Below are 52,336 nucleotides of genomic sequence, written 5' to 3'. Positions count from 1 at the left end.
AGGAGAATGTATGTGTGAGGTGGAGGGGGGGTGGGGGAAAGCGAGGGGGAAGCCAAGGATGAGATGGAGGGATGGAGTGGAGAGGTATATGAGAGAGGGGGGTGTGAGCTGGGAGCAGGGCAGTGAAATGGCGGGGGACAGGGCGATGTGGAGTCGATTTGTTTGAGGCCACCCCATATAGGATTCAGGCGTCTTGCAATAGATAGATAGATTGATGACCTCAAACAGATACATGAATATTTTGGTGTAAAAAATCCTTGTATATACTGTACTTGATCCTTATCATTATGTATATATAGGTTTTGCCATGTGGTGTTGTTGCAATAGCATTATTGGTGTATTTAAAGAGCTTTTAAATATATCATTTCAAGGAGACTGAAAATAGTTGGTTTGATATAGGCTGCATGATCAGGTGAATGATGATCAGTGACCAAGAATAGGAATACAGGGGGTCCTCAACTTACGAAAACAATTGGTTCCTGAAGGTCTTTCATAAGTCGTTTTTTTTCCCTTAAACTTTTATCAGTCCTAGTAGCCCTTATTTTCATGCATGTATGATTAATATAAACAAGCATAAATACAAAGACTATGATATATTTATGTATTCTGTACAGTACTGTGTGAGAAAAGTTCCTTGTCCTTTAAAATTGCTCCAACAGTTGAGGGATTTAGTTTCAACACACATGCCACATCACTCAGCTTCTCCCCTCTCTCCACTCTCATAATTATGTCCAATTTGGTTTCCATTGTAATTGCATGCCGTTTTCTCCTGCTACCATCACCACTTTCAATACTTTTCTGTTTCTGAGACATTTTGGAGTCTAAATGACAAAAATTGCAGCTGATGTTACTTGTGTTGATAACAACAATGCTCTGGCCTTCCAAGCAGGAGGAAGGCGGGAGCGCACAGTTGCCATCTGTTGGGGACCACGGACTTGTGTTTGGCTTGCGGTTTGAAATTTTTTTTTTTTTTCCTCTCCCCTGAAAATTATTTCTTTCATATCTGCAGATTTTTCTTTAAGTCGATACTTCATAAGTAGAGGTCTGACTGTACATAGGAAGTACAGTACCAGGAGGCCTGTTGGCACACAATGAGGTTATCTTTTGAAGAAAAAAAAAAATAATTCAGCCAAAATCTAACCAATATCTATGAGAAAAGGACTGGATATGTTAAGGAATGTATGGAAATAATAGCTCACTCCATCCTTTGGTTGGAAAATGAGGTTATGATGATGATGATCATGATGAATAACCCAAGTGCCAAGCTATAGGATTATGCTGTGCTGGGCTTTGTGACTTGCAGGGTTTGTTATTACTAGTTATATTACCTAAATTGTTAATGTAGTTCAGAACTGTAAAAGAAGAGTTTTATCAGATTTATCAGATGATTGTTTCATTAACAGTATGTTACATGCCAAACTGCAGGAAAGGATACATTGATTTGTGTTAGTTTATGTTGGGGATAATTTTGTGAATGGTAGTTATATGAAGTGTTTTTCTTAGGTAGTAGAGCTGCATAGCTGTAGTGCTGTTGCAGTACAACCCATATAAAAAGTAACAAACATAAATCAGGCTTTTACTGTTTAGTAAAGCCCTTTTGGTTACTAGTTTTGTATCCATCTTTTAGGAAAGCAGCACCTTATTATAAATCATGTGAATTACTATTGTTGTAAATATTGGGATAGCATCTGTGAACAGTATAATAAACAAATGATTAATAGGGGAGCGCAGTGGTAGTTCGGCCAGGAGGATGGTTCGGCCACTGGCCTTCCTGAATAATGTAGGGGACCTAGATCATTGAGATTTCACATGAAGTTGCGTGATCTTGCCGACAAATGGCACATGTGTTTTTGTTTTGGTTGGCCGGGAAACAGCAACATCAGGTTAGATTTTATGATTTTTCATGACCCCTATGTACTTTTTTGGTGATCCAACGTAAGCAGTAGCTCCATTAATACTTCAGGGTTGTTATCCATATATAGTGCAAATATCATTTATTGTCTATAGGTGACGTGAGAGTAGATAACCCTCGAACAGCTTATGAACTCTGGGTTTCGGGGCGCCATGTGTACATCTTTATACATGGGGGATGATTCGGCCACTTGAAGTGAGGGATGGTTCGGCAGGGTTGCCAGGTGGCCGAACCATCCCTCATAATTATCTAATGATTTATTTTCTTTAGTTAATGATTTTTTTCTATCTATCTATCTATCTATATACCTAGGCTGCTTCCCCCAAGGAAAGGGAGGTAGCCAAGACAGGACGACACACTCCCCATTTACTCATCCATTCAAACACATTCATTCTCATCTTAGCCCCAAAGGGGAGAACGGACTGATCCTCACCCGCACCACACCGCACAAAGGTCAACTGCGCAATGCAATCAGTGACATCTGCAGCAGGGCCCGACAGCAGAGCTGGTTTACCCCTGCCACATCATAACGGACTCATCCCCTTACCTTTTTTCTATAAAATTACATATTCTCTCTCTCTCTCTCTCTCTCTCTCTCTCTCTCTCTCTCTCCTTTCCCTCAGAAATTGATGAAGCTTCTGTTTCAAGAAACTCTATAATTGGAGTATTACCTGAACCAGTTTCACAAAGCACTAAGCGAAGGCAAAGGTATTACAACTTTGGATTTTTGTTTCACTGGATTTAAAATGCGTTAAGAGTAAACAGCATGTAAGAGAAGTAGCTTTCATTTGACTCGGACATTTTCTTTCACAAAATTATAGTTTTATTTTATCTGAGATAGGCAAGAGTAGAGCCATTTAATTTCATTATAAGGAGATTGTTTGTTCCTTGTTTCATTAAAAGGAGATTGTTTAGGTAAAAATAAATCCAATAAATCATGTCAGCACAGATGAAAATTTGATTCTTAATTTTCCTACTGTATTTAATTCTTTAATTGAGCCCCAGAGGCAAGTGGTCAAATCATCCCACATGGTGGCCGAACCATCCAACACCAGTGGCCGAATCATCCACACCAAGAGGGATGGTTCGGCCATTTTGGAGACCTTAAGAGTTTGGATTACTGCCAAGAAATGACGTAAGTTTAAGAACTGACAATAGCACACAAAAGAGCCAAAAGATGTGGCTTCCTCTTGGAATAAGCAGATTTTAAGAATTTCTTAAACTTTATTTATTATGATTTTTTTTCGAAAAAGTGGCCGAATCATCACCGCCCTCCCCTACTAGATCCAGGTAACCCCTGGACGCCGGGCAATTTATACCGCCGTCAGCCTCTCTGTACAGGCATTTTTCCCCAAATTGCTTTTTTTCAAACTTTAATATCTTGGAAACTATAGCAGTTAGGGAGACATTTTAAAAATCATATTACTCCCCACCCCTTCTTCTTGTGAAGTGTCCCTAGGTCTGTAGGTGGTTGCATAGATGAATAAGGATGTGAAGAATATATGTAATTTTTGACTGTGAGGCAAGTTGTATTCGTACTTGTGTTCACAGCCCTGACTTTGGTTTTGCTCTCAAGGTGTTAACTTCTCCATTACTAGATAAACTAGACACAGTTGCATCCAGGACATGCCCTATGGCACTGTCACTTAGCCCTTTTCTAGTATCCTTGGAAAGAGGCTTGGCAGGGGTGAATGAGGCAAGAGGTCCATGTGAGGGGGGAACAGAATCGGATGAGAGCGTTAAGAAAACATTGTCCTGCACCTGACAGAGTCACAGAGACGACTGACATATGGTTGCCTCAGGTGCAGGAAGGCTTTCACCAACCTTTGGTGACGAGATAAATGGCAGCCATTTCAAATTGTGGCGTGAAAACACTTGCAGTTATAGCCATCCCTGGCCCACCAATTTCGCGTCAGTTGTAACTAACCCCCGGCACCTAGGGGTTAAGAGGAGTGTGAAGCATTGCAGGATATTATTATGATTAAATAGTCAGTGTTGTGTTCCCAGCATTGTGTGTGTGTGTGTGTGTGTGTGTGTGTGTGAAAATAAAAGCAGTAGAATAAACTTCTTTATTACAGGAACAGTGCAGAGAACAAATACCACGGTGAAAGGCTTAAATAAGGTCTGTATCAACTATCAAGTGGGCTGTGCCCCTCTCTCTCTCTCTATCTATCTATCTCTCTCTCTCTCTATCTAGCTATATATATATATATATATATATATATATATATATATACACACACACTACAGTGAATGGAGAGAGACTGGAATTGGTGAGAGAGTTCAAATACCTGGGTGCAGTGATAGAAAAGAAAGGAAAATGTGCAAAAGAAGTGGAGAGTGACACAAGGAAGAAAAGTAGCTGGTGCAATGAAGGCCTTGATAAGAAACAGAGGTTTGAGTGTTGCAGCTGCACGAGGCTTACATGAAGGAGTGTTAGTGCCAGCTTTAACATATGGATGTGAGACTATGGTTTAGCATAAGAATGAGAAGTCAGGAGTTAGAGCAGGGGAGATGGGACCGCTGAGGAATGTATGTGGAGTACAGAGAGTGGATAGGGTTCAAAATAATGTGATGCGTGAAAGATGTGGAGTGAGAAAGTTGGTGGACACCAGAATCAGAAAGAGTGTAGTGAGATGTTATGGTCATGTGGAGAGAATGGATAACAAAAGAGTGGTGAAAAAGGTACATCTGAGTGAATTTGAAGGAAGAAGGAAGCGAGGTAGGTCAAGAAGAAGATGGAGAGATGAGTGTGTGAGCAAGAGAGGTTTTGAAGTCAGTGGGCTAGGGAACTGACAAGAGATCGAGCTGGCTGGATGAATGTTGTGAGGAGAAGTGCATGATCGGGGATTTGGCACCCCTTTTTAAAACATGGCAGTGTCCGGATTGGCTCAATAGGATACGTTTATATGAAGCTACAGAATGTGGTGAATGTTTTTGGCGTATCCGATAGAGCCAGAATTCCGGGGGCTTGAATGATGAATGAGTGGAAGCATGGCCCATTGGATTGAGCAAATTTGGGCTGTCTGGATAATTGCTACTCCTCACCCTGCCCCATGGTGGGAAAGGAGGTCCGGATGATGATGATGATCATGAATGCTTTTAGGAGGTTTAAATTGGGGGTATAAAAAAAAATTTGCACCACAAGGGGGGAAAAAGGGGACTTTGGGCTAGGGTGCGGAAGGAAATAGGGTTTTCAAGAGTCCCTCTAACGCAACATTTGCCTAACACAAGGTTGGTGTGGAAGCAAATGCCCGCGTTAGGGAAAGAACACCTGTGTGTACATATATAAAACATACATACATACATACATATATATATAATCTATCTATTGCCAGACACCATAATCCCTTATACGGGGTGGCCACAAACAAATCGCCTCTACATCACCCAGTCCCCTGCCATTTCACTGCCCTGCTCCCAATTCACATGCCTCTCTTTCATATACCTCTCCACTCCATCCCTCCATCTCATCCTTGGCCTTCCCCTCCCTCTCTCCCCTTCCACCTCACTCACATACATTTTTTCTTGTCTGTCACTCACTCTCCATCCTCTCCACATGGCCAAACCACCTCAGTGTGTTTCTCCTGACGTTTCCTATCATATCCACGTCCACACCACAACACTCCTTCACAACTTCATTTGTCAGTCTGTCTCTCCATGTGACTCCACATGTTCCTCTCAAGTAACTAATTTCCACTGCTCTCACTTTTGATTTGTCACTCCAACAACGACCAAGCTTCACTTCCATATGTTAGAGTTGGTATCACAATACTTTCATGTAATAACTTTTTCACTTCCATGCTCACTTCCCTGTTTTTTATCACTGCCCTCAAGGAAGCAGGAACTTTTCTTCCTTGTTGTACTCTTTCAAGCACTTCATCCTCCAAACTTCCAACGTTACTCATCACACTACCCAAGTACTTAAACATACTCACATTTTCCATATCCTCATCATCTAACCTCACTGTACATTCACTGACTTCACCTCTCTCAAAGACCATCACTTTACTCTTCCCTACATTCACCTTTAGATTCCGTTTCTTACACCCTCCCAAATTCACCCCCTTCGTCTTCACTTAACTGCACAGTATCATCTGCAAACGACAGTACAGGGAGTTTCCAAACACTGCCTTCTCTCACCAGGGCCACACCAACATCCACTGCCCTACCTTGTATCTCTTTTATAATCCCATCCATATACAGATTGAACAACCATGGAGACATGACACATCCCTGTTTCAACCCAACCTTCAAATAGAAAAACTCATTTCACTATCCACATGGATTGCAGCCTTAGCACCATCATACATACTTTTCACAGTATTCAACAACTTCCCATCTACTCCATATATTCTTAATACTTTCCACAATCCTTGTCTATCCACCCTGTCATATGCTTTCTCCAAATCCATGAAGGCCACATACACTGTATAACTTCCTTCCCTTCTCTAGAAACTTTTCCACTAAAGATCTAAGAATGAATATCTGATCTACACAACCTCTTCCCTTCCTAAAGCCTCCCTGTTCTTCTCCAACTAATTTCTCTGTTATTTCCCTAACTCTGTCAATAAGCATCTTACCGTATACTTTTCCTGTTACACTAAGAAGACAAATGCCCCTATGATTACCACACACTTCTTTTTCCCCTTTCCCTTTGTACAAGGGAACAATTATACCGGACTTCTAATACTCCGGGACTCCCTTTCCCCCAGGCCAATCTGCACATCCTCCACATCCATTCTACTACTCTCTCTCCCCCATGCTTCAGCATTTCACCACACACTCCATCAATTCCTGGGGCTTTCCCTATTTTGACTTTCTTCATTGCTTCCACAAGTTCCATCCTACTGATTTCTTCCTGTCTTCTCACCTCCCTCCTTCTCCCAGCCATTCCCCAGCCACTTGTACTTACATTGCTTTCATTCTCTGCTCACTTTTTCTCCCTTCTCAACTAGTAATCTACTATTTTTATCTTTCACTCCACTACTAACTTCATTGCCACCCTGTCTAACTGTCTTTACCTCTTTCCAGAACATTTTCTTACATTCCCTCCACTTGACACTCAGATTCCTTCCAACTTCCTCATCCACTCTCTTCTTTCTCTTACTAATCTTTTCACCTCTCTCTTCCCTTCTACATATAACTCTTCCGTCTCTCAAGTTCTTCCATTCCCTTATTTCTCATCCATTCATTATACAGTATGGTTTTTTCTTTTGTGCCACATATTCATACATATATATACATATATATATATATATATATATATATATATATATATATATATATATATATAGATAGATAGATAGATATATATTGGTGTGTGTGTGTGTGTGTGTGTGTGTGTGTATGTAATATATATATATATATATATATATATGTACAGTATATATATGGTGCTCGTCAGAAGTATCGAGCGCCTATGTCAGGGCGCGCAATACTTTTGGCGAAAAAAGAATCACCCTTTTTTCGTACTAAAAATTGAGCCAGATGTTTGGGCCGCTGTCATGACGTCACGGCAGCTTGAGGCCTTACTGCGCGCTGGTTGTCTGCCGCCTCAGTTGCCTACGGGCTGCGTGAAAGAGAGGAACTCCGCCACTCCTCCCTCTCTTGCGCCATTTTTTACCCAGTGTCCCGCAGTGTTTTGGCTTTCGCCACTTTGTTATGGCCCCTACCTGTGAACTTTCGAGTGAAATCATATCACAGATCATTGCTCTAAAAGAGGCAGGCCACCCCACGAAGGAAATTAGTGATTTGGTTGGTGTGGCTCGATCGACAGTGCGGAGGTGGTGTTCCCGTTTTCGAGTGGAAAGTAGTGGTGACATTCCTACAAAGAAACCACAGTCTGGTAGGCCCAGGAAAACTTCCCCGAGGTCTGTTAATGTGTTAAAACGTGCAGTGGAGTTTAATCCTCGTGTGAGTGCAAGGAAAATTAAGGGGAGGAACCCAGAAGTGTTTGGTGAGGTTTCAGTGCGCACGGTGTCTCGAAGAGTCCATGAACTTGGTTACACAAGTCACAGGCCTGTGAGAAAGCCTCTTCTTACATGTTACCAGTGACTTCGCTGGCTTGCCTTTGCTAACAAGTACCTTAACTGGGGTGAGGACCAATAGTTGTGAGTGTTGTGGTCTGATGAGGTAATGTTTAGTGTTATCTATAATCGAGGAACACGCGTGTACCGGTGCAAAAGTAGTGACCTGCTTGAACCCTGTTACGTGGAGAGCACAGTTAAACACCCTGATTCATGTATTGTATGGGGTTGTTTCTCTGGGAAGGGTTTGGGGAAGCTTGTTGTGCTTCCCAAGAACTGCAGAGTGAATCAGGACCTGGAGCTTCTTTGTGATCATTTACCTGAGTCCTTCGAGCTCACAGGTGCACAAGTGTTTCAGCAGGATGGTGCACCTGCTCATAAAGCCAAATCAGTCACCAACTGGCTTCGTGACTGCGAGGTCTCCTTTATGAAAGACTGGCCAGGCAATAGCCCTGACCTCAACCCGATAGAAAACCTATGGTACCTCGTAAAGAAGAATTTCCAAGGGAAGGACGTGAGCTCTCTGCCTAAGCTGGAAGCAGCCATTCGTGAGTCCTGGGCAAAAAAACCACCCCAGCACCTGGAGAACCTCGCCCTTTCACTTCCATGACTTCTTGGGTCTGTGAAGAAGTGCAAAGGATACCCTACCAAGCATTAAAGGTAATTATAATGCATTATTTACATGTTTTTTCAATGTTGAAAGGTTTGTTTCATAGGAGGGATGCAGGGCGGGGCGCTCGATACTTCTGACGAGCACTGTATGTATATATGTATATATATATATATATATATATATATATATATACAGTATATATACTGGTGTGTATATATATATATATATATATATATACAGCAATCCCTCCACTATCTGATGTAATAGAGCCAAAGGCATGTCTGGAAAGTGGTTCCGTCTGGACAGTGGGCCTCTGCCTTCTGGACTGGTACTTATGGACCCTAACCTAGCCTAACCCAGAAAAACACCTATATAACTCCCTACCAGACATGAATAGCACCTGTTTAAGACCCTATTCACACCAATAAGGGACATAAAAGAGTGAAATAAATGCAAAGGAACCAGAGAATGAGGTTTTAGAGGTAAGTATAGAAAATACAATAGAATATTAAACATTCTGGGTACTTAGAAGTCCGTGGCTCCTGGACTGGTACTTATGAACCCTAACCTAGCCTAATGCAGGAAAATACCTACATAACTCCCTACTGGACATGCATAGCACCTAAGACCCTATTCACACCAATAAGGGACATAAAAGAGTGAAATAAATGCAAAGGAACCATAGAATGAGGTTTTAGAGGTAAGTATGGAAAATACAGTACAATATGAAACATTCTGGGTACGTACAAGTCCCTGGCCATCTCGATGAATAACCCACCTCCTTGCAGGCTCTGACAGTAAAAAGTGTACCTGAAGCACCTGCAGTAATCAAGTCTTCCACTGAACTTAGTCATTTGCACTCTGAATTCTATTTTCTTAACACTGTGTGGGGAGTGTGGTAGCTCGGTGGTAGGGTGTTGGGCTTGTAATCGTTAGGTTGCGAGTTTGCGCCCCACCCAGTGGTTGCTGTGCTGGGAGGGATAGCGCTCTCCTGTAACCCTAGCAGGGCTATATGATCTGATGAGGTCTAGCTCGGGGATTAATCCCTTTATTTTATATATATATATATATATATATATCTACTGTATACATATATATATATATATATACTGTATATATATATTTGGAATAATAACAATTTCTCTGTGCATACAAAAATCAAACTTTATAAGGTAATGGTTAGGAGTATCTTAATTTATGGACACGAGTCTTGGTACAGCACAGTGACTATGGAAAATAAATTCTTGGTGTTTGAAAATAAAGCACTTAGAAGAATATTAGGAGTTAAGTGGTGGGAAAGGATACCAAATAGTAGAATTAGAGAAATAACGGGAGTGCAGCCGATCGATGAATATGTTAGATTCTCACGATGGAAGTGGCTAGGACATGTGTATAGGAGACAGGGAATAGTACGAGGTACACCAGGGTGGGTGGCACCTGGTAGGAGAGGTAGAGGAAGGCCAAAAGAGACGTGGGTGAGGACAATGAGACGGGAAGCTGGAGATGAGTGTTGGGGAGATCTTGAGGAGTTAGCACAAGATAGGATGTGGTGGTGTGAGTTCATCGAGGCCCTATGCATCCCCGTGGGTGCCACAGGAAATGATTGATTGATTGATATATATATATATATACAGTATATATATATATATATATATATATATATATATATATATATAGTATATATATATATATATATATATATATATATATATATATATATATATATATATATATATATATATATATATATATATATATATATATATATATATATATATATATATATATATATATATATATATATATATATATATATATATATATATATATATATATATATATATATATATATATATATATATATATATATATATATATATATATATATATATATATATATATATATATATATATATATAGTATATATATATATATATATATATATATATATATATATATATATATATATATATATATATATATATATGTATAAACACAGTGCACTCTGTTCTTACTTGTGCTCCCTTGTACCTTAATGAAATCAGTGTTGCACTTTGCACCTAAGTCTTTGCACTCAGAATTCTAATGTCTTAACACTGCGCACTCTGTTCTTACTTGCGCTACATTGTACCTTCATGAAATCAGTGTTGCACTCTACACTTAGGTCTTTACCTGGTCGTGCAGGATTCCCAGTTTCTCTGCCTGGTAATGGATGACCTTTTTGAAGAAGTGCTGGTGAAACCAGTCTTTGAAGATCTTGGCTGTGAACCAAGCCTTCACAGAATGGTACCAAACAACAGGAAGGACATCCATCACCCTACAAAGACACCGAGGCTGCTTTGCACGGCCAACAATAACGAGCTTGAGCCGGTGCATGCCGTTAGCAGTGGCACAGCACAAAGCAGATAACCATTGCTTGCCAGGCTTGCAGCCAGGTACACACTTCTCCGTCTCCTCGGCTAGAGTGTTCGTTGAATAAGAGCGATAGAATAGACCAGTTTCATCAGCGTTGTAGACTTGACCGAGAGTGAGGCCCTCCCTGTCAATTAAGCCCTTCACCTTCTGCCGAAACTCCTCTACTCCCTCCTTGTTGGCCTCCAGAGCTTCATCATGGGCCTTACAGTTTGTAAGGCCGTGCCATAACTTGAAAGCGAAGAGCCAACCCTTGGATGCTTTGAAGTCTGGGGTGTCGTGTAACCTTGCGAACTTCTCAGCAGCAGCCTTCAGCTCCGTGCCACACACCATCACACCAGCAGCATGTTGTTGACAAAACCAAATCAGCATGGAGCAGTCGATTTCTGCATACAGGGGAGGAAACATCATCTTCCTCTCCACACTGCGTGTGTTCTTCAACAAGGAGTCAGCTGTGTACTGCATGAGTTTGTTCCGGGATCTTTTGATATCAAACGATGTAGAGCGGGCCAGGTTGAATTCACGGAGGATGTGTGAGGTTGACCATCCCCCGTCCACCTTGTCCAATATCTCCCTCTTCTTCTCCAGAGTCAGAACCACTCACTTCCTCTTCTCGGGTGGTGGGGCCATCATCACACACACGAAGAAGAGGCAGGAAAGGAACAGCAGAGCCTGCAGGAAGTAGGGCACCACCACAAACGCGAGCACGTGGGCAGTCATGGCGACAAGCGTGCACTCACGACGAATGACGGGCGGGAAGTTGGGAGGATCTGGGGCGCTCTAGCAGATGTTGGCGGAACTACGCACCAAAACACAGCTGGTCCACACCGTGCGCCGAGTTCAAATTACGGGGGGGGAAAAAATTCAGAATTTTTTGAAATTTTTTGCGTTTTTTGGGCAACTTTGGGGTTACGAAGTCTCGGGACCAAAATGTCCGGTAAGTGGGGTGTCCAGATAGTGGGCATCCGGATAGTACAGGGATTACTATATATATATATATAAAATCATCATCATCATCAGCAGCAGCCATAACTAGTCCACTGCTGAACAAAGGCCTCCCCAAACCTTTTCCACAAATTCCTTGACTGAGCCAATCTTTGCTATATTTTCCCTGCAAATTTCTCTATCTCATCTCTCCATCTCCTGTCTGGCCTTTTTCTGCTACGCTTACATTCTCTTGGTGTCCAGTCTGTCAGCCTCTTACTCCATCGAGTATCCCTTATTCTTGCTATATGGCCTCCACACCTCCATTACTGTTCTTTTATAACTTCTATAATATTTTTGACTTTAGTCTGCTCTCTCACCCATGTTGATCTTTTCCTGTCTCTTAAAGATATTCCCAACATTGACCTTACCATTGCTCTCTGAGAACGGATTAATTTATTTTCCATTGATTTTGTCAGTTTCCAGGTCTCACAACCATACGTCATAGCTGGAATTATGCATATATATATATATATATATATATATATATATACCGTATATATATATATATATATATATATATATATATATATATATATATATACTGTATGTATATATACCGTATATATATATATATATATATATATATATATATATATATATATACCGTATATATATATATACAGCGCTCAACAAAAGTATTGCGCGCCTATGTCAGGGCGTGCAATACTTTTGGTGAAAAAAGAATCACCCCTTTTGGGAGAAAAAATTGAGCCAGAAGTTTTGGCCGCTTACATGACGTCACGGCAGCCTGAGGCCTTACTGCGAGCTGGTTGACTGGCGCCTCAGTTGCCTGCTGGCTGCGTGAGAGAGAGGAACCCAGCCGCTCCTCCCTCTCATGTTGCGCCAATTTTTACCTAGTGACCCGCAGTGTTTTGGCTTTCGCTACATTACTATGGCCCCTACCCGTGAATTGTTGAGTGAAATATCACAGATCATTGCTCTAAAGGAGGCAGGCCACCCCACAAAGGAAATTAGTGATTTGGTTGGTGTGGCTCGGTCTACAGTGCGGAGGTGGTGTGCCCATTACTGAGTGGAAAATATTGATGACTTTCCTACAAAGAAACCACGATCTGGTAGGCCCAGGAAAACTTCCCCGAGGTCTGTTAATGTGCTAAAATGTGCAGTGGAGTCTAATCCTCGTGTGAGTGCAAGGAAAATTAAGGAGAGCAATCCGGAAGTGTTTGGCGAGGTTTCAGTGCACACGGTTTCTCGAAGAGTCTATGAACTTGGTTACACAAGCCACAGGCCTGTGAGAAAGCCTCTTCTTACATGTAACCAGTGACTTCGTAGGCTTGCCTTTGCTAACAAGTACCTTACCTGGGGTGAGGACCAATGGTTGTGAGTGTTGTGGTCTGATGAGGCAGTGTTTACCGTTACTTGTAATCGAGGAGCGCGCGTGTACCGGCGCAGAGGTAGTGAACTGCTTGACCCCCGTTACGTGGAGAGCACAGTTAAACACCCTGATTCACTAATGGTATGGGGTTGTTTCTCTGGGAAGGGTTTGGGGAAGCTTGTTGTGCTTCCCAAGAACTGCAGAGTGAATCAGGACATTTACCTGAGCTGCTTTGTGATCATTTACCTGAGTCCTTCGAGCTCACAGGTGCACGAGTGTTTCAGCAGGACGGTGCACTGGCTCATAAAGCCAAATCTGTCACCAACTGGCTTCGTGACTGTGAGGTCTCCTTCATGAACGACTGGCCAGGCAATAGCCCAGACCTCAACCCGATAGAAAACCTCTGGTACCTCGTAAAGAAGAATCTCCAAGGGAAGGACGTGAGCTTTCTGCCTAAGCTGGAAGCAGTCCTGGGCAAGTATATCACCCCAGCACCTAAGGAACCTCGCCCTTTCACGTCCACGACGTCTCAGGTCTGTGAAGAAGCGCAAAGGATATCCTACCAAGCATCAAACCTAATTATAATGCATTATTTACATGTTTTTCCATAGTTGAAAGGTTTGTTTCATAGGAGGGACGCAGGGCACGCAATACTTTTGTCGAACACTGTATATATATATATATATATATATATATATATATATACAGTATACTGTATATATATATATGTATATATATATATAGTAAAATCACCTATGGCATGTGCTTCTATGGCACGGTTTTCTATGACACGGGAAGGTGCCAGACCCCCCAGAATGAGACATGCACATTAACTAGATCTATGGCGCAGGTGTGGCAAGGTTTGAACCGCGCGGGCAAATTCCCCAGGCAGCCAGAGAGCGAACCTCAGCCCTCACACGCTGTTCAAGCCCCGCTCAATGTGTAGCCAGACTGCTTGTTATCTGATCACCCTCCCGGTTTTTTGTGCCAATTGTATATATTGAACAACCATGGAGACATCACACACCCTTGTCGCACGCCCACACTGATCATGGATCATTCACCTGGATGCCCATGCCTCACTATCTTCATAAAAAAACTTGATGGCACCTAGCAGCTTTTTTTTTTTTTTTTTTGACAGTTTCACAGCCGGCCCCAAGGTCCAGTAGTCCTCCTGCATACCATACACCTCTGCATGTCACCACTTCAGCAATAACATTCACCATCCATAGCAAATACAGTACATGTTAGGGCTGTCTCATACAGGACTGGCGAACTGGTATTAGCGGGGTATTTTTACAACATGTCTGATTTCATGAACTTCGAATTCTTAAACTGTTCCCTGCCCCAGTGGGGATTTGAACCTGGGTCCAGTAGGACTGCAGATCATCTCTCTACTGATTCAGCCACTGCTTCCCCCATTTACACCATACATGCGCAAAACCTTCCACAGTTCTCTGTGTACTTTGTCATACGCTTTTTCCAGATCCATAAATGCCATAAGCACCTAATAGTCCTTCTCACAAGCCTTCTTCACTATCTGTCTCACTGCAAATATTTGATCCACACATCCTTTGCCACTCCTAAAGTCATCCTGTTCATCACTCACTAGGACTTCTGATGTCTATCTTATTTTGTCTGTAATAATTCTTCCATATACCTTCCCTACAACACTCAGTAAACTTATGCCACGATAATTCTTGCACTCATTTAGCTTACCTTTAATTTTGTACAGGGGTAAAATCACAGCCTTTTTCCACTTTGCTGGGAGAGTTTCACTCAGCTATGCCTTCTAACATATCTCCAACAAGCACTTCATTCCACTCTCTCCACTACACTTAAATCATCTCTGCATACACCTCATCACCTCCAGCTGCTTTCCCATTTTTCAGCCACTTCACAGCATTCTTCACCCGTGCCAGTCACGTTTCCTGGCATTGTGTTTCTTCTCTGCACACCCCCAAAACCAATCGTGTTAAGTCGCTTTGCTCTTTCTATTCTTTCATCAGACTTGCAAAATATTGTTTCCATCTGGTCTTTACTTCATCCCCATGGGTTAATAATCTACCACTTACATCCTTCACTCTTTCACAGTGCTCTCTGCTGTCACTTCTACATTTCTGCACCTCTCTCCAGAATAACTTCCTATTTACTTAGTAATTTGCATTAATTTTTTTTCCTAGATCATCATTTACCTCATCCTTTTTCCTCTTCATTAGTCTCTTTACGTGCCTCTAGCTCTCAATATATTTAGTTATTTCATTATTCAAAACTGTATTTAATTTGTGAATGGAATTATACTGTATAATTTCATGTTCAAGACATTTTGAATGGCCACAATAACACTTTACAAGACATTCACAATCACCAGAACTGCTCAGTCTAGCCATAAGTACAGTCAACAGAATCTGCAAAGTATAAGGATTTCACAAAGGGGAACAAAGCAGACATTCTGAACTTATTTTTATTTTTTTTATAATGAAAGAATCCATAAATGTGTTATCATGTAACCAGCAGTCATGCTAAACTGCTTGAATGAGCACCAAATGCTTGACTATTATGGAATGTATGATCTATCTATCTATCTATTGCCAGACGCCTCAATCCCGTTTGGGGTGACCACAACCAAATCGCCTCCACGTCACTCTGTCCCCCGCCATTTCACTGCCCTGCTCCCAACTCACACCCCCTTCTCTCATATACCTCTGTCGGGGGGCGCGGTAGCACAGTGGTAGCGCGCTGGACTCGTAATCGGGGGATTGCGAGTTCGAGCCTCGCCCGGGCTGCCGTGCCGGGAGTGGTAGCTCGCTCCTGTAACCCTAGCGGGGCTATATAGTCCAATACAGGGCTTAGCTCGGGGGAACTCCATTTCTCCCATTTTTTTTCATATACATCTGACATATTATAGTAACTTTCATATAATTCCTATGCCATTATTTGTGCAACAAGGTTTATATATTCTACAACCTTTATTGTAAAGGATATCAACCCATCAGTACTATCACACATACCCTTGATATTAACATGGCAAACTTCTGGTGTCACTGTACTGCACATCTATACTTTATCATGCTAATTCCAGTGCCATATGTATAAGTTAGAACATTAAAACCACGTTTGCTAGAGGAAAAAATGTAGTGAGGTACACAGTAACTCAAGACTGGAATACAAGGGCTGTTCAGAAACTGTCTGACAGGCTGTAAAAAATAAATAGCTAACCTATTGGAGGACTGTTTATCACTGGAGATGAGACTTGGGTGTATGGGTACGGCCCAGAAACCAAAGCATTATTGTTCCAGTGGAAGTGTGCAGGGTTACCTCAGACAAAAAATGCATGACAGGTCCTCAGCAAGGTGAAATGAACTCACCTGTTGACAAATTTTTTTGACCACCATGGTGTTGTGCATCACAATTCCATGAATACATACCACGTCAGACTGTCAACAAACATTACTACTGTACCTCGACATTATCCGCCATCTTTATCATGCAGTTCAGCGGAAAAGACCAGACCTTTGGAAAATAGCAAGTTGGAGGCTGCACCAAGACAATGCTCTTGCCCATTCTTCTCACATAATCAAGAATTTTTGGCCAAGAGGGGGGTGTGAGTTGGAAGCAGGGCAGTGAAATGACGGGGGACAGGGCGACGTGGAGGCGATTTGTTTGTGGCCACCCCAAACGGGATTGAGGCGTCTGGCAATAGATAGATAGACAACATCCCACAGGTCCTGCAGGCTCCCTGCTCACCAGACATGGCTCTGTGTGACTTTTGGTTATTCCCCAAGCTCAAAGGTTCGCCGAAGGGTTCCCGATTTAGAAGGAGAGATCATGACGAATGCAATGAAGCACCAGCAGGAGATACCGAACACTGGCTCTGAAAAATGCTTCAGGCAGTGGAAAGAACACTGGGCTGTGTGTGTCAAGTCAGAAGTGGCCTACTTTGAGAAGGATTAGTGTCCTAGCTCAGCAGGTTACCTATATATATTTTTTGAGCCTAAGCTCATATAGTTTTTGAACAGACCTCTTACGATTTGTTTGCAAACTAATTTTAATGAATTACTGTACTGTACCTGTGTTTGAACAATTGAGACCCTTTCAGTGCTTCTACATTTTCCACTAGATCTTATAGTGATAAAAACTACAATCAGCAGACCGAAACTCCTGTATTTCATCTGTAATTGGTAAACTAAAAAAAATAATGAAACCATTGTAAAGCTGGAACCATATTATAAAATATTTTATAACAGTGCTGCTGAGAAATGACAGTGATGTCTTCTAGTTTGTGGTTCTTAACAGTTATCCTATCTATCTAACATCCAATCTTACGTTGCCCAACGAGGAGCGTAGGAGCCTGGAGCTACTGTAGGTAAGGTGGTCCTGACATTTAAGAAGACAGTGACCAGCCTCACTCATCCCTGAGTGGCATTACATGAGCAATAACCCCAACCACCCCTTGGATATAAACCTTCACTGACTCAATCCGATTGGAGCACCGCAATTACCCACTAAACGTACATTATTGTTTTAAAATATTGAGACACTATTACTCACTGTTACAACATGAGTATGATACTTACAGGCATGGCAAATAAATTTTCAGAGGATTTTGAAAAGCAGTCTGGAATAATATAATGCAATGATGTTAGAGTGCAGAATGTTACTGTTAAGTGTTTCTGCTGTGATACATAGTCCATGTATACGTTACTTTAATTTTAGACATTTCTTTTTCTAAGTATAATATAGTTCTCCAGTGAAGTACCTAAATCCAGAATTCTGTGATCTGGAAGGTCTCAAAACAGTTCTACTCAGACATATTTTAAATACAAACCTTATTAAGTTACATAAGCAAGCATCACTTTATATGAACACAAAATTTACAGGATTTTTAAATTTTATCTGCTATGTGTCATCCGTCAGCCTCCTAAACTCAAGGGATTTTTAAATTTTAACTGCTCTGTGTCATCCATCAGCCTCCAAAACTCAGTGGAGTAAAATTTAGCCGGAAACATTTTGTCAAAAATGTGGTAAGTGGGGGCAGTCACCATCCATTCACTTGATGTAGTGCTGCCTTCAAGTGACTCTTCACTGAGTGACAAGTCAAACTGTTTCCCATAGACCAGAAAACTATTTACCGAGTTGGGTGGTGACCAAACTGTATAGCCAAACAGATGCATGGTGGTCTAGTGGGATGTCTTCCAACCAGATGTGGCCTGTAAGAGTTAAATCCGAGGGAATGTTGGGGTTCATTGTTCACTGTTGCATCATTATCTCTTTTCCATCGCTACTTTAATGGTCACTGCTCCCCTGAACTGTCTGCTTGCATTCCTCCACCTCTAAGACGGGCGCATAGCACCCATCTGGCAGCAAACTCTCATCCCTTTTCTGTCCAACTCTCTAATGCAAGAGTTAACCGTTACTCCCAGTCTTTCATTTATGCAACAGGTCAGCTCTGGAACTGTCTCCCTCTGTCTGTATTTCCTGCTGCCTATGATCTCCAGTCTTTCAAACGCAGTGTGACCAGGCATCTCGAAATGATCGGATCTTGAATTTGGCTCTCTATTGTACTGTATTTTGTTTTTTTCTTGGAGGGAACTGTTACTGCAGGCTCATGGCCTTTGGTTCCTTCTTCCTTGCATTAAAAAAAAAAAAAAAAAAACAAAAAAAAAACAAAAAAAACAATGACAGTCACAGTAAAGCAACTTGTCAGTCTGGCCGCCCCCCCCTCCACAGCAGCTCGCATTATATTACAAGCATATCAGGCAGGGCAGCTTATGTAATATAACGTTTTCATGTTTCCCGCATTGTTTCGTATAATGACACAGAACTATAGGCTGTATGGCAACACTTGGGATGCTCCCAGCCACACTCCTGCCTGTTGTGGCTGACCAGCCCACCTTGAGGGGCCTCAGTCATTGTCATGCTGTTGTTATGGATAGTCCATGGCTTTTGACCTCTCGTGCCTACTCCCCTTTACCACCCACTGCAGCTGGTAGATGTTCTAACCATGCCAAGTGTCCCAAGCTGCCCATAGTCCCAAGTCTAGTAAAAGAAAACCACCACAGTGCCTACCAGCCTATAACCACCATCGCCACCGCTGACACACCAAGTACCAGGTGGGCGGCCTGAACTCAACTGTGCTTCTTCCGACACACTCTGCAGCCCCACATGCCGCTAGATGAGAGTGAGTACATGACTTTCTTTCCATTTTATAACATACCTTAATAAATTTTTTAAGGTTAAAATGTTTTTTTGAGATACTTTATTCTTCCTAAAATATGCCCGCCTGTGAGTTAAGCTATGTAACTTTTTTTGCTGCCATGGAGGGGTTAAATGCTGGGACTACATAGCCAAGCCCTAGGCCCCTGTGCTCCTGATGAGGCAATAAAGGAGTGGATGAGACAGAAGAATGGACTACTGAATAGTTAATGACTCAATTAAAAAGAAAATAATGAAAGCAGGCAGGAAGAATAATGAAGAACTAGCACCAAGTCATACTATGGCTATATGGCACTAGGGCAGAAGGAAGCAGGAGACAATTATATTAAATGTATGATGTGAAGAGTAGTAAGAAGAGTGATAATACTGGAAACAGAAACAGTGGGAGAGTAATCCAAGAAATCAGTAAGCTGTGGGGGTTGACTTGTGAGGAAAGGAAGGGGAAACCTGAGAGATGATGATGGAATGTAAACAAGCACTCAATAGAGACATGACAGATGGTCATAGGGCAGTTACAGTGTGAACAGAGGGGCTGAGGGTCATGGCTCATTAAATGACCATAAATATGACAGGTATGGCCCATGCAAAGACGAGCAAATATAGTCTCACATCAATGACTGGGGTGGGCTGATGTGTGCCTGGGAAGAACTGAGGGTTTAACACTATGAAGTCTGTTGTTAAACTGCAGGTCCTATAAGGATTGCCAACATTCACATAAGAGACAGGTTAGAAGTGGAAAACAATCAAGAGTGGGAATGGGACAGTGTGGACTTGCAGGAGAGGGTAGTAGACCATGCCAACAAGCTGGCTAAATTAGGGAGGAAATGCAAAGATTATTCCTAGTTATGGATGACAAACTTCACCCATAACATCAGTTTAGTAAAAGATACAAGTAGTTTGATTAAATTAACAATACTGACCATTTAGTTCTGTAGTTACAGTACAGATATTAGTGCCAGTATCCAATGTTTATAAATTCTATTATCCTCCTCCTCTTAACAATGTATACCATGTTCAAAGAGACACATCTAGATTACTCTATGTTTATTTATATATACCTATATCAGTTAAAAAAAACTCAGAGTATATAAACAACAATACACACACTGGACATAATCCCACTTCAAGTTTTACTGATATTTGTGATATTTTCCAAAACTTATTTGTTACTATTTCACGAGAGACACTTCTGTTCTTCTCATCTTGAGCATGTAGTTACCTTTCACATAGACATTTTTAAAGGCAACTGTACACCTAAGAACCTTGATGTTTACTTAAGGAACTTGATTGACATCTTCTGTTCCACATCAGTACGCTCAAGGGCAGAGCAGAACTCCTCAAAACTGATCATCTGGTCACCATCCTTGTCTGCCTCGAGGATGGTGCGTTCGGCAATGCTGTTGAGCTGCTCGTCACTGTGGTAATAACAGGCAGGGTAAAAGAAAATACATAATACAGCAAGTCCTTATTGTTCTTTTTTAATTATGTACTTGCCTACTAACACTAATTAAAAATTTAAAAAATACAAAAACTAACCTTCAGTACATCGTACCTTCTTTTAACGAATTTCGGTTTTAACGATTACCCTGAGCTGGCCGAATGTTACGTTCAATTAACAAACTTTGTTCGATAAAAGAATGGATGCACACTCACACAACAGTGTGTGTGTTCTGTTCATTCTTAAATACATATACTGTATTACTGTAGAACAAACTTGTATGAACAATTAGAGACTAGCCTAAAATGAATGAAGTAGCAGGCAAAATATAATCCAAGATAAAATATGATTATAATACGATATTGACGAGACGGCACACTGATGGAGCACTTTTACGGTATTAGTAATAGTGATGTTGGTTGTTTGCTCATTATTTTATACATCTATTATTGTAGAACAAACACTTGGGAAGAGAGAGAGACTAAAATTAATAAAACAGCACAAAAATAATGTTTAAAATAAAAGAGTATAAACGTACACAAACTGCCTGTTTTTTCACGTCACTGTACACTGTTATAGTATTGGTAATGCTGGTATTCTATTCAACTTTATATGCATATATCCTTACAGAAAAATCAGTTGTGTACAATTTGATACTACAATAAATATTGTAGTATGAAAAATAAGGTCAGAAATAAGAAAAGAGTATAAACAACTGCGAGTAATTACGTGCTGCCTGGCAATCCCCGGCCAACCTTGGGGTGTAGCAGGGCGCGCACACAGGGGCAGCCCAAGCGTTAAACAAGCAGTGAGACTTCTAATATCATGTGATGAATGCTACCTGACCACTTGTCATTTTATGCATTCTACTAACTGTTCTGCAATATTTTACTTGGTAAATCATATATGGAAAACCGGTATAATAACCAATTACAGTATTGACAAATTTATGAACTCTTCATCACTAAATATCATGGAAGAGATTTTAGAAAATATACGACTGTGGAAGCCAGGAATAGTAGACTGAGGTTCTAATTAAATTGCCAGTGATCACTGGCAACTCCTGAGTTTGTGAATGCTCCTATTAGTCCGTTATAATGAGGGTCTACTGTATACTTAGGTCTGGACATACAATCTGGATTAGCCTGAATAAAATACCCACGAGCAATATGGCAACAAAATGGTTAACTGCACTTAAAAACTATCATTCACATACAAGCGGAAATGTGACATAACGTACCTTATATTCTCACCAACCATCATGTGTAGCACTGCCAAGAGTTCCTCACGGGAGATGCGCTCATCATCATCAAGGTCATACATTTTGAAAGCAACTGAAAACAGGTAAGGAGGTAGGGAGAGTCAGTTACTATAACTGTCCATTAATTATCCATGTATTGTACACTATTTTGATATTCAATTCAGTACAGTCATACCCCAGCATGCAATGGGGTTACATCAAATGAAAACACATCACATACTAAATTAATTAAGCACAGGTTCAATGGGGATAGGGAGAGGGTTAAGGGTCACATAACCTAAAATCTCTCAAAACATTTTTGCCACTGACCTGAAGCACGTCCTAGGCCAATTTGAGTCATCAACAAAGGTCCTTCCTGAGGGCAGGGGATAGCAATGTGATGTTTTCCAATGTGCAAGAATATCGCACACCACACATAGTCGTGCACTTACACAGTTATCTATACCAGCAGTGGTTCTGATGCTCGGGTAAACACGGGGCTGGCCATCTTAACTCAAACATATGTGTTGGCTTGTGTGAGTGGCACATCTCTGCATGAGATCAATGTCTTCGGCCACAGAGAAAACTGTATAGGTGATTTGCACTTATCGTTATCCCAAAACTGTATTAGTTTTCATCCATCATTGGCAACTCAACCACTGTACTGTATACCAGGGTCTGACTGCTCATATTTTGTATAAAGAGAAAGGAAATGTCATTTTTTTTCTCTCTCAACTTTGTAGGATACTGTATTCCATGAATTTCTTGCCACATGCTAAGCGCTACAGAAGAAAAAAAAAAAAAAAAAAAAAAAAAAAAAAAAAAAAAATATCCACTACTGCACTGGCATTACTCATTTAATGTAGGTCTGTCTTTTACCTTTGAATGTTCTGGACTATGGTAGCATAGCCTATATACAGTCCCTTCAGTCTTGATGGAGGGTGTTACCATTACATAATGCAGATAAGAAACAGTGACTGCTGTATTTGGCAACCGAACATAATACTGTACTAATACATAAACTGGTGGTAGGTGGTGGTGACCATTATCTACTCACTTGATGTACTGCTGCCTATTCTTCCCTCACCTTCATCATTCTTTATTTTTTTGTGTGTCTGCCCTCCTCTCTTCCTATTTCTCCCATCTTTCCTGTCACTTTTTACTACTCTTCTTTCTGGTGGCTTTACACTGAGTAACATGCCTAATGGTTTCCTGTAAGCCTGGAAACCATTTACAACATTGGGTGGTAACCATATCCAGTGCAGCCTTGTTATATAACATCTCATTATGTGATAAATCACTACAATGCTAATTAAAAAGTTAGACCCTGTCTCGGTACCATGTTAAAAAATTAATTGCGATTTTGCTACGCTATTTTCAACATCTGCCTCCGAGAATCTCGTACAGACACGGTAAAGCACGCAAGCTAAAATGGCCACCCAGTGTTTACATCAACTGTGATCATTACCTTTCATTCCATTTTGTGGATGAAAGGCCACTGAAACACCACTGTTATCACCAAATAACAGTGCAAGTGCTTAACAATTAGTGCAGTGTGCAATATTAAGTGACAGATTTTGTATGTGAAATACTGTACTGAAACTTGTGACTTGGAAATAGTGTCAATCTTACGTAACCATCAGCCCATTTCTGGCCCTCTACACAACTAAGTCAAGATACCTGTCCAGTATTTATACTGGCTCTGATTGTTGCCTTTCATTATATTTTTTGCATGAAAGACCACTGAAAGATCATTGCCATTGCCAAGTAACACTGAAGTGCTTAACAAACAGTGCAGTGTGTGATATTGAGTGATGTCGTATCTTTTTGTGTGGAGTGGTCGTCCACGCCCTCCAACTGTCCCCCATCCTAAGGGTAGAGGGACCCTTGGTGGTGACTACTTGTACTAGCATTGGACAAAGTTCGGGTAGGCGGCACAGTTTTTTTGGGTCATTTTAGGCTTCGTCGTTGAGGTCACCCTCCCTAACCCCACTGGACCCATGTCATGTCGACCTTGCTATATAATACTCCTTCACTTGACGCAACCCTATTGCGTAATGAGGCTGCATTGTAAGCAACCCCATATGTGTTCCCCACATGTCAACAAGTGAGTTGGCAGATGGTTAGTGCCCCTCCATGTAAATCAATATCATCACTACCAAAACCAGAATCACCCCAGCTGGCCACAGACACACACACACACTAATTATAAGAAAGCCAACTGGGAGGCCTTCACAAATGAAACTGAACAACACTTTGAAACATCAAACAGCACATCCATCACAAACATGAACACCGCTGTACACACTTACAATACAATTATACAAAATGCAGACAAAAGACACATCCCTACAGGCAACAGAAAGAGACACAACCACAACTTCACACCAGAAATTCAAGGCCTCAGCAATCAACCAGACACACTACAACACTCCCCAACTCTAACAAAAGAAACCGTACAACAAATACAAGAACTCACCACTCAAATAAACAATAAATATCAGAACAGCAAACATTTGACCACAAAAGAAACACCAGCAAACTCTAAAAAACACTAAACAGCATCACACTCTCCAACAGCAACACTACACAATCACACAATGCCATTACAACAACAGATGCCATACCTTCATGCAAACAACAGGCAAACACTCTCATCAATCACTTTTCGCATATGAGCCATCTAAATCCCATCACGACGACCGACGTATCATCCGACGTAAGTGACAGTTCCCCACAGACCCAGACTTCGCACCTTTTACTTACAACCAGACAAAGCACATCATTAGCAACCTTAAGCACTCTTCTGCCTGTGGACCAGACAACATACAGTAAAAGTCCAATTTTTCGGCATCCAATTCCCCGGCAAATCTGACATTTCGGCAGTTTTGAGAAATAGTCCCATTTACGAAAATCTCTGATCGTTCGGCAGATTTTCCAATTTTTTTTGTCAGTCTTGAAATTCTCCATGAGTCCTTAGAGCCTGTTGCAGGACCTTCTACTGCTGGGGACTTCTTCCAGCAGTTGCAGACTCCAATCAACCCCTTCTATTGTACATATGTAAATAAGGAACCTACTATAAGTTTATGCAAGTGCATGTGAACTTGTAGGCCTACTGTACCATTATATTTCTATACAGTATGTTCACTAATTTCTTTATTTTTCATATTCATGTATAGTACTGTATTCATTACAGTATTGTACAGTATCAAATAGTATACAGTACTCTCTCCAAACACATTTGTAATGATATGAGCAGTGATGATAGTGTTCACCGAAACATGTAAGGTACTGAGTGGGTAGGGTTTTTGATAATTCGGCAATTTTGATTTTTCGGCACTTGCCTGGTCCCATAGATGCCGAAAAATCGGACTTCTACTGTAAGCAACATTCACCTTAAACACCTTGGACCACAAGGCATACAAGCACTCACCAACATATCAAACTACAGCTACTCACACAACATAATACCCAATATCTGGAAGCATGGCATCATCATCACTATCCCCAAACCCAACAAAGACCCCACGTTACCCTCCTCACACAGCCCCATCACACTCCTTTGCACCTCCTCCAAAGTCACTGAACGACAGGTACTACAGCTAGTTCACCTCACACCCCCCTAGCCCCATCACAACATGGTTTTAGGCCACTACACTCCACAAACACCCTTCTTACAGACCTTACACAGAGTCTTTTTGATGGCATGAATTCAGCTAGGCCACCACACAAAACACTCCTAGTCACACAAGACATTAGCAAAGCTTTTGATGCCATCCCCCGCCACAACCTCACAAACAAAATATTCAACACAAACATGTACAATAACACAAAAAGATGGCTGGCAAACTACTTAGCAGGCAAATGTGCACATGTAACATTTGCTGGTAAGTCTTCGAACATCAGAAACTTCACAAATGGCGTTCCCCAAGGATCTGTTTTGTCCACTACACTCTTTAACCTACATATGCACGACATACTCACACCCCACACACCACAGATACACATAGCTTCCTATGCAGACAACAGAACACTTAAACGTACACACCAAAACACAGACACAGCCGCACACATCCTCCAACCTTACCTTAACACACTACAAGAATGGTTCACCACAAACAGGGTCAAAATAGCCCCAGCCAAATCTACAGTGACCCTTCTCACAAACTGGACAGCAGATCACAGTCACATTCCACACCTCACCATAAACAACACTCCCCTGCCACACACACACAACACACACAAAATCAATGTCATTTAAACAACACCTCACAAACATTAATGATAAATTAACACCAAGACTCAGTGCCTTGAGGCCACTTGCCCATACAACATCTGGACACAACAAAGAAACCACCACCACAGTATACAAACAATATATACGTTCAGTGATGAAATATGCAAGCCTTGCTTGGGCTCCTAACCTCACTAAAAACACTCTACAGACCATACAGAACAAGGGTTTAAAAATAATCACAGGCTGAATGGCTACTACACCCACAGACCACCTACATCAAGAAGACCATACAGAACAAGGGTTTAAAAATAATCACAGGCTGAATAGCTACTACACCCACAGACCACCTACATCAAGAAACCAAAGTCCTCAAAGTCAAGGATCATCTAGACATGAGAGGCACCCAATTCTCGCTGCAGCCTCCACAAACCTACAACATCCACTACACTACATGATAGCACATCAACACACACCAAGGAACATCAAAACAGCACCCAACACACGGTATCGTGCACAAATACTGTCATCTCTCCCCCCTCACCCGCCTCAGACCAGCTTCCAGAAGCATATCCATACTCAGATCACTCGCCGCTCCATTCAGTCACTCAAAGACAACACACAGTTGCATGCATGGCCTCCTGATATCCACACTTCTGAATCCTATCTCCCTCATGAGGACAGGGTCCACCTGGCGTGGTTGAGATGTGGGCATCATCCAGCCCTCTTATCAGAAGAGGCTGGATGACTCTGTCGCTGATGCCTGTCCAGGATGTAACACAGCACTCCATGATATTAAGCACATTATGGAAAACTGCATTGCACACAATCACCTTTGCCAACAACACAACATACACTCCTTGAGAGCTCTGTGCGAAAGCCCAGTCTCAGCCGAGGCCTTCCTCAGGGACTTAGGGCTGTTTGGCCAGACTGCCTAAGGAACTACTACTACTACTACTAACTGAAACAGCCACCCCTTACAGGATTATGGCCTCTGGCTGTACATAGTTCGTTTTTGAAGGCTCCAACATGCTTGCATGCATCGGCCTTGGTTACGTAATGGTGGCTCTCCATGCTACTCCATTTCTGGCAGCTTCTCCATTCAGTCCATTATACCTGAGGTCACACTCAATGACCTTGTCCCTGTATTTTTTCTGTCTACCTCTTGCAACCCTACGCTTACCATTAACAGTTCTCATTTTCTGCACCCAATTATCATCCCACATCCTCTCCACTTGCTCAAACCATCTCAATCTACCTCTCCTCATCATAACACCAATACACTCCAGTCTCATCCTACCCCTAAATTCTTTCATCATAAACCTTGCCCCCCCCAAGCCTCACTCTCAGGAACACACTGTACATGCACTAATCAATGTCATTTCTGTACATACTCTCTTAATACCTCTACTTCAACTGTCTACACCACACTAGATGCACATATCACACCTTCTATTCAAGTCAAGTCGATGTTGATCATTTTCTTCAATATCCAAGGGCTTGTTCAGAAGGAATTCGTCCCACCTGGTCAATCTGTCAGCAGAAAGTTTTAATGCGAAGTTTTACAGCGTCTGAGGGAGAACATCCTCTGCAAACGTCCAGAACAATGGAAGAACAAGAACTGGGTCCTGCATCATGACAATGCCCCTTCCCACACATCAATTGTTGTCCATAAATTCCTGGATTCCACTAACACAGTAGTCATTCCCTGACCACCCTGTTCACCTGACCTTGTCCCCTGCGACTTTTTCCTGTTTCCCAAGCTGAAATTACGACTGAAAGGGCGTCGATTTGACTCAATTGAGGGGATCCAGACAGAATCGCAGGAGGTGCTCAAGACCATCACACTTGAAGCCTTCCAGGGATGCATGGACTCGTGGAAAAAATGCTGCCGAAGGGGACTACTTCGAAGGCGACAGTGAGAACTAGGAGGTAAAGTAACTTATTTTCCTACAATATTCAAATTACTGGAACTTTTGGGTAGCACCTTTGTATTTATGTGCACGGTTCGTGAATGAGAACCTCGTATCACTACCTACAGCTTTCCTTTTATTCACATCAGATCACATTTATTGTGCCTCCAGATGATCTATCTATCTATCTATAGCCCGACACCCTAATCCCGCAAAGGGTGGCCGCAGACAAAACGCCTCCAAGTCAGTCTGTCACCCACCATTTGACTCCCCTCCCCCCAACTCACCCCCCCCTCCCTCATATACCTCTCAACTCCATCCCTCCACCTCATCCTCGGTCTACCCCTCCCTCTCCCTCCCTCCACCTCACCTACATACACCCTCTTAGTCAGTCTTTCATTCTCCATTCTCTCCACATGTCCAAACCACCTCAGTGTATTTCTCCTAATCTTTTCAACCACATCCACATCTACCCCACAATGTTCCTTCACTTCTTCATTCGTCAATCTGTCCCTCCACGTCACTCCACATGCTCCTCTCAAGTAACTCATTTCCACTGCTCTCACTCTTGACTTGTTCCCCTCTTGCAAGGTCCACGCCTCGCTTCCATACGTCAGGGTAGGGATCACAATACCATCATGCAGTGACTTCTTAACTTCCATACTCACCTCCCTATTTCTCATCACTGCTTTCAGTGTACCAACAACCTTTCTTCCCTGCTCTACCCTTTCACGTACTTCATCTCCCAAAGTTCCATCCTTACTCATCACACTACCCAAGTACTTGAATGCACTCACATTCTCCATATCCTCACCATCCAACCTCACTACACACTCTGTGACTTCATTCCTCTCAAACACCATAACTTTACTTTTGTTTACATTAACTTTCAGCTTCCTCCTCCTACACACTGTCCCAAATTCATTCACCAAACCTTGCAACTCCCATTCATCTTCACTCAACAATACTGTATCATCAGCAAACAGCAACACCGGAAGCTTCCAGATCTCACCCTTATTCATTAGGGCCACCCCCACATCCACTGCCCTACCTTGCATCTCCTTTACAACCCCATCCATATATATATTAAACAGCCATGGAGACATCACACACCCCTGTTTCAGTCCCACATTGAGATCAAAGAACTCACTCAGCTCACCATCCACTCGCACTGTAGCTCTAGCTCCCTTGTACATACTCTTCACAGCACTCAACAATTTCCCCTCCACTCCATATATTCTTAATACCTTCCACATACCTTGCCTATCTATTCTGTCATAGGCTTTCTCCAAGTCCATGAAGGCAGCATACACTTTCCTTCCCTTCTCTAGATACTTCTCCACTAAACATCTTAGAACAAATATCTGATCTACACACCCTTTTCCCTTCCTAAATCCCCCTTGTTCTTCTCCAACTAGCTCCTCTGTCATACACCTAACCCTATCAATGAGTATTCTACCATATATTTTACCAGTCACACTAAGAAGGCAAATACCCCTATGGTTACCACATACTTCTCTCTCCCCTTTTCCTTTGTACAGAGGAACAATTATGCCTGATTTCCAGTCCTCTGGAACCCTTCCCTCTTCCCAAGCCAATCTACACAACTTCCATATCCACTCCACAACAATCTCACCCCCATACCTAAGCATTTCACCATACACTCCATCAATTCCTGGGGCCTTTCCCAGCTTAATCTTCTTCATCGCTTCCACTACTTCCGACCTACTGATCTCTTCCTCCCTCCTCTCATCTCTTCTTCTCCCAGCCATTCCCCAACCACTTATACTCACACTGCTCTCACTCTCTACATTCAACAAATCCTCAAAGTGCTCCTTCCATCTCCTCAATTTCTCTCTCTTCTCCACCAACAATCTATTATTCCTATCTTTCACTCCCCTACTATTTCCCCTTTCACACTGCCTTACTTTCTTTACCTCCTTCCAAAACAATTTCTTACTCTCCCTCCATTTCACACTCAGATTCCTCCCAAACTCTTCATCCACTTTCTTCTTACTCTCCTTCACCAGTCTCTTAACCTCCCTTCTCCTGCTCACATATACCTCTCTCTTCTCTCTCTCATCTTCTCCCCTACCTCTACTCGCCAACCATTCACCATATGCCTTCTTCTTTTGTTCCACAGCTCGTTTCACCTCATCATTCCACCATGCTGTCCCTTGCACACCCTTGCATCTCCTCCTCACTCCACAAACCGCCTCACACGCTGCGCTTATCTCTTCCGTGAATATCTTACATACGTCTTCCACCCCTTCCATCTGCTCTAGCTCATACCTTCCCAATCTTTCTTCCACTATGCTCTTATACTCTGTCATTTTCTCATTATCTTGCAATTTCTCCACTCTTCTCACACGAGCTGCTTCCTCCTGTCTTCCCCTTCGTCTCCTCAACCACTTTCTTTGCAGCTCTACCTTGGACATCACTAAGTGATGGTCCGAGACTCCATTCCCCCACCCTCTCCACACCCTTGCATCCAACACTTGTCTTCTCATTCGCTCATCCACACACACGTAGTCTATCATTGCCTTTCGTTCAACAAGTTCACCATCCATCCTCCTCATTACTCTCCATGTATACCCGTGGATCATCTTATGACGAAAGTAGGTGTTGGCTATTGCCAACCCCTTACCAGCACAGATGTCCACCAAAGCACTACCATTCCCATCTGCTTCAGCTGGCACACCCCACTGACCAACCACTCCATCCACTCGTACATTCCCAACTTTGCCATTCATGTCTCCAATCAACAGCACTCTCTCGCTCCTCTCAAACTTGTCCATACACGCTTCTACTCTCGCCCAAAACTCATCTTTCACTCTTGCCACTCGATCCTCTGTTGGAGCATACACACATACAGTCGCCCATGCTTGTATACCTACTTTCATCCTCACCCATACAATCATTGCACCCACTGTTCCATACTCTCTTATATTCTCCTTCCACTTCTTGCTTATCATCAGACATACTCCCTCTCTTGCCCTCTCATTCTCACTGACTCCCGCACATATACCTACACCGTATTTCCATTCTCTCATCCTTTCACCTTTCCATTTAGTTTCAGTCAATCCACATATATCCACTTTTGCATCCTCAAGCACCTGGACAATCTCTCTCTCTTTCACTTCATCATTCACTCCTCTCACATTCCATGTTCCCACCCTCAGAATGTCCTTTGTCCGTTCCTTAGTCGTCAACGTATGGTCCGTCCGGGTCCGAGGCGCTTTATTTGCTTTTTTAGCTAGTTCTTTTTACGGGGTGGGGCACTAACCCACCACCAACCCTTTTAGTCGCCTCGTACGACAAGCAGGGATACTGGGGGAGTATTCTTGAAAACCCCCCCTACCCCCAGATGATACATGCATGAAATTTCATTGACATGGCACCGAAAGCATAGTCATTCATCAACGTAATAGCTTGTTGCAGTGTAATATCAGGCAGAATATTGTTCACACACACACACACACACACACACACGAGAGAGAGAGAGAGAGATAAAGGGGATCTGTTTTGTTAGTTACTGGCATTTTTCTGAGAGAGAGAGAGAGTGATTACGAGTATATTGTACGATAATTCTCACTCTCATCTTAAATGTCAGGACCAACTACCTAGCCCCGGGCTCCTACGCTCCTCATGGGGCAACGTAGGATTGAATGATGGATGGATGGATGGATTTCCTGTACAGTAGTTTGAGAGAGAGAGAGAGAGAGAGAGAGAGAGAGAGTTATGAGTATATTGTACGGTCATTTCTAGTAGTCTGAGTGAGAGAGAGAGAGAGAGAGAGAGAGAGTTATGAGTATATTGTACGGTCATTTCTAGTAGTCTGAGAGAGAGAGAGAGAGAGAGAGAGAGAGAGAGAGAGAGAGAGAATGGGTTGATGATATAGTAATCACAAGTGGTCCTTGCCCAAGGCCATGGTAAATATAGGCTGTTTTTCCCAGACAATGCCCATCCTCACTTCGCTCACCACAAGTGGTTGGGTTGCTCGCGCCACTAGCTGTTTATCTTCTGGCCATTTTAACTCGCCACCACCTGACCTCACGTGATCACATATATATACTGGTGGATGCGTGCGAACATTTCCCAGATGATGATGTGAGTTTCATTCAATTCTGTAAGACTCGAAATTTCGGCCAAGAAGTCACTTGGCAATAGCTACCTACGGAACCATTATTGCTCTCCAAGGATTTAAGAGGGAATTGGCTATTGCCAACTCCCTGCACAAATGTCCACTAGAGCACTACCATTCTCATACACTTCTGTAGGCACATCCCACACACCAACTCCTAACACGTGCTGCATACAAAAATCCCTTAGCACGGAGGGAGAGTCCTCTCAACCTCAGGAATGGCAAGAGCTCCCTGAACGTTTTCCAACCACTCCTCACTCTAGTCACAGAGCCAGCTCCAGCCCTACCTCCACCACATAAAATGTTTCCTTAATACTGGTAACAAAACTCTTCCACACACTCAAGAGATGCACCAGCAAGATCAATCCTTTTATGCCTGACAATCTCCACTGGCTCTCTCTGACACACTGCACACCTGAAATCAGCATTATCTTGCAGTCAACCTTCAATACCACTACATCTCTTATGCACCCACTTATCACAGACACTGCACAAGATGGAATTACTTCCCATGCCCTTGTGGCAAATCAAACACAGACATTCTTCTTCTTCTTTGATAGTACCATCACCAGCCCTAGATACCATCACTTTCATCTGCATTTACTCTTACTGTATACCCTTGTGCCCTATACCATCTCTGCGCTCCCTAAATCTTTCCTCTGCCGAACTTTCATTCTCTGCAATCAACATCAAATCATCAGCATACATCTCTCACGGGAGTCAATTTCTGAAGTCACGTGACATGGCTTCAAGTCATTCATCATCATCCAGACCTACTTTCCCACCCTTGGGCAGGGTGAGGAGTAGCAATGTCCAGACAGCCAAAATTTGCCCAATCCAATGGGCCATGCTTCCATTCACTCATCATTCAAGCCCCCAGAATCCTGGCTCTATTGAATACGCCAAAAACATTCACCACGTTCTGTACCATCACATAAACGAATCAACAGAGTCAATCCGGACACTGCCACGTTAAAAAGGAGTGCCAAATCCCTGATCATGCACATCTCCTCACAACATTCATCCAGCCAGCTCCATCTCTCGTCAATTCCCTAGCCTCACCAACTTCCGCACCTCTTCCTCATACACTCATCCACCATCTCTCTCCATCTTCTCCTTAGCCTACCTTGCCTCCTCCCTCCTTCAATTTCACTCAGATACCGGTATATCTTGTTCACCATTCTGTTGTTATCTATTCTCTCCACATGACCATACCATCTCAGTAAACTCTTTTTGATTCACAACCTTCTTTCTGATCATCAGTATGGGTTCCGTCAGGGACACTCCACAGGCGACCTTCTCACCTACCTTTCAGACTCCTGGTCATCCTCCTTTCAGGACTTTGGCGAAAGCTTTGCCATTGCACTTGACATCTCAAAGGCTTTCGATCGAGTCTGACATAAATCTTTAACTTCCAAACTGCCCACTTACGGTTTCTATCCTTCTTTCTGTGCCTTCATCTCTAGCTTCCTTTCTGGTCGTTCTATAGCCGCTGTTGTAGACGGCTATCGTTCATCTCCTAGATCTATTAACAGTGGTGTTCCTCAGGGCTCTGTCCTATCACCAACTCTCTTCCTTTCATTCATCAATGACCTTCTAAGCTGTACATCTAACCCTATCCACTCATACGCTGATGACTCCACCCTTCACCTTTCCATTCAATTCCCACAACGTCCATCTCAGCAGTTACTTCAACAGGCAAGGGATGAGGCTATGGCACACCTAAGGTCTGACTTGGCTCGTATCTCTGACTGGGGTGAAAATAATCTGGTTGTTTTTAATGCATCAAAGACTCAGTTTTTGCACCTATCAACCCGACAAAATCTTCCACAGGTATACCCACTTATGTTTAATAATACTCAACTTAATCCTGCATCATCCTTGAACATGCTTGGGGTTTCATTTGCTCGGGACTTGTCTTGGAAAGATCATATTACATCTCTTGTAACATCTGCTTCCAAGCGATTGGGTGTGCTAAGCCGACTCCGTCCCTTCTTTGCCTCTGCACAGTTGTTGACTCTATACAGGGGTTTTATCTGCCCCTGTGTGGAGTACAACTATCATGTGTGGGGAGGCTCCCCACATACAGCCCTTCTCAACAGGGTGGAGTCAAAGGCTTTTCGTCTCATTAACTCTCCCCCTCTTACTGACTCCCTTCAACCTCTGTCTCTTCGCCGCAGTGTTGCATCTTTATCTCTTTTCTATTGCTACTTCAATGGTCACTGTTCCTCTGAACTGTCTGCATGCATTCCTCCACTTCTACGACGGGCGCGTAACACCCGTCTAGCAGCAAACTCTCACCCCTTTTCTGTCCAACTCTCTAATGCAAGAGTTAACCGTTACTCCCAGTCCTTCATTTATGCAACAGGTCAACTCTGGAACTGTCTCCCTCTGTCTGTATTTCCTGCTTCCTATGATCTCCAGTCTTTCAAACGCAGTGTGTCCAGGCATCTCGAAATGAATGGATCTTGAATTTGGCTCTCTCTTGTATTTTGTTTTTCTCTTGGAAGGAACAGTTTTGCAGGCTCATGGCCTTTGGTTCCTTCTTCTTCTTTGGAGGGTGAAGTGCTTGAAAGGGTACAGCAGGGAAGAAAGGTTGCTGGTTCCTTGAAAGCAGTGATAAGAAACAGGGAAGTGAGCATGGAAGTGAAAAAGTTACTACATGACAGTATTGTGATACCAACTCTAACGTACGGAAGTGAAGCTTGGACGTTGTTGGAAGGACACAAGTCACGAGTGAAAGCAGTGGAAATGAGTTATTTAAGAGGAGCCTGTGGAGTCACATGGAGAGACAGGCTGACGAATGAGGATATAAAGGAGCGTTGTGGTGTTGATGTGGATGTGATAGGAAGCGTTATGAGGAACACACTGAGGTGGTTTGGCCATGTGGAGAGGATGGAGGGTGAAAGACTGACGAAGAGAGTGTATGTGAGTGAGGTGGAGGGGGAAAGAGGGAGGGGGAGGCCGAGGATGAGATGGAGGGATGGGGTGGATAGGTATATGAGAGAGGGGGGTGTGAGCTGGGAGCAGGGGAGTGAAATGGCGGGGGACAGGGCGACTTGGAGGCGATTTGTTTGTGGCCACCCCAAACGGGATTGAGGCGTCTGGCAATAGATATATATATATATATATATATATATATCTTGTTCACCATTCTATTGTTATCTGTTCTCTCCACATGACCATACCATCTCAGTAAACTCTTTTCGGTTCGGGTGTCCACAGACTTCCTCGCTCCACATCTTTCACGAATCACATCATTTCGTATCCTATCCACCCTCTGTACTCCACATACATTCCTCAGCAGTCCAATCTCCACTGTTCATACTCTTGACTTTTCATTTTCATGCCACACCATAGGTTCACATCCATAAGTTACAGTTGGCACTAACACTCCTTCATGTAAGCTTCGTGCAGCTGCAATACTCAATTGTTTCTTATCAAGGCCTTCATTGCACCACCTACTGTTCTTCCTTGTGTCACTCTACTTTCCACTTCTTTTGCACATTTTCCTCTCTCTTTCATCAATGCACCCAGGTATTTGAACTCTCACCAATTCCAGTCTCTCTCCATTCACTGTAACATTCCACAGGGAGTCACCTTCTCTATCAGTAAACTTTACTCTTTTCTACATTTGCTCTCAAGGCACGACCCTCACAGACATCGGCAAAACTTTGCAATAGCCTACCAAGTTCTTGTCCGGTATTTGCAAGTGGTACTGCATCATCAGCATACAACATATTTGTGATATTCTATCCACCGCCATTTATTTACCAACGCCATCCCCCTCTCCATTACTCGTGTTTTTACTTCTCTCATCTCCCCATCCATATATATATATATTGAACAACCATGGGGACATCACACAACCTTGTTGCACGCCCACACCAATCATGAACTATTCACTTAGATGCCTATTAACATGCTTCACTACCATCAAAAAAACTCTTGATGGCACCTAGCAGCTTACCATCTACACCTTACATATGTAAAACTTTCCACAATCCTTCTCCGTCCACTTTGTTGTATGCATTTTCCAGGTCCACTAATGCCATAAACACCTTATGGTCCTTCTCACAAACCTTTTCTGCTATATGTCTCACTGCAAATACTTGATCCACACATCCTCTGCCCCTCCTGAAGCAACCTTGTTCATCATTTTCATATCTCTCTTACTTTCTCTATAATAATTCTTCCATATACCTTCCCTACCACACCCAATAAACTTATGCCATGATTATTCTTGCACTCACTTCACTCACCTTTATTTTTGCACACAGGTACACCTGAAAGCATTAATCGGTAGCCCCCCTAGTTGCTGAAGCCAAGGGAAGGATAGACCGGGCGAACGAACACAGACTCCCCCCCCTGCCCTCTCCACCCACCCTTCTCTACCCAACCCCCGTCTAAACGTTGCCGGGTAGGTTTGCAACATTCGTGGCTGGCGATGTTACATTGTGTCCATGTCTAAATGAATACGCATTCACATGTTACCACTAGTGTTAATAACATACCATGAAGTAATGTGTGAGTGTGTTACCAGCTGGCATATGAACGTGAAGCATTGTGATGTAAAAAAAGGCATGAGTATGAAAGAAGCTGAGCAAGTATAATTTTCATGGATTATAATAATGTATTCTTCTTAACATCAAGTAATATTCCAATTTCAAGTGTATGAAGCCATTACAACCACATTTATAATATCTGTTACCATCCGGCAGTGCGCCAGGTTGTCAGTCACACAAAAATGTTTTCTGGTTATTTATTTTTATATATAGACGTGAAATGAACTATGAATAGTAGTCCCTCTATATATGAGATTTTGCTTCAAAGATTCGAGTCACTCTCTGGTATGAATCACACACATGCTCAAACACACTCATATGCATGCACACACGCACACGCACACGCACACACACACACACACACACACACACACACACATTTGTTGCATAGCTGCACACATACGCATACACACAGACCTGCAACAAAGAGCCATTCCTTCTAAAGATGAGGACTACAGTCCTGTTATTTAATGAATCAGTTACCACTTCCTCCTTCATCGTATCCTTCATCCTAATCAAGGTAATAATTTCATCAGCATGTGGGATTGTTATTTTACCACAAATGGTTAGAAGGCTAGTCCGACGAGGAATAATTTTGCTTGGCCGCTGTAGTAATGCCTAGAGCAAAGTAAGTCTTCTATGTCTCGCATGTAAGTATGTGGTAAATGCCAAGTTGTTTTCTGTAAGGAAAGGCAGCATACAAAGGTCGTAACCCCCATACAGTCTGCTAGCAATACACAACTTTATGACCTTGTGACACTAACACTGGAAAATGCTGGGTGTATTTCACCTACCAATTTAAACCACAGACAACTCGCTCCTATATCGTATGGTATCATGCTGTCCACCTGATTGGTAATATATATAGTATGTATATAAAATATGTGCTCAAAGCATGTCAGATGTTTCATTCATGTTCTGGGGTTTGTCAGTTCGCACTATGTTGGAGTGGAAACAAAAGGTGCGGGTGCTGGGGAGTGGAGTGACAGACAGTAACTTTACAGATGTCGTAAATGTTGGTGAAATAGTTTCATACACTTGAAATGTTAACATTATTTACTTGATATTAATATGAATGTATTATTAAAATGCAGTAAAATTATACTCACTCCACTTCTTTCGCTCTTCTGCCTTTATTTACATCACATTGCTTCTCGTTTGTATGCTATCTAGTAACACATTATTGCATATTACTCCATGGTATGTTATTAACGCTAATGGTAACGCATGTAAATGTTAAATCATATAGACATGGACACAATGTAACATCACCAGCCACAATTGTTACAAACCTACCAGCAACGTTTAGACAGGGTCTACATGGGCCTTGAGACAGAGGTTGGGTAGAGAGGGGTGGAGGTGGGAGAGTGGGGGAGGCCGTGTTCATTTGCCCGGTCTATCCTTCCCTTGGCTTCACCTACTAGGGGTGCTACCGATTATTGTTTTCGGGTGTACAATCACAGCCATTTTCCACTCTACTGGCACGGTTTCACTCATCCATGCCTTCTTACATATCTCCAACAAGCACTTCATTCCGCTCTCTCCACTACACTTAATCATCTCTGCATACACCTCATCAACCCCAGCTGCTTTCCCATTTTTCAGCTGCTTCACAGCACTCTTCACCTATGCAAGTGTCATATCTCCTGGCACTACATTCCTTCTCTGCACACCCCCAAAACCAATCATGTTTACAGCCTCCCTCCTTCACGTACCATGATAAACAGCAAAGGGCTCAAAACTGATTCCTGGTGCATACCAACATTCACTTAAAATTCATCACTCAAATCTCCCTTCACCCTTACCTGGGTGCGAGCATCCACATACACAGCCCTAACCAGCCACTCCTCGATCCCAAGCTTTCTCATTGCCCACTTCACCAACTCTCTTGGGACTCTGTCAAATGCTTTTTTCAACAAAAAAAAAAAAAAAAAAAAAAAAAAAAAAAAAATCTCTTTTCTTTCCTATACAGGTAAGCCCTTAATTCATGCGAGGGTTATATTCCCAGACCCTTCGCGTATGTGGTAAATTCGTATATACATTCTGCCTTTGTGTGCCCATAATTACGCATGTCTACTAAGTATATTACATCTGAATAATACTGTTTATGCATTACATACACCTTATAAACTAGCATAAAGTATGAAAAACAACAAAAATGTAAGAAATTTAACACTGAAACCTGACAAGCACAAGCGTAGGTGGAGACACTTCAGCAGTCTGGTGCACAAACCCTCACTGCCTCCCATATGCTACATTCTGCCTTCTTTATTGTCCAAACAGTTGACTCATTCACCCCAAACATACGGTTCCTAGCCAGTTCACAGGCGTAGGTGGAGACACTTTAGCACAGTCTGGTGCACTAGCCCTCACTGACTCCCGTATGCTACGTTCTGTCTTCTTTATTGTAAGAACAGTTGACTCACCCCAAACACATGGATCAGAGACAATTCACCATGAAGTCAATTCACCATCAAAACATGGACGATTCCCTGTCATTCTATAATTTTACTTATTATTAATTAATTAATACTTTAATAACTAATTTTCAGGGAGATTTTATAACTCATATAAGTAAAGAACTAGTGTACTGTACTTGCTAAATAAACTGGTGTGTAAATAAATGACAGGGAATCATCCTGACGGGGAATTGTCGCCGACATTCCTCCCTTAAGTTTGTCCAACACTTTAACTTTCTCTGTCAGCAACATCACTTTACGAGTCCGTTTTGGTGTGTTACCACATGCATCACTAGCACTATGCTTAGGCCCCAGGTTGGCAGACAAGGCAAGCAATCACTGGAAGGCAGAAAAATAAGCCACAAATAATGATTCGCGAGTCATGCATGGTTCGACCGTCGGATTCAAACTGACTGTGTGGACTGACCTCCCACACACACACACACACACACACACACAAACACACACACACACACACACACACACACACACACATGTATGCACACGGGCAGCAGGTAGGCATTTTTATATTTTATTTATTTTTCTTGTATATTAAAATTATTTATTTGAATACTATAATTTTATGTTTTAATTATTGTACGAAAAATTCGTGGATAACTGAAATCGCATGAATTAAGGCCTTACCTGTACTGTATATTTTTCCAGAAGCTGTCGAACAATGACTATGGCATCAGTAGTCCCTTTGCGTGGCAAAAACCCAAACTGCATCTCATCAACATTCAAACTTTCTCTAATCATACCTTCTAGAACTCTCTCCATTACCTTCATTATCTGGTCTACTGTATAAATTATCCAGCCTATCAGCTTTGTGCCCTATAATTTCCTCTTTCCAGGGCATCATCCTTCCCCTTGTACACAATTACAATTACACTCTTCAGCCAATCATCTCAACACACTTATATACAGAAAAATTAAATTCTCACAGCGTAGCTTCTCTTCTCGGGCATTCAGTTTGTTGTCCTGAGTACGTTTGATGGGGCGGAAGTGAGCTAGGACACGCACAAACTGACGAAAGTTGACATGGTCATCTTCACTTTCCTGGTGAAAAAATGCACATATATTGGCCCTCCTGAATGAAATAGAAACAGTTTCCTTAAACTGACATAAGAAGAAATTCCTAAATACAGTACTGTACAAAAAATGAATAAATAAAATAAAAGGCAAAAATAAATATAGTATACTGTAAACAGTACAGCCCAATACTTTAAATACTACTAACAAACTTAACTGGGACCAAGAGTTGGCTCATAACTTGCAAAGTTTATAAACCACATTTCACTTATACCAAAGGCTAAATGTGCATAAACCATTAATGAAAATGAACACACACTGAACTGAAATTCTACTGCTCTTAATTGCTGATGTCTGTAAGCCTCATTCCTAAAGAGTAAATGTAGAAAAGAGTAAAGTGATGGTTATTGAGAGAGAAGGTGACTCCCAGTGCAATGTAACAGTGAATGGAGAGAGACTGGAATTGGTGAGAGAGTTCAAATACCTGGGTACAGTGATAGAAAAGTGAGGAAAATGTGCAAAAGAAATTGAAAGTCGAGTGACACACGGAAGAAAAGTAGCTGGTGCAATGAAGGCCTTGATAAGAAACAGAGGCTTGAGTGTTGCAGCTGCACGAGGCTTACATGAAGGAGTGTTAGTGCCAACTTTAACATATGGATGTGAGACTATGGTGTGGCATGAAAATGAAAAGTCAAGAGTAAGAGCAGTGGAGACTGGACTGCTGAGGAATGTATGTGGAGTAAAGAGGGTGGATAGGATATGAAATAATGTGATTCGTGAAAGATGCGGAGTAAGGAAGTCAGTGGACACCAGAATTGAAGAGAGTGTACTGAGATGGTATGGTCATGTGGAGAGAACGAATAACAATAGAGTGGTGAAGAAGGTATATCTGTGCGAATTTGAAGGAGGGAAGAGGTGAGATAGGGCAGGGAGAAGGTGGAGAGATATGGTGGATGAATGTGTGAGGAAGAGGTTTGGAAGTCGGCGAGGCTAGGGAACTGACAGGAGATCGAGCTGGCTGGATGAATTTTGTGAGAAGTGCATGATCAAGGATATTTGGCACCCCTTTTTAACGTGGCAGCGTCTGGATTGACTCTGTCAGATACGATTATGTGAAGCTACAGAACGTGGTGAATGTTCTTGGTGTATCTGATAGAGCCAGGATTGCGGGGGCTTGAATGATGAGTGAATGGAAGAGTGACCCATTGGACTGGGCAATTTTGGGCTGTCTAGACACTGCTACTCCTCACCCTGCCCTAGGGTGGGAAAGGAGGTCCGGATGATGATGATGATTAATTGCTGCTAGTATATTTGATCATTAGTGTACCATTGTCATTATTTTCACATGTAATGGTAGTGAATGAAGTATATTATAATGCATATATCACTGAAACAATAACTATAAATACTGTACTTTAAAAAGAAAGTGTATCCAAAAAGTTGTATCTTGAAAGTCTGTAGCTAAGAAAAGGAGCAACTGTATAGGTACACATACAATATTTACTTTGTAATGAGTCGTAAAGGGACACACACACACACACACACACACACACACACACACACACAAACACACACACACACACAAACACACACACACACACACTCACACACACACACACACACACAGATAATACAATACAGCAAGCCCTCATTTTACGATAAGGATGGTTTTTAAAAATCCATCAAATAACGATTTACCACACACACACACACACACACACACACACACACACACACACACACACACACACACACACACACATGACTACGCTGAGTGACAAACCAAATGGTGTCCTGTACACCAGGAAACCATTTCCTATGCTGGGTGGTAACCATACAACCAAATTATGGTGCGTGGTGGTCTATCTATCTATTGCCAGATGCCATAATCCCGTAAGGGGTGGCCATTTGACTTTGGGTTATTTGTTTTACAGGGAGGGGCACTAACTCTACACCAACCCACTTGTTGACATGTAGACAGCACGTATGGTTTGGTTATATGGTTATCACCCAGCGTTGCAAATGGTTTCTTGGTTTACAGGAAACCATTTGGTTTGTCACTCAATGTAAAGCCACCTGTAAAGGAAAGAAAGGCAATAAGAAATGACAGGAAAGATGGGAGAAATAGGAAGAGAGGAGGGCAGGCACAGAAAAAGAATGATAAAGGCTAAGGAAGAAGTAGGCAGCAATACATCAAGTGAGTGGATGATGGTCACCACCACCTACCACTATTTAGTGGGTAATTACAGTGCTGCAATCGGACTGAGCCTGTGTAGGTTTATATTCAAGGAATGGTTGAGGTTTACTGCTCACGTACTGCCACTCAGGGATGAGTGAGACTGGTCCCTCTCATCTTCAATGTCTGGACCAACTTGCCAAGCCCTGGGCTCCTATGCTCCTCATGGGGCAACTTAGGATTGGATGATGGATGGATATATAATATATAACAGTTATAGTCAATTATAACATGGGTTCAATGGGGATATGTTTTTGTCCAAGGTTAACCCACCTAACAAAGTCTAAAAACAAGTTACCAACTTACCTCAACTGGTTACTTCACTCCACTTGCTGCTTACCACAAAAAAAATAAGTACCGTTACAATATTGTAATTAGTCTCTTAACTCACGTAAGCTGGCAGTTTTTTCCTTCAATGCACTTCACTTGTTGCTTGAACTCCAACACTAAACTACTGTTCCAACAATAACAGCAACATATCCAACAGTGAAAGGGTTCAAAGGCCATCTTGGAACAAACTACCAGTACTGTATGCTTGCTTGTTGCTTGTCAGGAATTGTATAAATGAAAACAGCAAATTGTAAGTCATCCAGTGAGGCTTGATACAGAATTGTAAAAATTGCATATGTGAAAATGCTTTCAAAAACTGAAAAAAGACCCTAACTTTTTTGTCATCATATAAGTGATCCATCACAAACTGATTCACCATATAACAAGGGTCTGCTGTACTGTATATCTTATGTCAAAATTAACTCATCAGGACAGTACCTGTACTGTACAATACAGTCAGTTCTCTTACAAGCCCGTGTACTGTATTTTGTTGATACTGTATGAGTTATTTTTAGGCTCTACAGAGCACTAACCTTAAAGAATGCATGAACAATGCGGTCTCCAAGAGGGTTGATGGCAAGCTCAGGGATACGGAGGAAATCTTCACGGGAAAGCAATCCATTGTCACCCTTATCCAAGCTTGTAAACCGACTATACAAGCGCTCTATCTGACTTGGCAGAACTGTAAAAGGACAAAATAATGTCAGCGCACTGAATACATGTACAGTTTAAGTAGCAGAGCTAAAAATTTTTGTAATGATTGTACTTCAGCATCATATGTAAAAAATCATCAATCTCTTTCCCACTTACACAGGTCCAGGTTAGTCTAAGTCTGATCTGGGTACCATAAGTTAATGCCAAAAATAACTAGTTGCATTTTACTCATTTCCCTAATGTGGCCTCTTAAGATCATGTGGGAAGTTCATGCCATATTATAAAAATCACTTACTTCCAATGAAAATCAATAACAGAAAGTAGTGAATTACATCATCTTAAAAATGGGGAACAAGACTAGACATTGCTGAAGAACTGACAGAAACATGAAGATATGATCGAGGTCTTCAAAATTATGAGTGGTTGAAAACAAATCCATGACTTTTTTTTCATAACGTCAACACAAACTTGAGGGGTAACTCTAAACATGCGGTCAAAAGGCAGTTCAACAAAAGACTACCATATCAAGAAACAAATTCACACACACAGTGATAAAAAGGACTAGTTTACCATGAAATGTTATGAATGCTGCTTCTATATTTAGGGCCGTTGGTGGTACTGTTAATGTAGATCGAGTGAGGCCAAAAGCAGTTCTCCACAATGGTATGGGAAATAACTATATACATCTTGTGCAGTGTTTGTGATAAGTGGGTGCTAAAAGACGTAGTGGTATTAGAGGCAGGCTGCAAAATGCTGATTTTTGTGTGCAGTGTGTCAAGGTGACAATGCAGAGATTGTCAGGTATGAAAGGACTGATCTTACAGAATCTCTTGAGGGTGTGGAATTTGGTAATTTGGGGAACATGCTATGTGCCGGAGGTAGGGCTGGAGCTGGCTTTGTGGCTGGGGTAAGGAATGGTTGGAGGAAGTTCAAGGACCTGTTGCCTCTCCTGACACTGAGTGAGTCTTCCCTTCGTGCTAAGGGGTCTTTGTATGTGACATCTATAAGGAGGGTAATGTTTGGTAGTGAGACCTGCACAGTAGAGGAAGAGGACAGCTTATTTGTAAACTCAAACATAAGGGAACGACAATGATTTGATGGATGTGTAGTGTTTCCTTGAATCCAAGGCCTGGGGAGGGGGGCTAGGATTGCGATGGAAGCGCTGAAAGGAAGGATAAAACTTGAATGTACAACTGTATATTGGTGCAGCAACGAAGAGAGGTAGACTGACATGGTTTGGGCATGTTGAGAGGATGGAGGATGACAATTGGGTGTGAAAGGTGAGAAGTATGAACGTCAGAGGCTGAGCTGTGAGAAACAGACCAAAAAGATGTTGGTTGAGGTCACGGAGTGGATTTAAAGACCATTTTGGGTTAATATTTCAATGTCCTTTACTTCGATCTGCCAATTTCAATGCATTTTTCCAAAAGATATATCGGTCCAGTGATCAAGAAAAAAATATACCGGTAATTTTGTTGTGCAATTCATAGTTTCTATATTTATATCGAAATCTATTCCTGTCAAAATTTGTGGGGTGGTAGTCACAGAGCACAACCTTTACCCTATGGCCGACTGCTTAATAAGTAAGTACAGTACCAGCATTTCCATTCCTTATTAGGTCTGGTTAGGTTAATGTAATTGGGGGACCTGGGGGAGGAGGCAAAGCCACCCCAGTTAGGCTACGCTAGGTTAGGTGGTAAATATTTGGATCAACAATAGAATTCGGTATAAATGTTTAAAATATGAATTCCACAAAATTATATAATTTTCTTAATCTCTGGACCAATAAAAAATACACAGAAACTGGCAGACTGATGTACACGACATCTGAATATTGACCCAGTTTTACGTTCTGAGAGAAATTTAGATAGTCTGGAGTACTCAGGACTCCATTTACAACAGGCTAAAGCTAAAATACTATCTATCTATTGCCAGATGCCTTAATCCCATACAGGATGGCTAAAATACAAATACCCGTAAATTTACTAGACCACCACCACATACGAACCTAATGTAATGGATTAGACTCACAGGCCGTACCTTAGGTCTCGTCCAGAAGAATACCGGTAAGTGTGAGTAACCTCAAGGATAGGGGACTGAACAGGGAGGCTGCCAGAGAACAAAGACTCAGTTTTTACACCTATCAACCCGTCAAAATCTTCCACAGGAGTACCTACTAATGTTTAGTTATATCCAGCTCAATCCTGCATCATCCTTGAACATGCTTGGGGGTTTCATTCACAAGTTATCTCGGAAAGATCATATTGCATCTCATGTAAAATCTGCTTCCAAGAGATTAGGTGTGCTAAGCTGACTCCATGCCTTCTTTACCCCTGCACAGTTGTTGACTTTATACATGGGTTTTATTCGCCCCTGTTTAGAGTACAACTCTCATGTGTGGGGAGGCTCCCCACATACAGCTCTTCTCAATAGGGTGGAGTCAAAGGCTATTCTTCTCATCAACTCTACTCCTCTTCCTGGGTCCCTTCAACCTCTGTCTCTTTGTCGCACTGTTGCCTCTTTATCTCTTTTCTATCACTACTTCAATGGTCACTGCTCCTCTGAACTGTCTGCTTGCATCCCTCCACCTCTACGACGGGTGTGTAGCACCCGTCTAGCAACAAACTCTCATCCCTTTTCTGTCCAACTCTCTAATGCAAGAGTTAACCATTACTCCCAGTCTTTCATTTATGCAACAGGTCAACTCTGGAACTGTCTCCCTCTGTCTGTATTTCCTACTTCCTATGATCTCCAATCTTCCAAACGCAGTGTGCCAGGCATCTCGAAATGAATGGATCTTGAATTTACCTCTCCTTTGTATTGTTTTTGTTTTTCTTGGAAGGAGCGTTCATGCAGGCTCAGCCTTTGGTTCCTTCTTCCTCCCCCCCAAATAAAAAGTAACATGGAGAGCTGCCATTACATGACCAAGCCCTATAACATATGCATGTCAGAGCCTTTATAAATGATATAGTACAATGATGAGCACAAAGCATGGAGGCATATGAAGGTGGGCAGCAGAATCATTGGCGAACCTACGGATCTAGGAAAGTCATCAGAAAAAACATACTGGTAGGTTACATGTCCAAAATCATCATGGACAACTTATAAAAAATTACCAAATAAAATTTGCATACTTCAGTTACCGTAGGTACAATTTTGTGCAGAAATATGGTATTATCAGTGAAAAATAAGTACACTTTTAGTTTCACAACTTTACCAAAGTCAAATTAGGCAGTCTTGGTATTCACCGATTTACTTATGTTGGAATAATGGCTGCCGAGTGTGTGTAAACTGCTTAATGTGTTGCATGTAATATTTCCCAATACTTTAATATGACTGATCACACATTTTTTACGTCAAATAATCCCAGCACTTACCACAAAATATGAAGACCAATACTTACAGCCAGTTTCAGCTTGAATGTCTCTAATATCCTGCTCCTGCAACATCAGACTGCTCTTATTCCCCATGGTGACAGCTTAAGCGAACACTGAAACAGGAAAGTAACTATGCAGAGAGTGGAAAACAGCTCCGTCTGCAGCGTGTAGCCTTGATTAAATGGCCAGTGTTGTATACCTGAAGTTCTGAACCCGCTACATCTGCTAATGTTGCGATATTGATTCCGTATCTATAGCGACAAATTTTGATCACTAGCGGTATTAACGATAGTTGTGATTATTTTTATCAATATCTTTAAAGCCCTTTTTACAGCATTTTCTCAACCCCTGGAATGTTGTGTCTCTAGCAAGATTCCAGCGGTTTCATGGCAACTTTAGCCAGCTGACTCACCTAGGTTTTCAGAACTCATCTAATCTCTTCTTAATCAATCTTACCGCTCATAATCTATAAAGCCTTGCCTCTGATTATGCCCTTGTACCAAATTTCACATAATAGTAGCTAAACATACGGCAAAGATTATCAAGAGAGCGTTAATAAAACTTAAAATTCCAGCAATAGCTCAAGGTAAAAGTGAAGGTGAATGGTAATAAGTGCGGGTAACGTCACGAGAATCGCTGATAGGCAAACTGTTCGGACCCTTTGGCGTAGGTTTGTTACAGCAGTTGCATTATGTCTATCAGAATAATACTTTCATTTTTTTTAAATTTATGAGTATTTTACGGACTGACATCTATCTCATTTATGGTATCATTGGTGAATTACCAATAATTATTTACAATCCCCTCCCCCAAGTCACGCGTCTGAACGCACTGTACATTCAATAGTAGAAGGCTTTTAGACCAGAGTACACCGGTTTAGATTGGTCTCGTACTCTCGTGGGCTGTGGCTGTTCTGGCGAGACAGATAAATCAGTCAAGATGGTCCTGCCCCAGAGGCAGATGGAAAACATTCTTAATACACGAATTTTGCACAGCTGACAGCCATCGGTGATTATGAGGTGCTACGTAATTGCTAACATAAATGTGTCATGGTTTACAGAAAACCATCAGTCTTGTCAGTCAGTGGAAGGTATCACTGCATTAAATGAGTGGACGTACCAAATGCACAATGTTTAGGTTGTCTCATTCTCCATTCTCTCCACGTCCAAACCACCTCAGTGCATTTCTCCTAATTTTCTCAACCACATCCACATCGACCCCACAACATTACTTCTTGATTCAACCTGTCCCTCCATGTCACTCCACATGCTCCTCTTAAGTAACTGATTTCCACTGCTCTCGCTCTAGACTTGTTCCCCTCTAGCAAGGTCCGTGCCTCTCTTCCATACGTCAGGGTAGGGATCACAATACTATCATGCAGTGACTTCTTCCATACTCACCTCCCTATTTCTCATCACTGCTTTCAGTGAACCAACAACCTTCCTTCCCTGCAGTACCCTTTCAAGCACTTCATCCCCAAAAGTTCCATCCTTACTCATATCCTCACCATCCAACCTCGCTGTGCATTCTAAAAAGACTTCATTCCTCTCAAACACCAGATATATCTTGCGTATAAAATCATAATGTTATGTACTGTGTATGGAGCTGTAATAACTGCAGTACAACAGTGACAAGAAATTACCATGGTTCCATATAAACATTGTAATGCTGGGTAAATTAGGCTCGACTTCTCGTACCTATTTCACCCAACGTGGAGCGGGGTCCTCTTTCGAGACCGGAGCTAGTGCAATAAAGAGAGGCAGGACATAAAAACCTTCGGCAACACCATACACGTATATTACCACAGTCAGACACAGGACACTTCAGCAGATATTACAACACAATATAGAGCAATACAAAAACCTTATCTAAGATATGTGTACCTCGCAGGATACTAGCTTTCTAGATATTAATGACAACACAACAAATCTTAGTACTAGGAGTGCAGTAAATACGGGTGCGCGCGGAGCGCGTAAGGGGGGGGGGTTGTGATCCACTAGGAGGAGATAGGGGGGATGCGGAGAGTGACTTAAGACGGCGAGGAGAAAGTTATAGTAACATTGGAGGATGCCTGCTATTGGCAGGGGAGTTTAGGTGTTTTCTGTTGGCGAAGACTGACAAATAACTCTGGTTCTTACTTTGGCTTTAAGAGCGTGAGCGGGGAATGGAGAGGGTTTTTAAGAGTAGCGTGCTGAGGGAGGGAATATCGTTAATACTCCCCTTTCTTGACATTTAGAGTGGGGACATGTTTCGGTAGGCACAGGCTTATTAATTACACATCTTCTAAATATGATATGTAGACTCTCGCTTCACAACGCGTAACAAAGTTGGAATACTCGTAAATACTATTTCACAATATTACTTAGAGACTAGTCAATAGAACTCCAATAATATTTTAGTCTTTCTTCTGGTTCTGGAGATATGTCTTTAGAAAGATTTGGGGTGACACTCGCACGTATTTTCACTTTAGATCTTAATCCACATTCTCGTCCTTCAACTGGATATTGTGTTCTGATTTACCCCAATAGAGATTACATAAATTCACTGCACAATACTTATTCTAAGAGAGAGGGAGTCACACTTAACCTACTTCACGATTGTTACAGGGTCACCCGTATTTCCTCATGGAGAGAAACAAGGACACGTCATCGGTGATCCGGTCGGACTGAGGGCGTCGTCAGGGCGGGGCGAGCCGAGAGGGCACGGGGCGGCTCGCGAGGGCGTCCTCTCGCGTCCGGGGGCTTCCGGGCCGGGCTCCGGCGTAAGGCCCGTAGGACTGGGGCAGAAGAGGTCTAGGAACCTCTGGGTCAGGTCCCGGCGTCGCGGGGGCGTGGTGAGGTCTCTCTCGGGTGTCCTAGGGAGGGCCGGAAGAGGCGACAGACTGCGGTCTCCCGCGACCAGAGGCGCCGTCAGGGGAGGGCTGCGGCAGCGGTTGTCACGGGGGCCCGACAGGTGTGTCTGCTCGAAGGCCAAACGTAGGGAACAGAGACCGGGGGAAGCAGGGAGGTCTTTCCGGGATATTCTGGAACGAGACCCCTGAGGTTCAGTCTCCGGTTGGGGAGACGTCCCTTTCCTAACTACGCCCTGGGAGCGACCATCGATCGTCTCCACCTGGACACTGGGGGAGCGACCATTGATCGTCTCTACCCGAATATTGTGGGAGCGACCATTGATCGTCTCGACCGGAGTACTAAGGGAGCGACCGTTGATCGTCTCTACCTGGACACTGGGGGAGCGACCATTGATCGTCTCTACCCGAGTACTGTGGGAGCGACCATCGATCGTCTCGACCGGAGGACCAAGGGAGCGACCATTGATCGTCTCTACCTGGACACTGGGGGAGCGACCATCGATCGTCTCTACCCGAATACTGTGGGAGCGACCATTGATCGTCTCGACCGGAGGACTAAGGGAGCGACCATTGATCATCTCTACCTGGACCCTGGGGGAGCGACCATTGATCGTCTCTATCCGAACACGGTGGGAGCGACCACTGATCGTCTCGACCGGAGTACTAAGGGAGCGACCATTGATCGTCTCTACCTGGACATTGTGGGAGCGACCATTGATTGTCTCAACCGGAGCCTTAAGGAAGCGACCATTGATTGTCTCAACCGGAGCCTTAAGGAAGCGACCATTGATTGTCTCAACCGGAGCCTTAAGGAAGCGACCATTGATCGTCTCTACCTGGAAATTGTGGGAGCGACCATTGATCGTCTCGACCGAATCACTGTGGGAGCGACCATAGATCGTCTCTACCAAATCACTGTGGGAGCGACCATAGATCGTCTCTACCAGAGGGGCGCTGCCTGGAGTGCTATTTCTGACTCCACCCCTAGCTAACTCAGTGATTCCGCCACGCGAAGGTAGTGTCTTTCGCCTACGGTGGCGGCGGCGTGGTGGTTGAATGTCACAGGGGCGCACGGCCCGGGCTGACATGCGTCGTTGTTGCCCGGAGTGGTGGTGGCTAGTGGCGGCTACCCCGTGGGGTCCGAGTGGGGGTGTCGGCATTCTCGTGGGCGAACTCCGTTGTTTCTGGTTCGCCCCGTTGTCGGGGATACTATGGTATTCTCCAGAATATTCTGGAGTACCGTATGTGTGTCTGTTAAAGCCACGCATTTCAAACATTATACAATTATCAGAATTTTTACTGAAACAATTTCAAAATACTCTAATTACATAATAACCACACTTTGAGCAGTGTTGAAGTAGCTTCCTTGACATTTACAATCCAACACTTTACTGTGCATTACTTTTAAAATTAATCCCCACTTCATCAGCATACCCCTTATGAATGTTAATAATGAAACAAAGTTAATGAACCTGAATACAGTTATCTGTATTAAGTGTACCTGTGATGAGGTAACAGTGTGACCTCAGGAATTGGGACCAAATAGGGAGGCTGCTAGAGATCAAGTGGCGTGGACAGCCAACATCAGGTGAGCAAGGCATGCAAGCCACTTGAAGCCTTTATATATGAAACGGAATGAAAATGAAATGATCATACAAGCATTCCTCCATACTGTACCACAGGGTGTAAAATGCCCGTGACCGGACCTTCCGCCCCGCCACCCCGCACACCACCACCGGGCCACCACCATCCCACCACCCGAGGAGGAGATAACGGTCAGGTTAGTGACCCGGGACAAGAGGGTCATCCGACCACCACTGACCTGGGCCCCTTCTCCCCGCAACTACCTCAACACCAGGTGAGCCCAGACCCGCAACAAGTTACACAGCGGGTTAACCCTCGACAGCAGTGGGGTGGGACTGATACGTCAGTCCCTCGTAGTCTTGTGGTGACGACCACAGCTTCATCCCAACAGGACAGGAGGTCCCTAGGTGAGCCACGAGGTGTTTACACCTACTGCCACCGCGAGCCACGGGGAAGTACCTTCCTCTGCCGCAACAACCCTGGTGAGCCACGAGGGGCTTGTATCCTCTGCCACCGTGAGCCACGAGGGCGTAATACCCTCTGCCACAATCAGGACAGGAGGTCCTTTGACGAGGGAGGAGAGCCCTCTATAACAAATAGGGCAGGAGGCCCAATAGTGGATTGTACGGGGCTCACGCCCCTAGCCACTCTAAGGGTAAGAGACCCTCACACACCGCCACAAGTGGGTCCCAGGACCAATCAACCTGGTGCCATGGCAATATGTAAAGACAAGAGAGAGAGTCGCCTCTGTGCTACCCTCCATAAGTGCAAGAGAGA

General features: G+C 42.8%; 1 protein-coding gene across 1 annotated transcript; it reads right to left on the bottom strand.

Moving 5' to 3' along the window:
* Window positions 1-20,382: 20,382 nt before the first annotated feature.
* On the bottom strand, window positions 20,383-47,301 carry elm (calcineurin like EF-hand protein 1 elm). The gene is made up of 5 exons (XM_080276940.1): window positions 47,151-47,301; window positions 43,627-43,775; window positions 40,440-40,554; window positions 22,181-22,274; window positions 20,383-20,917 (listed from the first exon to the last, which is right to left on the bottom strand). Exons 1-5 carry the CDS (start codon window positions 47,215-47,217, stop codon window positions 20,773-20,775), a joined length of 570 nt encoding a protein of 189 aa, XP_080133066.1. The 5' UTR covers window positions 47,218-47,301; the 3' UTR covers window positions 20,383-20,772.
* Window positions 47,302-52,336: the final 5,035 nt, after the last annotated feature.

This window comes from Coenobita brevimanus, chromosome 8 (assembly GCF_032717465.1).
Source record: "Coenobita brevimanus isolate Jiangsu-jjx chromosome 8, ASM3271746v2, whole genome shotgun sequence".
Lineage (NCBI taxonomy): Eukaryota > Metazoa > Arthropoda > Malacostraca > Decapoda > Coenobitidae > Coenobita > Coenobita brevimanus.
This window is presented reverse-complemented; position numbering and strand designations above follow the sequence as displayed.

What these genes read in the sequence shown, in the direction of transcription:
- elm (XM_080276940.1), bottom strand. Translation starts at nt 47,217, where the DNA reads ATGGGGAATAAGAGCAGTCTGATGTTGCAGGAGCAGGATATTAGAGAC. An exon ending in TTGTTCATGCATTCTTTAAG is followed by an intron (nt 40,555 to 43,626) that starts GTTAGTGCTCTG and finishes TTTTTTCACCAG; the next exon opens with GAAAGTGAAGATGACCATGT. An exon ending in ATGGTTGGTGAGAATATAAG is followed by an intron (nt 20,918 to 22,180) that starts GTACGTTATGTC and finishes TTATTACCACAG; the next exon opens with TGACGAGCAGCTCAACAGCA.